At 41.0% G+C, this 72,089-nt stretch overlaps 2 protein-coding genes and 1 long non-coding RNA gene across 5 annotated transcripts; all 3 read right to left on the bottom strand.

Annotated features, from left to right (window-relative positions):
• Positions 1 to 17,300: 17,300 nt before the first annotated feature.
• On the bottom strand, positions 17,301 to 25,096 carry LOC147849318 (calmodulin-binding protein 60 D-like). 3 transcript variants are annotated; one of them, XM_087337648.1, is made up of 9 exons: positions 24,883 to 25,096; positions 24,692 to 24,767; positions 21,272 to 21,330; positions 19,599 to 20,092; positions 19,365 to 19,525; positions 19,140 to 19,269; positions 18,863 to 18,969; positions 18,539 to 18,776; positions 17,301 to 18,458 (listed from the first exon to the last, which is right to left on the bottom strand). In XM_087337648.1, exons 1-9 carry the CDS (start codon positions 25,002 to 25,004, stop codon positions 17,821 to 17,823), a joined length of 2,025 nt encoding a protein of 674 aa, XP_087193774.1. In that variant the 5' UTR covers positions 25,005 to 25,096; the 3' UTR covers positions 17,301 to 17,820. The 3 variants fall into 3 exon arrangements, with proteins under 3 accessions (XP_087193774.1, XP_087193776.1, XP_087193775.1); XM_087337650.1 differs by having other exon boundaries at positions 17,301 to 18,467; positions 24,883 to 25,084; XM_087337649.1 differs by lacking the exons at positions 24,692 to 24,767; positions 24,883 to 25,096 and adding an exon at positions 21,452 to 21,785 and having other exon boundaries at positions 17,301 to 18,467.
• Positions 25,097 to 30,107: 5,011 nt separating this feature from the next.
• Positions 30,108 to 34,468, bottom strand: LOC147849317 (ER membrane protein complex subunit-like protein (Protein of unknown function DUF106, transmembrane)). The gene is made up of 8 exons (XM_087337651.1): positions 34,263 to 34,468; positions 34,097 to 34,190; positions 31,741 to 31,860; positions 31,616 to 31,664; positions 31,424 to 31,523; positions 31,273 to 31,334; positions 31,121 to 31,191; positions 30,108 to 30,411 (listed from the first exon to the last, which is right to left on the bottom strand). Exons 1-8 carry the CDS (start codon positions 34,412 to 34,414, stop codon positions 30,304 to 30,306), a joined length of 756 nt encoding a protein of 251 aa, XP_087193777.1. The 5' UTR covers positions 34,415 to 34,468; the 3' UTR covers positions 30,108 to 30,303.
• A 2,257-nt stretch (positions 34,469 to 36,725) lies between these two features.
• On the bottom strand, positions 36,726 to 38,283 carry LOC147849316 (uncharacterized). The gene is made up of 3 exons (XR_015531801.1): positions 38,167 to 38,283; positions 37,058 to 37,242; positions 36,726 to 36,989 (listed from the first exon to the last, which is right to left on the bottom strand). It is a non-coding gene; the product is annotated as an uncharacterized LOC147849316 (long non-coding RNA).
• Between the last annotated feature and the right edge of the window lie 33,806 nt (positions 38,284 to 72,089).

Raw genomic sequence — 72,089 nt, 5'->3', positions numbered from 1 at the left:
TCGTCCGTTCAATCGGCATGATCGGCTTCTGGCCGAACATGAGCTCCGTCGGCATGTACCCGGTTACCGAACTGTGCGTGGTCCGGTCTGCCCACAAAGCATAAGGTAGCAGCCGCGGCCAGTCACCGACTCGGCCTCCGCATGCCCGAACCAACGCCTTGACGATCGGCCCGTGTCCGCGCTCCACCTTCCCATTTGCCTCCGGATTGTACGCAGTGGTGAGCGAGAGCTTAACTCCGAGCCGGTCGAACAGCTCCGCGGCTTCTTCGGCGTCCAACTCCCCTCGGTCAGCCACGATCTTCCCGACGCACCCGTACCGGCATATCACGTCCTCGATTAGGAACCGGCATACGGCCGCGGTCGTTTTGTTCGGAAGGGCCCGGCCTTCCACCTGGTTCGTCAGATCCTCCCGCGCTAGGACCAGGTACCGCATCTGTCCTACCCCCATTGGCATCGTCACCAGATCTACCATCCATTTGAAGTGGAAGGTCGGAGGGTACGTGGGGTGAAGCTCGTCCCGATGTCGGACTATGGAGTGCATCTGACAGCTCTCGCAAGTTGTCACGAACCGATGCACGTCCTGGTACTGCCCCGGCCACCAATACTTCCCCTTCAGTTTCTCAAACGTAGCCCATGTTCCACGGTGTCCAGCCCAAGGGCTGTCGTGGTAAGCCGTCAGCAGCCCCTCCTGTTCTTCCTTCATCGCCACCACCCGGAGCGGGACGCCGTTCCTCTTCTTCGGGTGCTTCCACAAATGCCCATCTCGGAGAAAGAATCGATATGCTTTCTTCCGGATCCGGTTGGCCTCGTCCTTCGTCCATGACGCATCGGGCGTCATTGTCTTCAAAAACCCGCCGATCTGCAGCCACTCCCCGTCGTACTTGCTCGCGTCGAACTCGTTAAGCGCCGGAGTGCTCATCCCGTCGGTCGTTATGTATGCCGCCTCGAAGAAATCCACGCCGACTTCTTCGTCTTCCGAAACCATGCCGCCCTCGTCGTCGAACCTCGCCCTCGAAAGCATGTCGGCCATGGCGTTGTCTTTCCCGGAAATGTGTCGTATTTCCGGGTCCAGGGACTTGATGTATGCTATCCACCTGAGCATCGCCAGGTCCGGAGTCGCGCATCCGGAAACCATACCGAGAATCGGCAGGCAATCCGTCTCGATGATCACTTCCGTCCCTATCAGGTAGTCTTTGTCGGCCTTAACCGCCGAAACAATACCCCAGAGTTCGCGTTTAACCTGGGCGTATCCTCGCTGCCGTTCACTGAGGACTTTCGCGCCGAATCGGATCGGAAACCGATTGCCGTCCTCGTCTTCCTGGCTCACGACCCATCCGATCCCGGTCGGACTGGTATCCACCGTTATGAATACCGGGGTACCCTTCCCGTATACCGCCTTCCGGAGTGTCGGTGCCGCTGCAAGGGCCTCTTTCAGCTTCCGGACCGATTCCGCGTGCTCGTCTAGCCATTCGAACCTTCGCCCCTTTTTCAGCAACCCGTACAGTGGCTCCGCGACGTGTGCGTAATGCGGGATCCATATGTGGTAGAACGCGCATGCCCCCAGGAATCTCCGTATTTCCGTGACCGAGCTGCAGTCGGGCTTCATCGCGGAGATGGCTTCTACCTTTGCCGGAGACGGTTTCCGGCCATATGGCCCACATAAGTGTCCGACCACCATGATTTCCGACTGCCCGAAGGCTGATTTTTCCCCCGAGAAGGTGAGCCTCGCATCCTCTAGCCTTTGCAGCACCTTCTCGCAGTCGTCGATGTGCGCCATCACGAATCGCCGGCATCCGTCCGGCCCGATCGTCTCGTCCTTCTCTTCTACCGGGCATCCCTTGATCGGGATGTCGTCCAGAAACGGCATGGTGATGTCCGGGATATAGTCCCTCAGAACCTTGTTCATCGCATTCACCATGTGGGCCACCGAGTTGGTCCCTCCTTGCGGCAGTGTACACATCCGAACTAGGCCGAGGGGAGTTCGCATCGTCGTAATGTCTCTGCTCTCCACGGCTAGCTGGAACTGGTCGTACCCTGAGTATAGATCCCCGACCGAGTAAATTGACCTTCCGGCGAAGGCCTCCGCGAACTCGCCTATGGTCGGTCCGATCCCTGCGTTCCGAATGGTCACTCGATTGACCGGCTGCAGGTCCTGGATGAAGCGCAACGAACCGTTTTTCTTCGGTACGGTAAACCATCGATTCGAATATGGGGCGCTCGACGGCTCGAGAATTCCCATATCAACTTTCTGCCTCAGCAGCTCCATCAACTTCGGAATGTGAGCTCTCGGAACCGGGATTGGCTTGAGATTCCACGGTACATGCGGTACCGTGAATATCACCAATGGCTCCACGATCGTCGGGTCAACGCACCCGATTTCCTCCGGCGAAAATGCGAAGGCTTTCCCGTGCCTTCTGAGCATCCTCCGAAACCGGTCTTCCTCCGCCGGCAGTAGGAACCCGCCCCCACCGATTTTGAGCTCTCGGAGCGTCTCGTCGGTGAAGGTGTGCCCTATGCAGGCCGGATCTCGTAGACTAGGGTCCGATGCAACCCCTTTGATTCTCGACGCGCTGTCCTCCGGTAAGGGTGCCGCGACTGGCCTTACCTTCCGGTCCACAGTCTTGTACTTAGTGCTTACGTGGGCCGTCCGAACTGACTCGAGCCCTCGACCGAAGTCCGCGATGACTTCGTACATCTCCTCGGAACACACCGGTATCGTCCGGTCTTCGTTAAGGCCTTCTTCGACTACCTTTCCCAGCATTCCCAAGGTGTCGTCGAAAGAGACTGCCTCCACGGCTCCGTTGATTCCTTCGTCAGGGCCGAGAACTCCGCACGCCCGAAGTCTCCCCTCCGTCCTTGTTTTCTCTCGGCCGGTGATGCCGACCATCGTACATGCTCCGCTGTCGGAGAAGCAAATTTTCCTACCTATTGTACACGGTTTTATCATACAGATGTGGGGTCTTTCCGGAGCGTCCGGACTGTCGCGGCCCCACGCCTTGGCAGTCCTCTCTAAAAATCCTCTCGGGTTTCGGGACCGAGGGAATCGCGGTTACGTTCGTGGTTCGGCCGTACCGTCAGAAACTGGACCGAATGGCGCCCGTCTTGGCTTTTGACCCTCGCGTAGGCCGAACCATTGTCCAGCACCTTGGTCTCCATTCGCGCCGCCGTGATGTACGGCTCTCCCAGAATGACCGGATGCGAAGACGTCTCCTGCACGAAGAAGTGCTGGTCAATCTCGACGTCGCCGATCTTGACTTGCACATTCGGACAGGCCCCGTGCAGTTCCTCGGTGGCGCGCGTTGCTGCCCTTATTTTCCACCCGTGCTTGGTGTTGATCGGCCATTTGCCCTTCTTATAGAAGTCCATGGACATCAAATTGATCTCCGATCCGTGGTCCACCAAAGCTGTCACCGGTTCCTGGACATCGCCGATCTTCACCGGGGTTTCCGTGGTCGCTCGGGCCCAGTGTGGCCTCGAATAGTGGCTTTCCGCCCACTCGTCTCCCAGCGCCATGTCGTCTAGGTGCGTCGTCCGCACTTCCATCGGTCTTTCCGGTTCTGTCTCCGTCGACAGCCTCTTTCGTTTCACCAAGTCCACGATGGAGTCGTGGAACTCCTTCTTGGCGATTCCCAGCACCTCTCGTAATGACAGCTCCACCTTGCTGTCGAGGATCCGTTCCTCCAGGACCTTCCGTAAGTCCGTGGTCCTTTCTATCTCCGTCCCCAGACGGTACCCGCCCTTCTGGGGTTTATCTTGCGTGCCGGCCCCGCCGGCTTCGTCCCGTCGTGGCCCGGACCGGGTCTCGTATCGTTGTGAGGGCCCGGTCGTCCCGGGTTTCCCCACCCGCTTCTCTTCTACCAGAGCCTCGTAGTTCTGGCAAGCGGCTTCCACGAAGCCCGTCCGTTCCTCGACCGGGTCGCTCCACCCGGTCATCTCCCGTACCCGTTTCTCCGCACGGTCCGATTCCTCCCCTTTAAGCCTTGCACCGGCAAGGCCTTCCAGCATCGTCGGCCAGAATCCGGCTTTGCTTTCACTTCGGGCCTCGCCGCCCCCGACTCGAATGCCGGCCGACGCCGAGTAGTGGACGGTTTCCGCGTGTCGGGCCGCCGCCTCTTCCATCAACCTTTTCATACCACCTTTTCCGTCGTTTCGGCTCAGGGCCCTTCGGGTGTCGCTGGCATGCACCCGTCCTTCCCACAGGTACACCACCCTGTCCCTCAGCGCCTCCGCGAAGTCGCCGCAGTCCTTCCGAATGTGGCCGACTTCATCGCACCACATGCACCTGTTTCCTGCCGCCGGCCGTCGGTCACGAGCCGGTTCGCCCCCTTCCCTTCGGGCCTGCGCGATTTGGAGGTCCTTTATCGCCTTCGTCAATTCCTCCAGCGCCGCTCCTCCGGTTGAGCCTCTGACTACGCCGGTCGAAGCCGGACCGGTTTCCAACCACTCCCGGGTCTCTTCCTTGCGCACCTGTGGCGCCGGTTCGAGCTTCCTTGCTGCGACCGAGCCCGACCCGGTCGCCCCGTTATCCGCCCATTCTCGCCGTTTGTCGAAACGGCCACAGACTTTCTTGACAGCCGCCCAGTCGGTAGTGAGCCCGTCTTCGGTTTCCAGCAAGAGGCCCACGTGCTCCCGATCCCGCTCGTCGACCGACTTGACAAACAGCAAGACCCGGCTCGTGTCCAGGATGGTTCGGTCGAGCGCCGAAAGGCGCGCAAAGTTTTCCTCGAACTCCCGGAGGAGTGCCGACGCGTTTCTTCCCTTCCCCGGGGACTCCACCCATTCCATGAACCTTCGCTTTGAAAGCCGGAGCGCGTCGTCCAGCCCGTATTTCTCTAGGAGCCGTCCTTCGAACTCCTCCCAGGTACGGCTCTCCGTCCGCACCTCGAGCACCTCCGCATGGATGCTCGGCATCGCCACTCGGGGAAATCCGGCAAGACGCCTTTCTTCCGGGACGTCCCGCATCAGCATCTCTGCACCGTAGGACGCCAAATACTTCGTGGCATCCTTCCCATCGAACCGGCCGATCGTGCCGACGACCGCCTCAATAGCTCTGTCGAGGGCACCGGTGCCCTCGCGCGCGTTTACAATCCGATCCACGGCCGAAGCCATGGCCTCTGCAAGATCCGACCCTCTCATCTTCTGCTCTTCTGCCGCCTCTTTCACGTCGGGTTCACCAAAGATGTCGGGGTTACTACGCCCTTGCGTGCAGAAAGGAGGAGGGACCACGGGGGTCTTGGACCGAAGAGCAAGAGAGAGAGATAAGAGAGAGAGACCCGATTACACAGAAACGAAGATTGCACAGGGACACGGCCCAACAAACAGAGATCACAAATAAACGCCGACGCAGATGGACGCAACAACGAAAGATATGTACTTATGAATGCACGAAAATAACAGACTAAAGTATTACAACCCACGGTGGGGCACGAAATAGATACTAACGAAAACGAACAGGGCAGCGAACAGATGCCGACCCCTGTATGTCGCGACGCACAAAAAGGGGAAAACAGGTCGGAGGTGCTGCAGGACGCACTCGGGGCGTTCCACGGAACAGCGCAAGCCTCCTCGAAACCTGCACAGGTACGCGATGGAGCAGAAGACAGAGAAAGCAGGAGTGAGAGAGCAGCTCCGAAATCGGTTCGGCAGCACTTCGTCCTCTCCCCGCGAGATATCTGCAATAGCTCTTTCCTGCTCCTTATATAGGCCGACGAGCAGGCCGTCCTGTCAGCTTTATTCCCTGTCCCTTTAGGACAGGGATCCGCTCCGTTTTTCACGGATCCGCGTAGTTACGCCGCCGACTCGTACAGTTCGCGCGCGCGACCGAAAAGACTGTTCGCGCGGTCTTTGTCTCCACTTGAGTTAGGGCCCGTTCCTGCCGATTATCCTCCTAATTCGCTTCTATGTACAACTTGGAGCGTGCGCGCGTGAGGAACCGGTTCCCACGCCTTGGTGCGCCGATTCCGCCTATGGACGGTTTTCTTCACGACAACGTGAAAATACGGCGGCCGTCACAGCCAAATTCCTTTACGAGCACATCTGGTGTCGTTTCGGCTGTCCGATTGAGCTCATCAGTGACTAGGGAAGTCACTTTCTCAATACGGTGGTTCGGGAACTAACACATCATTACGCCATAGTCCACAAGAATAGCACGCCATATTATCCACAGGCGAATGGATTAGCAGAATCCACGAACAAGACATTACAGACCATTCTGAAGAAAACCGTCAATGAAAATAGAACGGACTGGGATACCAAACTACAGAGTGTGTTATGGGCGTACAGAACTAGTTACAAAACAAGCATACAGTTAACACCGTTCCGACTAGCGTTTGGACTGGAGGTTGTGATGCCGGTCGAATTTCAGGTACCGAGTTTGCGCATTCAGGTACGGAACCGATTATCAGAAGCCAAGTCGGAGGAGGTACGGCTCTACCAGCTCCTCAAACTAGGGGAAAAACGTGTCCACAGCATGACTGTGTTGGAACAAGAACAGTGACGGCGTAAAGTGTTTGTGGATCGACATCGGAACGCAAGGGAAAAGGAGTTCGCCGTGGGCCGAGCAGTGCTAGTTTTTCAAACGCGCATGGGCCATATGCCGGGGAAGTTACGTTTCCGCTAGACCGGCCCATACTGGATAATTGGAGCGGAACAAGGCACGTTCCAACTAGGAACGCTGGCTAAGGAAGAATTACGGCAAAAGGTGAATGGATTTCGCCTCAAACCTTACCTGGGCCCTACGCCACCTAACCCATTCACACCCAAACGGGACAGAACCTGGGAACCCGCAGCGTAAAATGGACAGCCCCATTTGTACTATAATGTGAAAATAGGTGGTAAATAACCATTACAAAAAAAAAAAAAGAGAGAGAAGATAGTGACTATTAAAACGACTAAAGGCATGCACAAACTCCTAGTTCAAGAACACGCGGCACCACGATGGCTCACCGCCCAATGAACCCTAAGCCACAAAAAGAAGGAAACAGAAGATTTTCTGCACAAAGCAGAAACCAATCTTCTAGCTATCAGCGCTCCCATCGCTCCTCCTCCTCACCTTCTTCCCCATCCTATCTCAGAGCACCAACTCACCACAACCAACCGTCTCCTCCCCACGAACCTACTCTGGCGATGCCGATCTTCATCTCTACTACCCTACACCGATGGCTAGTGGAGAAACGCCTGGATGGTTACATCCGGGTCACAGAAGCACCTCCGCACCCGGACGCCATGGACATCGCCAGGAGGCTTAACATCGACACGGTCACCAACTCTTCAATTCGGAAGAAGTTGGACCTATCCTCACTAGGCGAAAGACATTTCGAAATACCTCCTGTAGAGGCGCTGCAGCGGTATTTTGGGCCATATTCCTCCTCCGCCAAGGCCTATAGAACAAAATAAATTCCAGATCCCTTCTTCCGTGAAGTTGCCAAGTTCCTGCTAGAAGTCGGCTGCGTACATGTCAACGCATATGGGATGCCTAAGCAGAAAGCGGGCATCATCATCGATACCTTTGAAGGGCGTGCCATCGACTGGGGGGTCATCACAGGGCCAGCGTTAAGGGAAGGCTTGCATGCATACCAAGCAGGCAAAAAGCTCAAGCCGATCATCCAACAATACCTTACGGTACTATTTCCACCCCGAGGCCTGCCAGCACCGCAGCCCAGCCAACCCACGGCCCCGCCCCAATCCGCGAAACGCAGGTTAGCAGAGTTATCGGCCCTAGAGTGGGAAGAGGAACCCCAACCAGCCCAGCCAGACCCAAGGACAACACCTCCTACCGACCAGCCGGACACACGGACAACGCAAAAGGAACAACCGAGACGCTCTAGGGAAGCAGCCCCATAACCAGACACCGAAACACAGCGGGAAAGCCCCAGACCAAAACGGCGCAGATTGGACAGGAAAGATGGGCGGGAGTTGGTAAAAAACGCCCCCACGGCAACGGAGACACCGACCGAAGGCGAAGGTGCCGCAACAGCGGAACCGAATACCACCTTCGAAATCATTCGGGAGCCACGGCCGATTATTACGACTCAGTCCCAACGAGGGAAAGCCGTATTGACGGCGGAAAGCGAGGTTTTGGCATATCCGGATATCCCAGATACGACCCACGAGTTTAGCACCCTCTTGCAGTTCGGTACTTCTTTTGAGCTCATGGAGTTTTCGGCAACACAACAGGTCAAAGCCGCCCAACGAATGGCCGAGGAGCATGCGGAACGCCAGGGTCGGTAGACAAAGGAACATCGGGGTACGACCAGTGGGGATGGAGATACCGCCCTTAAACACGGCCCTAGTCGAAGTCCATCGGGAACTGGCAAAGGTCAGCACGGGCGCCAAGGAGATGGCCATAAAAAATAAGAATGTCTGGAAGAAGGTTAAACTGACCGAAGCCGAACTGCAAAAAGCCAACGCACGCATCGCCGAGTTGGAAACTCACGCGACTACGGTGCAACACGCAACCCCGCCACCAAACCATGTCATCGACGCTCTAAAAGAAGAAATCGAGGCTCAGACCGCCATCACCTCAAAAGTAAAAAGGGTCATGCAGCTAGCAGAATCCGAAATTGACCGTCTTCGCGCAGAACTACGCCAATCCTCAGACAGAGAAAAGGAGATACGGGCTAACGGACGGAAGGCAGTAACAACTCTTGAAGAAAAACTAGCTACGGAGGTAGCTTAGCACATCTGGACAAAGGATGACAGCGCACAATTACGAGAGGACGCGAAGAAATCGGAGGCGGCAATAGCAGGACTTCGGCCTTATTAGAAAAAAAGAAGGTATGGTTCGATGAGCAGTTGGTGGTTGAACAAAACAGGAGGCATTAGCTCGAAATCCGCCTAAACAACGAGATGGGGAAATTAGAAGAACAGCATGCAAAGGAATCCCAGTTGTGGGCGGGCCTGAAGGCCACGTATGAGGAAGCGGCAGCCGTTAAACAACAGGAAATCGCAAATCTCCAAAAGTCGATGGAAGACGCACGCAACTGTTGCCAGGCCATCACAGATAACGTGCGGATCCTTCTCCAAACAAATCGGGAGAGGTTCACAGCGCAATTGAAAACGGCGTTGGACAAAGGATGGATGCCGTGGGCAACCCAAGCTGCGGAATTGCACACGTATCGGGCGGATTGGGAGAACCGGCGAAAAGACGGTCGAGGTTTCTATAAACTAAATGAGGAGAGCATTGCAACCGTACGGGAGGACCTAGCACAAGACTATCGTGCGCTAGCAGACCAACACTCCGAAGAACTCGCACAACTCTTAGATGATTTTGGTGAATGTCAGGAGGAGCTATTTCACCAAATCACGCAGGCCGGCAACATGCGCACAAACGAGGAATCCAGAGCGTCACCAATTCCGACCCCAGCCGAAGAAGAGGAACCTCAGGCCTGATCACCAGAGATGACAACAAGGGAGAATAGCGGGGACCGACGAGCGGAGTTCCCCACGGGACCAGACAGTGAAACCACTACCCAACAAGAGGTCCAGCCGCACGAGCCCACACTATCATCAGACCACGTGGAGAACGGTGCGGACCATGCGGAATCTCCGCCCCACTCCCAGGAATATACAAAAACGGCCAACACCACAGAGGACGTAACAATGGAGGCAGAGTCGCAGCCGACTGCAAGCACGACAACGGCGGAGCCCAACCCACTAACTCAAGAAGAGCCCACTGTACCCGGACCACCCACACACGGTGACGGCGACTCCGGGAGAAACCAGCCCGACCAAACAGAGGAGCCACACCACGATGCACCTACGAGCCCTACATCACCTCCGAACGAGGACACCACAGCAAAGCCGAACATCCGGGCCATTTTGGAAGAAGATTAAGGGATGGGTCCGACGTGCAAAGGCACTGTCCCACAGGCATGCCAAGTGTTGTCCGCCGGAATAGTAACCGACGAACAAAAGCGTAGGAGTAAGAAATTATTTAAAGAGCATAACGAATGTAACGGTTCACGTAGGAAGCGTGAACGGCTAATTAGACCCTGCATATATAAAGGGCAGAAAACCTCTGATAGAGGTGCGTGGAATTTTGGGGAATGTAAAGAAACGCCTTATAATAGAATACTATCTTCTTTGATTTTTTGTGTATAGCTACGGCTAGTTCAGAGTGGGTGTCTTGATTACTTAAGTGTTGTAGTACGTAAGTGTAACCCTGAATAGGGATTCAGTTGTAACCGTCTTCCCTTATACGCTGATAGGTTACATGGGTTCTACCCTTACGCAATACGTTGATACACCTGTTTGTTGTTCCACGCCCACTTGAGGACTAGGTCGAAGGACTGACCGTGGACCGTGTTCCTAAACGGCAACAATTATGCATTAATCTGTTGACAGCTCCTACGACATTAGCAATGTCAACTCGTGTCGTGTACATTAAGGAGCCAACTACTAGTGCATACAATACCGACTTCATATCTTCCCCCTCTAGATCGGATGTCGAGTAGTCTCGTTGAGACAGAAATAGCTTATTGGGGAGCAGGGTCGAAGTAGATTTTGCCGATTGCATATTGAAGCATTCTAAGACACATCCAATATAGTCAGTTGGAGACAGAAATAGTTGTCGTCGATTCCGAATCCAACTTATTTTCATCCCAAAATGTGTCTTGCTAGCCCGAGGTCCTTCATGAAAAACTTCAACGGCAATTGCCGAACAAGTTTGGCGAGCTCTCTAGCATTCCCCCAGAGAGTAGTGTTGCATGTCATCCACATAAATGATGAGGAAGATGGGAGACCCATCTTGAGTTGTTTTGGTGAAGAGATAATGGTCCTCATCACTCTTTGAGAAACTAACCGATTGGATAAAGTCATCAAACTTCTTGTACCACTGCTTGGGTGCCTGCTTCAGGCCGTATAGACTCTTTTTGAGTTAGCAGACTAGATGTTCCTGGCTAGATACCACAAAGCCTTTCGGCTGCTCCATATAAATTTCCTCCTCTAGGTCACCATGGAGGAATGCCGTTTTTACATCTAGCTAAATTAGCTCCAAATTCTCGGCTGCCACGGCACCACGCATCAAGCGAAGGGTTGTCATTTTCACCACTGGTGAAAAACTTTCGTCGAAGTCGATGCCATATTCTTGTCAAAACCCTTTCGTGACTAATTTGGGCTTGAATTTTGGGGTGATTGAATCAGACGTCTCTTTTAGTCTATAGACCTACTTGCACGGATGAGCACGTTGATTCTTCGATAATTCGACCAAGTCCCAAGTCTTCTTTTCACGAATTGAGTTCATCTCTAACTCCATCGCCAAATGCCATGTGGCCGAATCGGCTAATGCCAATGTTTCTTCATACGATGTCCGTTAACTAGCATTCGTAAAGAAGATTCCAAGAGAGTATCTCTCTAGAGGTTGCAACAGTCTTTCGGATCTTCTAGGTATGATTGGGTTAGCTTGATCGGGTATCTAGGTCAGATGGTCCGAAGCCAAAACATTCAATTGTGTCGAATCAGTGGGAATTGATTCTGTGCTAGAGGATTCAGCTACCCATGAAGCCGACCACGTGTTATGAGTAGGGCCATCATGAAGGGCCGACAGTTCGAAAAAAGTTACCCTTCGGACTTCAATAGGCCTTTCGGTTGTCTTATGCATGGTCGACTCGTTGAACACTACGTCCAAACGTCAGACGATTTGTCTATGCTCGTGGCCCCAGAGTTGGTATCCGATCTCGCCGTCTAGTCCATAGCCAAGGAAAATGCATATCCTGGTCCTTGGTTCGAGCTTTCGTCGATTGTCTTTCGCTATGAGGGCGTATGCCTCGCATCCAAAAATGCTCATCTTGTCATAATTCAGCTTCCTACCGGTCCATAATTCCTAAGGTACTTGAAGTCCTAGAGGCTTGCTCGGCAACATATTAATTATGTGTACTACGGTACGCAGGGCCTCTACCTTAAAGCCATCTGACAATCCAAAGTGTTGGAGCATGGACACTATTCGTTCCTGAATTGTCCAATTCATTCGTTCAGCAATTTCGTTTTGCTCTGGACTATGAGGTGTCGTCTATTTGACACGTTGAATGTTGCATTGTTGGCAAATCAGATGAATTCTTCCAACTTAAACTCTTTCCCATTGTCGGTTCGAATGCATTTAAGCTTTTGATCGGACATTCTCCACCATTGTGAGCCATTCCTAGAAGATTGAGAAACCCCGATCATTGGTTCTGACCGGGTATGCCCACACCTTGCGAGTCGAGTCGTCAATGAAGGTGACGAAGTACAAGGCACCACCAAGAGATTGATGTGGCATCAGGCCACAGATGTTTGAATGGACCAAATCGAGCGGTCTCGATTCTCTCGATCTTGTCATCGGGTGTGAGGCCGCATCTTGTTTGTTGTACTGTCACTGCTTGCAGAACTGGTGATCCGAGAAGGAGAGTTTGGGGATGTATCCCGCTCTAGATAGATGCATGATGTCGGCCTTGCTGAGATGTTAGAGTTGTCAGTACCATAATGAAGACACGGGAATATCAACCAAGAACAAGTCACCCCTTTGAGTGTGACATATAAAGAGTATAGTGAATGTACTTTCAAACCTCGAGCAAGCAGGAGGTTCCTTCTGTGGAGTGTCCACCCTCCTGATGAGAAGCCAGCATGAATGTCGTCTTCGTCAAGTTGTCTGACTTAGATCAATGGACTTGAGAGCTCAAGTACATGTTGGACATCGTGTAGTACTAATGTGGAGTTGCCTGGAAGGTTGAGATCTACAATGTCAATTCTGATTATAGAGCAATGTTGTGAATTTCTTACTTGGACCGAGTCAAAATGTTGAGCTAAATATTGCCGAAATTGGGATCGATGACGGGTCACGTGGTAGGATGCACCCGAATCCAAGAGCCATGTGCTCGATTCCTCAATCATAATCAGAACTTCCGATTTGATTGAGTGTTCTATGAACAAGATGTTAAGCTTGTTCTTCAATACTTCAGCTTAAGAGATGATGTAGTTAACCTCCTCATGATGACCAGTCTTTTGATCACCTCGATGAGTTTTATCATTTTTGGCTTTGAGGGCACAACACTTGGCCTTGATATGTGCGGGTTTCTTGCAATAATTATAGATTCGATTATCTCGAGACTTGCTCTGGCTTCGCTGATTTGTCGGCGATGGGGAAGAACTTCTCCCTCGACTGTTCGATTGGTTGGCCAAACCTTGTACTACGTAGTTGTCACTGGCTGAATCATTTGCAAACGATTCCTCCGAACACATTCCATTAGAATTGAGCTCCTAACTTCGGAGTACTTCATGGTGGCAGTTGACGCATTGCACACGGTTGTGACGAAAGTTTCCTAGGAAGGAGGGAGACTACTCATGAGCAACATTGCTTCCAATTCATCTTTGATTGTCATCCCTTGAGCTGAAATTTGGGAGCTTAAACTTTTGTACTCGTTGAGTTGTGCCTGGAACGAGTCAGATTCTTTAATCTGAAGGTTGTAAAGGTGTCACATCATATATATCTTTGTTGCGGCGACCTTCTTTTCGTAAGTGTCTGAGAGTGTCTTCCATAGTTGGAAAGTTATCGAACACGATTGCACTATGAAGTACATTGACTCTTACAAGTGCATCTGAATGGTGTCTCAACATTTCTATCTAGTTTTGTCCACTCATTCGGGTTGTAAACTTCTAGAGCGTTTTCTGTCTTGATGGGTCGATCTAACCCTTGACTATCAGGTAGTCCTACATCTGCTCCTTCCAGAAATTAAAGTTAGATCCGTCAAAATTCCTTAGACTCATTTCTTCTCAAGCAAAATTGATCTTGTAGAGAGGTGTTGGCCAAAAGATTTCAATCAGATTGAAATCTTAGAATCTGTTCTATCAAGCAAATATAGTTAGAAGCCCTTCAAGGTTGCCAAGAAAAGAGATGTTAATGAAGCCAAGAAGACAGTCGGCTGCAGAATCAAGAAAAACCAAGCTCTGATACCAGATGTTGGAAACCAGTCATCAGGATGCGGAACAAACTCAACACTCTTTGAGATGAAGATCTTGAGTAAATACAAAGAAACAGATTGCTAACACAAGACAACTTAATCATAAGACAAGATCAATAAGAAAGATAAAGAAAAGAAGTACACCAAGGTAGGCACAAGAGTATGTAACTGTATTATTGTCTCTGAGAGTTACAATGGCAATAAGAAAAGGAACAACCACTAAAAGTAGGTTACAAACATGAGTTTAAATACTAATTGACTTAGGGCAACTGCCCTTTCCACTATATACAAAAAAAGCCTAAACCTAGTGTGTCCAATGGGACAATGTGAATACGACCATTATATACCCGTATTCAACAGTGTCCTCAGACATGCTTATGCAAGTGTTTGTATTGAAGTGCTTATGTTGATATCCTTGAGTCAATGTAGCAAGTCTACGGTCAAAGACATTGATGCCTTGATCCTCATCGTACTCCCACATGGCCATTGATTCATTATTCTTGATGTTTTGTTTCTCATTGAATCTTGTGTGTTGGAGTCACAAAACTTGTGGCCCCAACAATAAGCTCTCTTCATTTTATGGTTTTTAAGAGCTCTCTTGTCGAACACAAATAGAATCCTTGGCATATCGTGTTGCTTTTCCTTATTACTATGCACTACCACTTGTCCTTGGATGGGCACTTGGGTGTGAAAAAATGTATGTTGAACATGAACTTTTATCACATGCCCCCTTAGTTGTCACTTATACATAGTAACTAATCGCTCATTTATCAAGTTTTGAACCCTCAACCCTTTTGTTACTAATGGCTGGCCCCTTTCCTTCTAGTGACCACTTTGACCAAAATCCCAATAGTTTAGAAACTTACCTTTTACATATTCTCCCATTGCACAAACCATATCATGATGCCATTTAGAGCCTTGTACATATATCTTTCAAATGTTATGCATGGCAAAGTTGGAAGTTAGAAGTCTATCACTCTAACCAAGTTCCCCAACAATTGTTTGGTTCTGGATTTACCATTGTCTCAACCTACAAGTTTATCACTCTTGTATCAAGTTCAAGAGGTCTATGCTCAAAATCATGGCTAAGATTGAAATTCCTTGTAAGATTTTTCAAGAAAATTGGAACCTATTGTTAGACATGAATCCATGCATCATTATTTGTTTTAGTAAATTATATTTGTGAAGAAAATATGTGATTTAAGGTCATTTGGAACTTACTTTTTTCTAATATCCGTATTTGTTTTGATTTGGCGTTGTAGTCCCCTCCATTGTACTTGCATCTTTGTCAATAACTTCTAGTTTACATGTAGTAATTTTGACTACAGTGTTAGCCCCATAGAAAATATTCATTTACTTATTTATCTTGAGATTTTGTTATTGCCAAGTAGCAACTACAAAACACTTTTTGTGTAAATATTGTTTACCTTATATGGCTGCTAAAAAGAGTATTCTTAATGTATACTTCTCAGTCCTAAATGTTTGATTTAAACTAGAAATTGAAATTTGCTCTTGTAATTTAAAAACAAAAGCGAAGTATGAACACGTTTGTATTCTTGATTCAAAGGGCTCAACCACTACTTTCTCTATTGCAATTAATTTCAAGGCATCAACTAATCTAGATTAATTACAGCTCTAACATACTTGACCTCAAAAGCTGTTTCAATACACCTTGTTGGGCATTGTTGACATGTTTGGGGGTTCGAGAGAGTATTGGCTCTTGAGGATTATGGAGATACTAAAACATACTGAGATTCATTCTTCTAATTTCATTACAATACGCTCATACAGTGCCTGAGGAAATCTAGTTTTAAGAGGACGTGCTCACCTTTGGTATGAAAATCTTGCTATGAAATGCAACTCTCTGTCAAAACTTTCAGTAGTCTCCATGACTTAATTTACATTTCCATATCTTAGATTGTTATGTTAGATTTCTCAGTTGTATTCTAGACCTTCAAACTAATATACCATAACATTAAAATACTCTGCAGTTACATGATGCCTCAATATTGTGCCTTTACGTTCCTCACGAAATATTTGTAATTGATGGCATGGTAAAGCATTAGTGGGTTTTTATTACTTCACCAGCATCATATGATACCTATACATCATTTCCTGTACAGTTTACATAGTAACTATATGGCTGGAGTTTTTTAGAGTTGGATCCTGGACATTTCTTTTTTTGCCAGATTGATTTCTCAGCCCTTTGGGTCATCTTTCATTTTAATATATACATTTTTAGCATCTGTATGTACGTCTAAATAATTGCTTCAAACTTGTATGTGGTAGACATCTGGAAGTTAAATGTGAGATAGCAAAGTAAAAATTGTACTGATATAGGAGCAGTGGTGTTTGTTGTGTTAAGAATGGAAACAAGGGAGACAAAATAGCTTCTGGTGCTGCTCCTATTGTTGTGGTACTGTTCATCGGTCATCCCTTGATTTTTCTTCTTGTGTTCTAGGACAACTTTACGTGATCCATTATTCTTCTGCATTTCAATACTCTGGATTGCAGCCACAATTCAGACCCTCAACTTATCACTATTACGCACATGCCAAAAACTTGGGAGAACCGCCCACTTCCTGACGAAAATTAGCAATATACCTATTTTGCACCTGCATCCATGCACTACAGATTGTCGATGCAAACTCTCCAGGAGAGTACTCTAGAAAGAGTTAGAAATCCTTCAAAAAACCTGACAACCCAATTAACAAACATGGCCACGAAACCATATGGAGGATAGGCAGATAAACAACCCAATGAGGCCTCATTTCATCAAGCTACGGAGGCATAGTTGAATGCTTCTTGTTGATCTCCATACTGTAATGAGAACTGTTTCCCATATCTTTGGCCCACTCTGGATCACAGTATTCAGGTTTCAAGTGATGATGCAGCTGTCCAGGCCTTGAAATACTTTTTAAGTTGTCTAAGCTGTGATTCCACTAGTTTGAGTGGAAAATATTATCATTACTTCCTGCTGCATAGCCTATAGCACGTATCCAGCCTTGAAATTCATAAACGAAGCAGGTTCTCAATTAACAACTGGTGTCATTCCATACCTTCTACCGAAGTAGAATAATCTTGCCTACTACAGCTGCATAGGACAAGGCTGACATTGTATTTGATAAGAGTGAATGGCAACTAGGAGCAACCAAATCATCTTGCATTAGCGTATGATTCAGTTTCATGATTCCATCAGTGACTGCTTTGGAACTCCATCAATTCCACTGCCTTCAAAAGTTCAGATATGAATGGGTAAGTACCTGACTTTCATTAATGACTGCTTATTTCTTATTGAGAACTGTGCTGTGCAAAGATAGTTCCTTTGTCTCACGAGGATGTTACAAATGGACAGGATATCAAGTACAATGACTAGAACTTTGGCATCATCCATAACATTAAAAGCATGACTAGGAGCTCTTCAAAACCCATCAGCCAAACACTAAGCAATTAAATGCTCAAATTGGAAAATGCTGACTTTCAGCAGGGTTTTTTTAAGATACATGGCATATGGCAATTGACTTTGTCACAACAAGTTATTAATACAACTGGAATGGCGATATAAATATTAACATATGGGGCATTCCTGCTACCTAAGTTTTACAACAGTGCCGCCACACAGGCGTTAGCCCATTAGTGTCTCAGCCTATTTCATAAAGGGGTCTGCTTCATTTTCAAGCTATTAGTGTTGTAATTACATCTACCGTAAACAAGTCCTGTGCATCTAGGAAAAAATAAGCTCCTAATTTTATCATCCAGCAGCAGTTACTTCCCTGTTAGTAGCACATTTCCAATTGATAAGAGGGTACGTGCTGTTAAACAGGGTAGCTTCTACAGAAGAATATAATACATATGAAAACAGGACTTCAAGCTGGAGGTGGGCATACCATTAATCTTCAAGCTCTTCAATCTGGGCCCTTTTAACTGCCTTCTCATGAACAATTTTTCTAATGAAGATGCCCCAACGTAATGCTGCTTTCAGCTTTAGCCAACCTATATAGGCCTTTCCGGACGAACGGGCAACACTATCTTCACCATATGACCCAGCAGGAGATTGACCCAAACCAGCTGGAATATAAGAATCATCTACCTGCATTCTGAATGGTTCTTGGAAAGAACCAGAGCCATACGGTAACCTTAACAGTTGCTGTATATCATCACTGCCCAACAGCTCCTGCGCCTTTGCACGAATATCATCTTCTGTGAAGAACTGGTCAGGAGTCATTGTGAAGCGTTGCAAATCCAGACAGCTTTGTTGGTATGATTGCTGAGAGGTTAAAGGAGGTTGAAAACCAGATGATCGTGACACCATGTGCTGATATGGTCCAATGGCAAGACCAGTAACAGAAGTTATATCATTGCCACTAAAAGATGCTTGAAAAGGCATATTTGAAGACGAGACATAATTATGTGCATAATTTCGTGAAGTCAACATCTGATTATCATGACTGATTTGGTACCCTTGACTATTATCACTGGAATGAACTTCGGTATTATACTCATAATGCTGAGATGTAACATCACCGGCTGTAATAACTGCACTAATTTAGATATTACGGTCAAGCACATGCATGACTTGCTTCACAAACTAAGGAGAAGCGTTTTACCTGTTGTATTTGCAGTAGTAGGTAAGGTTTGAAAATTTATTGAAAGAGGCGGCATACTAGTATACATTAAAGGTTGTTCCTCATGGCCACTTGAACTCCCAACACATACCATGCCCTCACTCTCATTGTTTATGCTTGTATGCTTGTAGGCAGGTTCAGAAACAAGAGATTCGCTATCATACTCTGAGACACTTTCCCAGTTCCCATATGCAACTTTTACGAGCTTATCAACCACCACCTGTGTAATGGTAGAACGACTAATTGAGAAACTGAGACACATATGATACTAATGCATACAAATACATACGGGAGTTCACAAGCTACCTTTTCAGTTTCTGTGAGAGACTCAACAGGCTTGTATTGATTACCAGAAGTCACACCCATTAGCTCATAAATGTGGTTAAATATCACACCAACATTTTGCGAGTTGCCTGCATAAATTATGTAGTTCTCTTTTCAGTAATATACGAAATCTACACAACATAATTACAAGGCAATGATCAGCAGGTTGCTTATCTGTCTTTAGACCAGAAACATTCATGTTCCCCGATATCTTTTGGGACAGACATAGCAAGCATGTATAGATTGTGGGAGAAAAAACCTGAATTTCCAATATGGTTTGGAGCAACATTGTCCGCGTAGAAAACATACAGCTTCCCAGTCAGGACACAAGTCTTTGCATGTTCCACTGCGGCATCCCACATCTTGTTTGACATGCCAGATCCTAAAACCTGCATAAAAAGAAGGATTTCCCTTAAATTAAGTCCTGGAATTTCCCACTGACATTTTTTAGCTGGTTCACAATGGTAAAGAAAAAAAACATTACATTTCTCAGTTTTTGCTGATCCACAATATAGTTTCGAAGAAAATCCTCTACTGTCTTAATACCGTTTTGCTGAAGCCTCTTATGAAATGCTCCATCTTTGCCTATCTTCTCTAATCTCCATACTTCATCATTTAAAGACGGTGGGTAGTGTTTTTTGTAGACTGGAATACATAGAAAGAAATGATGAATGGTCCGTGAATAAAAGTAAAACAGAGAAAACTAGTGACGACTTACGTTCCCCTCTATGGTCTTTGACAGTGAAAGCTTCAGTCCTGCACTCTTGGATATGAACTCCTTGCAAATAGCCAGGGATAACTCTGACACCAAGCCTGAACTTCCTGCTCCTGATCCAGCTGGAATTGTCAGTAAATGCCAACTCACCCAATGTACCAACTCCTTCCTTCAGGGTGACAGTCAAATCACCAGTAAGAAGAGGTCTCTTTCCCTCGCGTTCTTTCACAACATTATTTTCAAAATCTTCTGCTGTCCATTCATCCTCATCATTGCCAAAGTCGCCATCCAGGACCACTACCTGTAGCTTAGCAGAAGATGCCGGTCCCGTTGTGACAATTCCACCGGTTATTGTATCTTCAAGTACAATATGTATTGGTAGTCCTTGATCCCCTTCAACTTTCCCACCAGTAAATAAAGGGAGGGAAAGCTTATTCCTCAAAGTAAGCCGTAATACATCTGATGAACAAGACTCTAGTGTTTGCCTTGGAGAAGTTCTGCAATAGAAAAGAACCAGTAAGTTTACATTTTTGTCACTCTCTATGGAAAGAACAAACTTATTAAAAAAAACCCAGGACAAGCGAAGGTGTCGGTCACAATTGGCTATAGTGAAGCTGTAACAAACTAGTACTCAAAACAGGTGCAAATCGAAAAGGAGAAATCTAAAAGGAAATCCCTTGAAAAGGTTCAGAAGATACAGGGCTAAATGTCAGGAGCAAGACACGAGAGTTATGGCTTGATCTGGACAAGTTCAGGAATTCATACGGTAGCCATACTGTGCCAACACACAAAAATATGGTCTGCAGAGAAGTTATAGAAGAAAATCTGTCTTCAGATATAAGGATGTGGTTCTCTTTCTTTGAAGAATGTAAAAAACAAGTGGACACCATCAAGGGCAAGTGCATAATCCTGAAACCAGGTTGAAACTTTACTGTATGTAATTGAAAATACAGTTGTATGTGTATATGTCAAAAGTGATACTCTGCAGAAAGTATTCACAGACTGGTCCATAGCCTCATTCAGGGGGAGCTGGTGTACCAAAAAGGGCCTAGTCTTTTGAGAGGATATGGACTTTTAATAGGGTTTAAGAAACCAAATTTCAGAATATGGAGTAACTTTCTCTGGCAACACTACTAAATTATTATCATGAGACAACAAATAGGCAGGGCCAGCCTTAAGATTGACCCAACAGAAGAATAAGGGACGAATCATTTGCATTGAACAAAGGCTCCCATTGCATGACATGGGCATAGAAGCCAGAAACATAGAAAGCACGCAACAAAAATCAGAAAAGAAGCTGCTTCATGCAGTAAGGCTTTATGATATGTAGTAATGCACAATAGCACACAAGAAATAGCTAGCTTCCAAATCAAGGAGAAATCAATGCAAACAAAAACATTAAAGGAATTTTTTAACCAAAAAAAAATCATTACAATCATAGCACATGTGAAAACACTGTCTTTATACATCTGACATGATATTTAGACTTCACAGGACAAAGAACGAAAACCATAGGATTTTCCTTAAAAAAGCAATGCCAGTGACCTCATGCTACATTCCCTATCGTATTAGATGGGTTCTTTGTAGTTTTTAGGTTTAGAGAGCAAACTAAGGCAAATTCAGCCACACAAAATATCACAAGAGCTGACTATTCTGAATACAAATCCGTATAACACCTGGGTCCAAGCTTATTGGGGGCAAGCCTCGCAAGAGCACGTTCAACTTCCTCTCCTACCTGCAGTGATTAAAGTTTGAACATAGCTATATTCAGATAATGAAAAAGAGCATTATAAGAAAATCTAACATTTAAAATTCTGAAATATTTATTTATTTGAAGTTCACAAACAAGGACGTACTTTCATCCTAAGATTCAGCATGACTCTAATCACAGTCATCCATCGGTGAACATGGAAGAAAGCAGGCAAGAAACAATGGTGACAATTAATTGCAGGTGGTTTTCTGATCCTTGTATTACCCATCCCAAGTGTAGGAGATTCAAGCCCCAACCACACATGTAAACCAGGCCAAAATATACCAGAATATTGGGAACTTACAGACTAGATCCCTGTGAGGGTGAGAGAATATGCACAAGAATGAGATGAGACAATGCTAGAACCAATGAGCTGAAAAAAATTACAAACTACAAAACAAATAAATATACTCATGGTGAATCCTTGTTTAAACCATAGATATTGGTTGGCTTACCATTAGGGTACACATTCATCATCGCATTCAAAGAGATAGATAGATAGATAGATTATATTGTCATTTTCGGAGGTCAAATATGACTTATGAGACCAAAAATATTACATTTCATGCGATACGTGTGAAAGTGAGTGGCGACTCTCGATGTTCAAGAACTTTACCAATGAATGTTGCAATCGAGAGTGCACATTGTGGTTGTGAGAGAAATTCGTGCAAGGATTGGGCTCGGTCGAAAAGATGTGGAAAGCATGGTCAAATATGATCAAAGGCAAAGCATTGTATCAAAGTGTGATACTCAGACTCTCGAACTTGTTTAGGGCAAAGTCTGCATAGTTGGCCACTCTCATCACTTGTGCCCCAACGCCCCATCTCACATCGCAATGCATGTGAGCTAAGTCGCATGGAGCAATGGTTCGAATGGCAGATAACGAGATGGACTCTAACATATATCAATGTGTACGGTGAAGTGTGAGCCTCCAGATTTGTTCCATGTCATGATACATTGGCGTTGCAAAAAGGCCTCATTTACTGAGGAATATAGTGATGCATCATGAAGCAAGTGTCTTGCATCCCATCTACCAAACCATTTTTCTATATCTTCCATCCAACCGGAACACAAAATTTTGCTTTTATGCGTTTTTTGGATCTTTTTGCTTGCTTCCCATGCAATTCTAGGAAGTCAACATGAGGGACTTTTTTGAACCTTAAGCATGTATTCAACAACTCTTTCCATGGTCATGATCTCAATGGGAAGCGATCCCGTCTCAAGGAGGAGGGTGTAAGGCATTTGTTTCTTAACTTGTAGAAACTTTGTAAGAAAATGTTTTTGGACATTTTCAAACTCTTTCCACGTAGATTTAAGGATGCTACCGCCCCATATTTCCACCCCATAGAGAAGAACCGATGTCACAAACGTGTCAAAAAAATATTTCTTGAGGACAAGAGTATGGATTCGGGAACTGGTCCAAAGTGGGACTCGAACCCACGCTCCCTTTCGAGAACCAAAACTTGAGTTTGGCGCTTTAGACCACTCGGCCAACCTGACCGTTGGGCAACTTGACCCATAAGACCAACATCATTATAAAGCACTCTTCCCAAATAATGAACTTGGATCACATCTCCAACAAGTGTATATCCTGCAATACACGATATACACTTGCTAGAGATATTTCTTGAGGACGGGAGTATGGATTAGGGAACTGGTCAGGAGTGGGACTCGAATACACACTCCCTTTCGAGAATCAGAACTTGAGTCTGGCGCCTTAGACCACTCAGCCAACCTGACTGTTGGGCACCTTGACCCATAAGACCAACAATCATTATAAAGCACTCATCCCAGATAATGAATATGGATCACATCTCCAGCAAGTGTATATCGTGCAATACATGATATACACTTGCTGGAGATATTTCTTGAGGACAGGAGTATGGATTCAGGAACTGGTCAGGAGTGGAACTCGAATCCACTCTCCCTTTCGAGAACCAGAACTTGAGTCTGGCGCCTTAGACCACTTGGCCAACCTGACTGTTGGGCAACTTGACCCCTAAGACCAACAATCATTATAAAGCACTCATCCCACATAATGAATTTGGATCACATCTCCAGCAAGTGTATATCGTGCAATACAAACTCACATGTATTGCTTGGAAGGTAATCTTCCTAGCTTTTGGACAACAAACATAGTTGCATCCTCAGTAAGTCTGTCTGCCTTGACGCTTTAATGAAGACAGAAAAACAAATTGATTTGCTAACATACTATATATACAAAATATATTCCCCTCTATAGGACTACACTAATCTGGAATAAATTTACCAGACTAGAATCATTTACACATGTGAGTGAGTGAAAATAAGTGGAAGAGAAAAAAGTGTTTGGGAGAAAGGATAAGGAGCTATAAGTAGTCACTATGAACCTACCTCTAGCCTAACAACACCAGAATTACAGCAAATACATTTCCATTGTCAAGAAGAAGGTTTGAAGAGAAATCTTAAAACTTGACATATCTTTATTACCATAAAGAGACTTTGAATGAAACCCATAACTTCGTACCATAAACAACATGCATTAGAATCAATCTTCACTGTTTGCATGTCTCACTGTAGTATCTTATGCAACATTTGCACAATAAATGGACACTCAGCAAATATGGATTTTTATTTTCCTATAGTGACGAACCTAGTGATGAGATAATGTAATATATTTTACGAAACATTATTACAACGAGATGATCAGTAGCTCAATATGTCTGTCTTCTGAGTAAATTCCTATTAAATCAGCAAAATGAGACAGAATTATGTAAACGTGTTGTCTTTTCTGGTAATTGTACTTGTTAATGCATGCATAAAAATGAAACTAGAGAAGAAATCTATCCACAATTACTGTTTAGAATGAATGTAGACAATGTCACACGTAAGCACACATAACATTGAGGAAGTACGAGTTGAAAGGAGTAAGAAGAAATGGACTTGAAGTCGGGATATAGGATATGACATGTAAACAACCAAAGAATCATGTGATAATCATATGTAAATCCGAGCAAACAATGCATTCTTCATAGTAACCAATGTTTTGATGAAATCGTTAAATAAGAACATGTGTTAGTTACAGATGATTACAGCAGAAAACTTGAGGGTAAAAACATCTTTTGTAAAAATCAAAACATTGTCACAAAGGCACCTTGATTTTAATATATTTTAAGAGGGCGTCAAACAGATACAAAGACAGGACCAAGAGACACATCCTCCCTCGTTAAGAAGCCCACAGTGAATTAGAGGAAGAATTTCAACCCCTCACAGAACCTCGCCGTCTCTTAGGAAACCAAGAATTAGTCAAAGACTTTTATTTTCCTAACAATTTTCTATATCCTCAGCTAATTTCAAAACATCTCACCACTTTCCGTAGAATCGGTTCTAAGGTTGAGAAGAGTTTTTGAAGACTGTCCATTTTCACAGCTTCAACGACCGCACTACAAAATGGGGAAATTGAGCACTTGAGCCATGGTTAGAAAGCCAGTCATCCATGGAAAGCAAGTCGGGTTACATTAGTAGATCGAAAGAATAAAGGAAAGTAGAATCTGAAACCTTGCAAGGCCAGGGAGCTTCTGCCGCTTCTGCTCAATTAATTGATCGGGAGCAGCAGAAGAAGACTCGGAAACTAGTCCACGAACATATTCATCCTTTTGGAATGATCTCTTGGTGCCCATACTGGTGTGATCTGCAGAGCGGAGCAGAGAGAGAGAGAGAGAGAGAAGCAGACGAGGCTGAGGCTGAGGCTGAGGCTGAGGAGGAGGCGGAGGCGGGAGCAGCAGAGGAGGAGCAGACGCGGAAGCAGGGGCGATGGAAAGATGGGCTTAGGTTCGGCTAGGCTAGGCTAGGCTAGGCTTGTCTCGGTTTGGGCTTGTCTCGGCTTGGGCTCGGAACCGTTTAGACTTAGTCCACCCAAAGGAACAACAAACTCTACACTTGGAGATGTGCATTTGTTGGGGATTCAACAAAAAAGTGAATGATTTGTGTAGAAATGTATGTTGTGGTGGGAAGAGGAGGGAAATAACTCTCTCTCTCTCTCTCTCTCTCTCTCTCTCTCTCTCTCTCTCTCTCTCTCAGGTAAAAGCACACAATTATATTAATTGTATGTAAAATCCACTTGTTCCAACACTTCTTAATCTCCTCTACCTATCCATCCTAGCTACTCTCTCTCTCTCTCTCTCTCTCTCTCTCTCTCTCACAGGTAAAAACACACAATTATATTAATTGTATGTAAAATCCACTTGTTCGAACACTTCTTAATCTCCTCTACCTATCCATCCTAGCTACTCTCTCTCTCTCTCTCTCTCTCTCTCAGGTAAAAGCACACAATTATATTAATTGTATGTAAAATCTACTTGTTCGAACACTTCTTAATCTCCTCTACCTATCCATCCTAGTTGTACGGAGAGGGATGTCCTGTAACGCCACTAGAAAACTTGAATGTGCATTTGAGGAAATGATCCCCACTTGCTCTAACATCCAAGAAATTCTACATAAGAATACCTTTCAACTTCTTCATATAGGCTTTCCCCCCCATGTCTATTATCAAAGATGAAAGCATTACAGATATTCTAATTGTGTTATAGTCCCCAATATTTTAAAAATTCGAACAATATCTCCATCTCGTCATTGTGTATTGTCCTCCAACAATATGGTGCAAAAAGAAAGTGTGCTTGACCCTAGTCCTCGTCTCTTTTAAGGTTGAACCTAATGGGAGCCCACCAATCATGACTCTCCATATTAATACCTTTGCACGAAATGGCAAATGGGAATGGCAACCATAGTGTAATATTTTCCAACACCTTGCATTCAACTTACATACATTCCACGTCTTTTCTGCTTTTGGAGATATCAAAGACAATGATGTCATTGCATGATGATACAATATATTTGTAGTTACTTGTAACCGCCAATCCACCTAAGGTGCAACATTTGTTTTCAATGGCAAAGATCCATGCAACAATGGTATATCTTGTAATTTCTCCCAAATAGATCCATAATTTTGTGTGTGCGTGTGTGTGGCAGATATATCCTAGAGCTAAAACAACTCAAAGAGAATAAGCTACAAAATATTACCATAACGTTTCTAATATTCACCAACTTTGTAGTTTTTCAGGGACAAGGGGAGATGACGAATGTAGACACACCTCACCACTCGATCTCTTCCTTGATGAAGCAGAAAACCAAAGAAGAACCAAACACCCTCGGATGTCGGGTTTCAAAGCAACGTGACGTGGTGTAGAACCAAATAAGAAAATAAGGGAACATGAGCTACACTGCCTAGAAGCCACCATGGTTGGGCTATCTCTCTACACCGGAACCACGGGTCACACCCACACCGAAACCCTTTGACCTCCCACTTATTTTCAAGGGGCTTGGATGGAAATGAAACTAGGCTTAGTACAAAGCCATTTCCTTTATCGAATATGTTACACCATACCATGTTTTGTACAATACTAGAACTCTTTTAGCTTAAGTTCTATTTTTATTTTTTTTGATGATTGGATAAATACCCCATTGTGTTGTACACCAATTGTCTCATGGGCCACTTTTTGGCCTTAGAAGACGTTAATATATCTTTATCTCTTTCTCTCTATGTCTACTTGCAAATTGAATCAGAGAATCCCCTAACATACAAACCAACCCCATTATTGAAGCAAGTGGGCATCTCTCTCTCTCTCTCTCTCTCTCTCTCTCTCTCTCTCTCTCTCTCATTTGTCAATAGAGTTGGGACTGGAACTCAATGTAGATCCCGATCTAAATGGCTCTCCCATGTAAATAGATATCCATTGACTTACAACCCTTGTCATCCCTCGTCCACACACACACACATGACCTATGTGTGCTCACAAAGCACCCCTTTTCTCTCTTCTCACCCTTATCATTCACATATGCACGTGCCCTTTGAGGCCAAAAGTTCAAGTGCTTTCCATCTACATCCATCTAAAAATGTTGTCTTGTTTGTATCCCCTTTTTTCAAATGCATGGAAATGATTTATTGACTTTTTTCCCGCGTGAAATTTATCCTAGTAGACATTTTCAATTTCCACCTAGAAAAGCAAAGTTGATGGCAAGCCTCTCTTGATAATTTGTTTACATCACATATAGGCCCTATCTCCTTCCGAGTACAGGCATGAAAGCTTTTCCATCGTGCCATTTGACAAAACCCATCCCAAGTTATTTGGACATGGAAATCATTTGAAATGGGCCCAGTACAAATATCAACATTTTGGGCAATTTATAGGTCAAAGAAAAACCTCATGCTCACAAAAAGAAGTCAATGAGTGAAAAAAAACTATTTTGACTAGGAAGAATCGACGTGCCACTCAAGAGACACAATGCCAACCCCATTGGGGCTTGAAAGATATGTTATTATATGGAGTCCCCATATTTTTATTTGACTTTTTGTAGGAATGACATTATATTAGCCAATAATTCTAATTTCTAGTTACCATCTCTTCAACAAGTGCATCTCTCAAGAATAGAGGTACCTAGTACCTCCATATTCCAAATGGAATGGGTTACTTTTTAATTTGACTTTTTGTAGGAATGGCATTATATTAGCCAATAATTCTAATGTCTAGTTACCATCTCTTCAACAAGTTCATCTCTCAAGAAAAGAGGTACCTAGTACCTCCATATTCCAAATAAATGGGTTACTTTTTAATATGCCTACATCTTACAAGAGGTGCACTCTTGTGTATACCTATTCCTCCCTCAAATTTATAGCTTGAGATTGCAATCATTTGTGATTTTCCATTCATAATACATTGGGAAAAAAGAAAATATATTATTAGTTTATCAACTTCTTAAGAGATGGTGTTTGTTTGGTTACATACATATGCTTTTGTTCAATGTCAAAAGTGCTTGATTGACAATTGAGTGTTCAAATTATTGAGCTATTAAGCTTTTTATTTTTGCTTAAATGTCAATTACATTATATATACACTACAATGTTATGTTATTATTTTACATGTTGGCATTTATGACCAAATCTATCCCTTATAAAGAGAGGTAATGTAATATATTGTAGTTTAATGATAACCTCAACATGCTAATAAGATTCTCTCTTCCCCAATGTACAAATGTTTCACCACTATCACTCACATCACACCTCTCACATATTTTAGAGAGAGGTGAAACATGCAAAAATAGTCGACGAAGCCTAGTGAATGAGAATTTGAATACTCGAGATTATCAAATGAACTGCACTTCTCTTTCCTAGGTGTTAGAATTGATTAATCTCCAATATCAAGAAGGGTGATTTTTAAGCATTTTGCATTTTCTGTATGCATGAACATCATAAACCCTTCCCACTTTCTCACTTTCTTGACAATTATCATCCTTATTCCATTCCTCAGTAGTTTATTTCCTTTGGGTTGAGCTGGAATAAAAAAATAATCATTGTTTTAGAGCTTTGTTGCCCCCACTCAATCTAAGTTATATTGCTATCTATTCCTTTGTCCAATCAATTGCTCACCAATTCTTTAAGTTGATATTTATCTATATCAATGATTTATGTTGATATAATCATGTTCCGCATGCATGTGTAGTCAACTCATCATAGCCAACATTCCAAGTTCATATTATCTCTCGGCCCAAAGACATACTCCCAATCCATATTGTTCCATATTTGCTTGACCCTCTCATCTACAACTTTGTATAATCCATTGCTTTACACTCTTTACACAATGATATTTCTTATTCCCCTATCACTCATTGTTTCAATGCTCACATTGCTAAACAATTGTAGTCAATTCCCACATAACACTTCAAGATTTCCTCTTCTCTTCTAGACCATAAACAATTGTAGTCAAATTCCCACAAAATTGAAAAGACTTCAAGATTTTCTCTTCTCTTCTAAAACATAGCAATGATTATATCATTTCTTTTGGCAACACACTCACCATTCATCTTCCCTTTATAAGGATTCATCTCTCTCACTTTCTAGTCATAAACTTGGTGGTTATTGCACCATAATAACTAGGTCATACTATTGAGAGAACCCAATTGTTTTTATCCTTGCTATATAGGCTGGGTCTTAACCAACAGATCACAATCAGTGTCCTCCATAGACACTAAAAGATATCTTTCTCTCTATCTCTTTATGCTGATAAAAACATATAACCCTTTTCAATGAAATAATTCTGCACGTTGATAGATGAAAATAAAATCAAAGATCAATAAAACATTTGTACTCAAATAAATTAAGGTATTGTATTCTACCGGAAGTTACAGAAACACATACTTTATTTTGGCAACAAGCAACACAACAAAGAATTTGGTATTGATGAAAGATTCGTACAGAACCTTAGCTGAAAGCTTGGAAATGGCAATGCACTGCCTTCATCTTTATGCTAGTAATTGTTAATGCAAAATATAAATTACAAACGCATGAATCTTTGATGTAGCACAAAATGTGAGCACAGGTAAAGAGATGGAATACAAACAAGTAGACCATGTATCAATAGTAGATCTTAGCCTGTTTGTTGTAAATGCAATCGAAGACAACACGAAGAATCACAGAACAAAAACCTACTACGCGAAGAATCACAGAACTAAATACTATTATTTGCATCAATCTGCATATTGTGAGACTTGAATCAAGGTTTACCCAGTCGCATATAGATATTCACATAACACAAATAGAAAATTTCCTCTTAGCTATAGCTTAGCCACGTCCTACACAAGCCTAGATATAGAAGATGAAAACCAGGTTTGAAAATTAATATTCATCAAACCTTGTTAAGATACCAGTACAAGGGCATTAAGAGGGAAAAAACTCATAAATCCAACCACTAAGTCAATCATCATCAATGGCTGATTCAAGTGAGTTTACATAATCAATTCACCTCATTTATAAACTTAGCCACATCCAAAACAAAAGGGCCTTCCTTCAGCCCCATTGCTTGTACATCTCTGTTGTGCTTCTTTTGACAAGTAAAGAAGAACTTCACAATTTGCATTTTGCTGATATCATCTTGAAAGTAGCTGCCTTAAAAGAATCTCTGCCTCTTGCTCCAATTTGGGCAATGCCCATTCATGCTGGATCAATTCCAAGCCATCCTTTTCAGCTGTGAGAGTCTAAACCGACAAAAAATCTGAATTTAGAAAACAATGCCAGGAAATATCTATGAATGAATAAGATGAACCATCTCATACTTAAAAAGACAAAAGTACATTTAATTTCACCCCGCATTAACTGGTATCGCAATGGCAGCATTTTGCAGTGATAGTAAATCTATCAATTGAATCTCTTTGTCAATTAATTAAAACCTCAGAAGTGCAGAAATTATACATACAAGACATCACATGTCAAATTGAGGATGGAAGAAAAAAAAATAAGAACACTCAATGAGCAGCAGAAATGGAATACATACAGTAAAACACAGTCTGAAATTCAAAATTATTTTCAGAGCATTAGAGAGCAGAAGATTGAAAAAACATCCTCTTGACATTATTAAATGTTTGGAATGAAATTGCAAACTCCATGAAAATCTATAACATGATTTAATTAAACTTGTTGAATTCTCTAAATATGGCTGAACTCAGTAATTCATTATTATACTCATCCCTTGCATTACTCATTTGTCTGATACAATCATGATTATGGGTGAATCTATACAAAACTAGTGGAGAACATCATGATAATTTTGCAAGCAGACCTAGAAATATCAATGGCATCCAGCTGTTGATCATTATAAAAATACGCCAAATGCAATAAATCAAAATCTGATGCTATCTTTTCCTTGATTCTAACTTCTAAGTACATCCAAAGAATTATTCAAAATACCTTGGAAGAATCTACACCAAATCCACCCATCTGGCCCCCCATTTGCATCATTCTCTGTGTATCATCCGTTGCTGCCAAAAATTGCAACAAAATGGTGTTAACTGGATACACCAGAAAACAGCTTTCTTAAACATACAAGTTCACGTTCATACCATTTTCTTCTCCAAGGATCAAGCTGAAGAACCCACGAAGTCCAAATAGATTCAAGAAATACCTATTATAATTTTGACAGAAATCATCTTTCAGGCAATACTATCTAGCAGTGCAGTTCTGGAGCAATAAGAAGAAGATGATTATGTATACCATGAACGGCTACTAACATAACTGACATCCACAGAGCTCAAGTCAATTCCATTTTGTAACATTGGCCTAAATCTTTGAGTTAGAGGGAATGGAATCTTTGCTGTAAAGAAACAATCCTCAACATGGGTCCCAAAAGCTGATAAATTATTGATAGAAATTTAAGCCGACTAACGAGATGCAATCTACATTCACCTGCCACAAAGCCTGAGAAGAAAAAATTTACCCATGCAAAAGTGAGGGTCTGCATGGAACAAGAGCCATGATTAGTCTGAGGCTCTTGCCTAATAATGAATGTAACAATCACGGAATATATAAACCTGAGGAATAATCATGGATAAATTCTTCTTCATCATATCCATGGCCATATTTGGATCTGAAAACATTTGAGCTTGTACATTTTGAGTTTGTCCCTTTGGAACATGTAATAATCCATTTTCCTGAGACAAAAGTGCAAAAATAATATATATAGAATCAACATCTGAAGAAACAAGATCACAATCATTAGTTGTGCACAAGAATCCATCACATGTAACTTCGCCAAGATCGACGTTTCGAACTAAAAAAAGGGGTATCATGGAGAGAGGCTAATAATGAGCCCAACTTTTTCATGATTGTGATCTGCATGATAACTTCTACTACAATACAAAACCAAAGCAGGTTTACTCATTTCCAAAATTAAGAAACAGTATGAAGCATTTCTAGTAGATGTATTTACATAATATGGATATATCTTTGACATGCTCAGAGGTAGAAATATATCAAGCTTGATATAGAAGATAAGACATGTCTTCAAGATATGTCCATATTAAAACTTTTACAGCTCGTCTACAAAGAAGTAGATTAGAACCATAAAAGGAACTTTCAATAAACTTGGAAGATGATTTTATTGTAAAAATAGATCAAAGCTAACATTATTCTTTACACAATCATAATTTTCTGATTAGCATATGCTGAGGACAAATTCCTTGTCCATGTTCTATTTTCAAATTGTGCATGTAGAAGGAAAAAATGATATTCATGCATTTTCAAGCAGACACTAGTGTTGGCAATGTCTTTTGCTTACAATCATAAGCTCAATGAAATGAATGAGCAATTTCCTGAAGTTGATGATTACAAGGATATGTTATCTACCTGAACATGCAGTGTAATATCAGAAAGGGGATTCTTATTATTCATGAAGCAGAAATTGCTGATGGTGATTTCACAAAGATATATGATCAGCTAGCTTATGTGCAGCATTATGAGCAGCATAATCTCAGAGATGGGTTTCATATCATGCATGAAAAACTATGTGTCGCAAAGCAGTTAAGGCCTAAAGTATTGGTAGAAATACATGTTCCGCCGCATACAGGGAGTCACAAAATTGAGGCTACAATGAAATTGGTTGAGATTTTTTCGTGATGATATGTTGAAACATCCACAAGGACATTCATAACTTGCCAAAAAGCTAAATTTGACATAGAAAAGGCATCAGGCATTGTGCAGCCTATGCCAACACGAAACAGACAAAAGGAAAGAATAGCTATGGATTTAATTGTTCAAGATCACAACCAAGAATTATGGGACATAGGCTATCATATGTGGATTCAGTATGAAGACCCAGTTTATTTGCATTGGAAAGAAGATAATGCCAAAACACGAGATCAGCATATTATGCATAAAAACATCATGAGATACCCTTGTGTCTAGTCAGCATATTACACATAAAAACATCATGAGAACAACAAGTACATTTTGGTGAACTGTGTTTGAGACCCTGCATATTACCATAAAGTTTTACCTTCTTTCCATCCATGGGCAATGGTGGGCATTACCTTTAAATTCATCTTTTTTCTATCCGCTGACAATGATTGGCCAATTCTAGTATTCTAAGTTTTCATAGATCCAAGAGGAATAGTAAGTTCACGTAAATTTGCAAGCCTAAATTTCACCTTTCACAGGTGAGAGGGTTGTCATATTATCCTTGCAAGGCTAAACCAAGGTTACTGACACAAATTTATCAAAAACATCCATGTATCCTGGTGGACCTCTGCAGACACATCTACAAGTCTGCAGCATACTGCAGTCGCACATTTTTTATAATTTAGAAATTTATTGCTTATAACATTGAGCTCTAATTATAGTTTGTAATTGCAGCTGCTGGCTCAATCAATTTCTTGCTTGCTTGCTTGCTAATACATTTGTTCTAGAAATGTATATATCCCACATGAGGTAACATAGGATAAGCAAGAAAAAGGCCATATTACTGTTGATAGTGTTTTTAGACCAAAAATCGGTAACAAGAGGGATTTTCAATTTGTGGGGCCTGGAAAATCGGTTTTTTTATTGATCACGATTTTGACTAACGACATTTTTTATAAGTTAGCTTACAACATTGAGCTCTAATTATAGTTTGTAATTTTAGCTGCTGGATCCATCAATTTCTTACTTGCTTGCTAATACATTTGTTCTAGACATGTATATATGCCACATGAGTTAACATAGGATAAGCAAGAAAAATACAATATTACTGTTGATAGTGTTTTTAGACCAAAAACCAGCAACAATAGGGATTTTCAATTTGTCGGGCTTGGAAAAATGGTTTTTTATGGATCAAAATTTAAACACATTGCCTCGGAGAAACGGACCTAACCTGAATCAATGTCGATCTTTCTTTTACTATTGGGAGCATACCTCGTTATTGTAGTAGGTGCGACGGGATCGGAATGATTTGGCTGGAATGAAGTTACCCGCAGCCCTGAGATATCTGGCTCGCAAGACGATCTGCCTGCAAGGGAGGGATCAACAGAATTAAGCCATGAAAGGAGAACCCAGAGGTGGGGGTGGAGTTTACCCTTACCCTTCTTTGAGCGACTTGAGATCGGGCGTGGACGAGGAGCGTATGAGCTTGGACACGAAGTAGCGGAGGACGCCGATCAGGACCATGACGACGGAGAGAGGAACCAGCACCCAGTCGCGGATCGCGGTGTCCAGCACGAGGTCGTTCGCCATGGCTACCACTCGCCCTCTCCGCCTGCAGGTCTACAGATAGACCTAAAACTAAAAGCCAATATCGTCCTGTCTTCTGCAATATATATACATACATTATTACATATATGCAGTATGTATGTATGTACGTATATACATACATACATACATACATTTGATATATACATACACACACACGCTCGTGACTAACTGCTACCAAATATTAAAGAGGGCAAGTGAGGGAATCGCGGAGAGGGACGGTGCAGGTCACATCGCTGATGGCACGTTCGATCTCCACCGTCCAAGATGGATAAAAAGCTGACAACGTCTGTCAGAAGGAGCCCGACTCTGCGAAAAGGAGCCCGACTCTCCCACAGGGAGCCCGACTCTGTAAAAAAGGAGCCCCGCTGTCAGACAACCTATGCAAGAGGGAGCCCGACTCTGTCAGAAGGAGCCCCGCTGTCAGATCACATCAGTAAGAAGGAGCCCGACTCTGTCAAAAGGAGCCCGACTCTGTAGCAACAAACATCAAAAACTCCACAAAATTGTAAGTGTACAACAAATATTTTCCATGAAACTGACCATAAAATTTCTCAAAAAAACGTAAAGGTTCAAATAACAAGTCTTACATAAAATATTAAAATGTCAGATGTTGACAACCCTAAATTGAAATATACATATTAAGATTATGGCTCATGTCGGGATGATTGCAAGATGCAACCACAATTTTTACAACATGTAACATTTGAGTCCCTTGAAGTCAAGGTCAAGCCATCGCAACGCAAACACCGAACCTTCTCATGGTCAACCAATGGCAATCTCCTCCTAGCCCGACTAGCACCTCTTTATAATTTTCCGGAGTGGGATTTGGAAGTGTTTGGGGAGCTGCCAATAAGTTCTTGCGAGATGTCTATTGTTGCACGAGATGTCTATTGTTGCTGCCAATAAGTTCTTGCGAGATGTCTATTTTCGACATACCTTTCCAATATTCTCTCTGCTTCTTTAAGTCGAGACCTTTGATCCCTACAATTCGCACGAGGTGCAAACCGACCACTCTCACATATTTCTTGTCGTTGCTTGTACCATTCTATTACCGTTCCTCCTATGCAAGTGCCAGTTTCACTGTCCCCGATTAAGACATGTAGAAGGTCGGTAATTGATCGGTTTATTCTTCCCCTCAAGGCAGTATACTTGATAAACTGCCAATGTCTTTCCACAATATTGGTAGTGTCAACATGTCCATAGTTGAACATTCTACCAAACTTGGGCCAGAGTTTCCTCCACACACATGTCAAACCACAAATGTGTTTGGGACCGTTGCCCATTTACAACAATCCAAGATTGACGGTCTGTTGCAACCACATTAGTTATGGCATTATATGACGTCCAACATTTATCGATCACTATCGCATTTGGCCTCACCGTGGGCATCCTTGCGAATATGACTCTCAAACAAGTTTCTAATGCCACTTGCTCATGGTTTGACCCCTTATCAGAACTACAAAGCATGTACCATAATGGGATCCCAATTCCCATGGCATTGGGGGCAACTGCGGCATATAATGGTAGCCCAAATTGGTTTGTTTTAAATGTCGAGTCGATTGCCCAAGAGTTGTTTAGGGTCAACCGCTCACACATTTCCAACATCCATTGATCTTGAAGTATCAAGATAAATGGTTGTATGGCGGGAGATCCTGGTTCACCATGCAGGTAGGGTTGAACATGTGCCACTTTCCCAAGATCTCGGAGTGCATAGGCATGATGCAAGATCAAAGCCCAATCAACCTTAGTCATGGCACTCCCGATTTTTAACCTTAGTCATAAGATTGACATTGAGTCTTATTATGTCTTTGAAATGGATTGACATTGAGTCTTATTTATGTCTTTGAAATGGATTGACATTGAGTCTTATTTATGTCTTTGAAATGGAATGACATCGAGTCTTATTATGTCTTATTATGTCTTTGAATTGGATTGACATTGAGTCTTATTATGTCTTTGAAATGGATTGACATTATGTCTTATTATGTATTCTTTACGTAAGGACTGAAGCACTCTTTCTATATACTTACTCTTTATTGGCCTTTCTCAAAAACCATTGCCTTCACTACTTGTCAATAAGCTATTAGTCTTATTCTTTTGACACCCAAAACAATTCCAATATACAACCAAAATGATTTTCATATACAACCAAAATGAGATTCATACACAACCAAAATGAGATTCATATACAACCAAAATGCGATTCAAAAATTGATTCATATTCAACCAAGATGAGATTCATATACAACCAAAATGAGATTCAAAAATTGATTCATATTAAACCAAGATGAGATTCATATACAACCAAAATGATTTACATTGAGTCATATACAACCAAAATGATTTACATTGAGTCATCTACAACCAAAATGATTTACATTGAGTCATCTACAACCAAAATGAGATTCATATACAACCAAAATGATTTACATTGAGTCATATACAACCATTGCAAAATGACTCCACGTAGTCATATGCCCAAAGTCCTTCGTGCCCATTTTGCCATGATTTTCCGAAGGAGCTCCACGTCTTCGAATCCAAACCATTGCTCCTTACCCTACAATTGAAGATGCCATCAACAAAAACAAAAACAAATGCTCAAATTCAAATCTCATAAATACTTACAAATTGATCGGACTCAAATCCTTGAATCAACTCCTCGACCAACATGCGAATAGTTTGCATCACGTAATACCCACAATCGGTCCCATTAGGTTGGGTTGGGATACGCAATTCATGGAATTGCCCGTTGTTGATGATGCAATGGTCATGTGTCCGACTCGAGATATGTCGTATAGCCTATAGAAGATCTTAAATACACACAAACATGTATTCAATCATACACATGCACACACATTCGCAGCCCATGGAAGATCTAAAATACACAAATACATGTATTCAATCATACACATGTATACACACACATTCCCAAATAAATGTATTCATCATACAACAAACACACACATTCACAGCCCAAAGAAGATCTTAAATACACACATACATGTATTCAACCATCACACACACAAATGTATTCAATCATACACACACAGAAATGTATTCAATCATACACATGTATACACACACATTCCCAAATAAATGTATTCAATCATACAACAAACACACACATTCACAGCCCAAAGAAGATCTTAAATACACACATACATGTATTCAACCATCACACACACAAATGTATTCAATCATACACACACAGAAATGTATTCAATCATACACATGTATACACGCACATTCCCAAATAAATGTATTCAATCATACAACAAACACACACATTCACAGCCCAAAGAAGATCTTAAATACACACATACATGTATTCAACCATCACACACACAAATGTATTCAATCATACACACACAGAAATGTATTCAATCATACACATGTATACACGCACATTCCCAAATAAATGTATTCAATCATACAACAAACACACACATTCACAGCCCAAAGAAGATCTTAAATACACACATACATGTAACCCTAAACCCATCACACACACAAATGTATTCAATCATACACACACAGAAATGTATTCAATCATACACACACATACATGTATTTAATCATACACATACACACACAAATGTATTGAATCATACACACATACATGTATTTAATCATACACACATTTATGGTACCTATTAGAAGCAACCCTAAACCTAATAGAAAGAATATGATACCTAATAAAAACCAAAACCTAATAGAAGGAATATGATGCCTACCTCTGGACTGCAGGTGCTCGCAGTGCCTCACCGAAGATGTTTGCAACGAGTGCTCGCAGACAGGTGGTGCGCCTTGCTAAAAAACCCTAAACCCTCAAACCCATGAATGACAGAAAATGACAAAAAATGACAGAAAATGGGTTTTTATACTTCCTTGAACATGAATGAGAAGGGCTCCCTTTTGACAAAATGGAGCCATTCTTTAATGAGTCGGGCTCCATTTTGCCTGAATGGGTTTTTATACTTCCCTGAACATGAATGAGAAGGGCTCCCTTTCACAAAGTGGAGCCCTTCTTTAATGAGTCGGGCTCCATTTTGTATGAGCCGGGCTCCCTTTTTACGTGGCGCGCTTTTTCGCGCCTATTCCACATCCATCTTGGACGGTGGAGATCGAACGCGCCATCAGCGGTGCGACCTGCACCGTCCCCCTCCGCGATTCCCTCACTTGGCCTCTTTAATATTTGGTAGTAGTTAGACACCACGCACACACACATACACACATACCTACATGTATACACGTATGTATGTAGTGCATATACATCATGCATACAATGGGCTATTTGAAGACTTTACGTCTTGCGATCACTCTTACTATATTCCTTGCGGCTCTTGGACAATCACCACTAGGGGGGGGGGGGGCTTGATCCTCATGGTACCCTTGAACCCCATAGCCATATTAGTGTTCTTGATAAGCAACTAACATCAGAAATTGTAATGGTCATTTCTTCTTCACGAGTGTCTCCTAGCAACATCATGTATAACTTATTGTGGACTTTCTCTAACTCATGAGTTCTTATTATACATCAACCTATCAATGTTACGTTCTCATCTTTTGTTTGGTTGATTGAATGCACTAAGCTTGACAATAATCATAGCCATAAACATTCGAGGGCCAACAAGTTCCTAGAATTGAGAAACAATGGTGCCTATTATTAACCAATACATGCATACATTGACATGTTATCTGAGAACTTACCTAAAGTGAGATAATAAACCCATTCATCAAGTGTTGACCAATAAATATCTCACATACTACTTCAATCATGTATTAACATATTCTATTTGTCCATTATTTTATGGATGATGTCAAAAGTCAAAAGCGATCAAACAATCGACAATCACTAATGATGGTCTTTAGGGAACCATGAATCTAATTATTTCACATAGAAGGTATGGTGCATCCTTCGTTAGTAATGGTGTTGTAGTTAATGCTATGGGTTATCTTTGAAAATCATGTAATGATGACTAGAATGACATTGCCCTCCCAACAAAGTGTCAACTCTAAAACAAAATCCATAGAAATGTTTTTTGGTTTGGGATAGGTGATGGTTGCAAAATCCCATGGAACAAGTGCATAGGATCCTTTGCTTGTCAACATATATTATATGATTGAATAAAGAGCTAATACATCAATGAAATTAGGCCACCATTATTTTCACCCAACAAGTCCAAGAATATTGACCACAAATTTCATCAATATACATCGGGAGGATCTAAGACTACAATTTTTTGTTTCCAAGAGAAACATGATATGCCCGACAAAACATCGAAGCTTGGAAGTATCGTTTGAAACATATAAACTCCAATAATGAAATAGTGGTTTGATCCTATTCATTTTTAAGATGAAGTTAAATCAAGGCTAAAACCTCATTATGTAATAATGGATATGAAGGGAGAGATGCTTGAATATACGCAAACAAAGAAGCATCATGATGTGCCTCAAACATGATGGCTCCCAAAGGTTGAACTAATAGGCGTATAGAACCACATCCACATCCTATGGTTACTACTCAAATGTTGGATCACTTGATGCGAGCTCAATATGTGAGTTCCACATGACAAAGCATTTGATTTTACCTATAGAAGAACAAGGAAAACGTGTGGACATCAAATCAACATGAGAAACCGTTGAAGTATGCCCTTAATCTTACCTCTGGCTAGGAAATCTTAACATATGCCAAGAACTCCAGTTTTCAATTATCACTATAAATCTTGACTTTATGAGGAGTTCCTTGCATAACATATACCAGTTCTCTAAAGGATTAAGTGTACCCAAAAGTTCCTTCCATGAATTCAATAATTAATTTTTGCAACCCGAAGCTTCTAAAATTGATAGGTGAATGGATATCATTTATGGTCAACCCTATCAAATGATAACATATTTCCCAAAGCAAAATCAAAACATCTACTTTGAATATAGCATATTGATGGAAAAGATTTTGGATGGGCAAGAATTGGCGCCATAGTGAAAGCATGCTTCAAGACAATGGTTCTAGTTTCTATTACACACATTCAAATGGTACACCTTTGTGATCATTCTATTGATGGCGACATAGAATCCGTCCTTAGAAAGTCATAAAGAATTTATGAAGAGCATTTCACATCTTCCTTATGTTCGTCTCATGTAATAATGAAGAAAGCTAAAATTCCTCTACTTATGATGTATACCTTTAAGAGCTTTATTTATACACCTGCTATTACACCAACTTCATTCCATTAGAAATTTGATTCACATCTAATTTGTTTCTAGTGCCTCTAGCATTGTATCAAACTATTGTTTTCCATAATCAAAGAGAACTTAGTATAGGGCTAGAGTGTCTAATTTGCAATCTCTATATATTAGTCACGTGGTCACAAATCTACCAAAATTATGTTGTTGAAATTTTACGGTAGAAAAAGTACTTATTATTTGTATTTTTGTGAATGTAAACGTGCGGAAGCATTAGACAGAACTGGCTCAGCCGGATAGCAACAGAGAATAAGATGAAGGTTTAATGCAGAAGCTTAGTATACAAAGAGTATAAGTGGGAGAGACAGAGAGAGCAGAACGTAAGTGTAGATTCAAAAAATGAAAATACTCTGTAACTTTGTACATACAACGTGCTAAACAACACTATTTATACAAGTCCATAAAGGACTGACATAAGTACTAACAGGTACTTCAATATTCCTACGTGCGACTGACACTAACTACGAGACAATGATTACCTAGTAGTCTAGGCTACTATTAGGCTTCCAGTTCCCGCTCAAATCCGGCTCTCCGATCCGTCTCCCCGATCCGGATCCGGTTGAGCTTGCTCGCTCAACACTCCCCCTCAAGCTCAACTTGAGGTTGGATCGTGGTGTTAGTGTCCACGGCAACCGGTTCTTCTACCGGCTCCTTCTGGCGTTGCTCCTCCTTGCTTGCGCTCCTCGTCCGGTTCGGTCTTGTTTGCCACGACCCTTTTGGTTCTGTGCACCTCGACCTCCTCGGTTGGCTTGTCTGCTCAACATGCCCATTTAAGCTCCCTCGGTGCTGCGACTCCAACGCTTGTCAACCCATCAGTTCCTTCCAGTTGGCGTCAACTTCCGCTTCGTCTCTGTTCGTTTGGCCTTTAGTTGATCCGACTTCTCCGAATCTTGAACCGAATCGGTTTCCTTCGATTCATTCCAGCTCTTGTTCGAATTGGTGTTCTCCAACTCGTCTTCCGGTTTCAGGCCCTTCACCATATCAGACCATGTCCGAGTCTTGGCCTTCTCCTTCCGGTCGGCTCTATCCTTCTTGACTCTGTCGCCGTTGCCGCTCGTTCCGACTTGTTTGGATGTGCCAACTTCCTTCGCCGACTCAGCTTCCTTTTTCCCTTTGTCTCCCCCTTTGTTGGTTCTTTCTTCCTCTCCGGCTCCTTGTTCGGTGCCATCCGTTCCCTTTCCTTTTCTCCCCCTCAAGTGCGGCACATCGAGAAGTTGAATACCAAGCATCTCCAAAAAATGTTGCAACTTGTCCGATCCTAGCGGCTTGGTGAAGATGTCGGCAACCTGCCGATCCGTGTGAACATACTGAAGTTCAACTTCACCGCTCTGGACCCGCTCGCGAACAAAGTGATAATGCACTTCTATGTACTTTGTCCGAGCATGGAATACATGGTTCTTGGCGAGTTGAATGTTGCTCATGTTGTCACAGTAGATCAGGATCGGGGTCGGTACCTTGATCCAGAGGTCACGCAACAGTTGCCGAAGCCAGATGGCTTCACAGGTGGCATTGGTAGCGCCCTGATACTCAGCCTCAATGGCCGATAGAGCCACTTTTGGCTGCTCCACGCAACAAACGCTCTACCTAGAGAAAACATGTAACCGGAGGTGAATCAACGATCCAATGCATCACCTGCCCAGTCGGCATTTGTGTATCCGACTAGCTCTTTAGTTATACCATGCCGGTATAATAGTCCCCGGTCCTTCGTGCCGCTCACATACCGGAGTATCCGGTGTGCGCACTGAAGGTGCTCGACGGTCGGCTTCTGCATGAACTGGCTGATCACTCCGATTGGGTAACTGATGTCGGGTCGAGTGATTGTCAGGTATATTAGGCTTCCAACAATTTGTCGGAACCGTTTCTCATCGCAGGCTGGTCCAGAGTTGGGACGAAGCTTCTGGTTCCGGTCCAGGGGTGTGGAGATAGGTCGGCATTCCGTCATGCCGAACTTGTACAACATATTCAACACATAGTGTCGTTGTGAGAGCAATATGTTGTCGGGGGTTCGGATCACCTCGATCCCAAGAAAATAATGAAGGTCCCCCAGGTCCTTCATTTCAAATGCGTCCGACAGCTGGGACTTTACTCGGCCGATTTCATTGAGTCTGGGTCCGGTGATGAATAAATCATCAATATAAAGTAGGATGCAAACCAGACCGTCCAAACCTTGCCGGATGAACAACGATGAGTCGGATTTAGAGGTCACAAACCCCATCTTACGCAACCGGTGCGTAATCTTCACATTCCAAGCTTGGAGGGCTTGTTTCAAACCATAAAGTGACTTCTTAAGCAGGCACATCGTTGACTTGTTCATCTCTGACTGAAAACCAGGAGGTTGGATCATATAGACCCGTTCTTCAAGGTCACCTTGAAGAAACACATTTTTCACATCAATCTGGTGAAGATGCCACCCCCTTGCCGCTGTCATGATAACACTCACATCATGCATCGAAAGGATCATGACACTCACATTATGCCTCGAAAGGATTTGAACGCACGACCTTGTTGTACACATGGCAAATCCTTAGCCATTGTATTAATATTCTTGTATGGATAGTTTTTAGAATATGAAATCTAATATCATAGGAATATTCTATATTACTCTACATTCTAGAATGACCTAAAATATTCTAGAGTGTTCTATACACTAGAACCTTCTAGAATACTCTAGAGATCTTCTAGATTACTCTACATTCTAGGATAACCTAGAATATTCTAGAGTGTTCTCTATTACTTATAATTTGGGATCTACCACTCATCCCAAACCTAAATTGGTTCAACGCCATTTTTTAGTACTCTGTTGCCTACTCTTTGTAATCCATTTACTCTTCAATATAATAATTCATTTTCAATTATCTCTCTCTCTTCTTTCTCTCTCTCTCTCTCTCTCTCTCTCTCTCTCTCTCTCTCTCTCTCTCTCTGTCTTGACAGTTTGAACCAATTTCTCTTTCATTTCTTCGTCTTCCACAAACCCTAACAAGTTCTCTTCTTTTTTCTCCTCTCCCCTCATATGCTATGGAGTCCGTGAACAAACAAGAATACATGTGTGTTCTTTCTGAGCTCTACATGCTCAGGAATAAATTTGTGGCATTAGAGCATGAGAATTAAAGGCTACTTGGAGGCCTACAACAAGTGAGCACCGAAAAAGCTCAACAGTATGAAGGGTTATCACAACGGGTTCATCAACTCGAGGCGATTATATTGTCATTACGAGAACAAGTGTCGGGGGCTCAGAACTCCCTAGAGAGCCAAAGATCAGCCTCCTTGCCAAGTTTGATGCTATGAGGTCTTTATTTCGAGGCTTTTTGAATCAAGTTCGTTTGGTTATTCACCTACATCCCAATCGGTATCCAACTGATGCTGCTCGTGTGGGATTAGTGGGAATTTTTCTATGCGGTACAACGTTAGCATGGTTCGCACCACTTCTTGAGAAGAAATCACCATTGCTGGAGGATTTTGAGGCATTTGTTAAAGAGTTTCAAGCTAGTTTCGGAGATACCGACAACACTAGGACAACGATAACCAAGATTCGAAGGCTCTGACAAGGAGATCGTCCCCCGTCGGCTTACGTAGTTGATTTCCGTCTCTTGGCATGCGATATCCCTTGGGATGAGGAGGCCTTAATGGATCAATTCCGTCAAGGTTTGTGAAATGATGTCAAAGATCTTCTTCTTACTTTCCCTGAAGATCCGAAGTCGCTTACAAGTCGAGCCATGCGATGTGATAATCGCATATTTGAGCGACATTCTGAGCGCCAACAAATGTTACGCCGCCAACCTGAACAGACTTACACTTCTGTAGTCGCAACGCCTCCACAAGTCTCTAGACCCACTACAAGGGATGACCCAACTTCGATGGAAATAGAGTCCACACAACGACGTGGGTCGTTATTAGATGCTGGGAATCAACGACGTCGAGTGCATCGCCTCTGCCTGTATTGTGGCGGTCCAAGACATATAGCTGTAAATTGTCCACATAAACCTAGGCGTCAAGTATACCAAGTAAGTGCCCATGAAAACCCTACATCGAGTTCCACTGGTGTAACTACTAATAACATAAGTAAGCCTCATAGTCCATGCCATGAGAATAGATTCGATGTCTTGAGCCAATCAGAGGATGTGTTAAACGATTCAGTCCGGCCAAAATAGGAGCCATTTGGTTGGACCATCCTAGCTATGTAGAGTTAGTTCCTAGTCGTGGTTCCATTTCATCAAATCAAGTGAGTAGAGTTTTTTCAGCACAAGTCGAGCTTACCACATCTACATGTCATCGAGTCCTAGCCTCTGCCCTCCTAGATTATGGAGCCAACTCTTGTTTCATGAATCGTGAATTTGCCTTGTCACAAAACATCCTCTTGAATAAGCTTCCCACCCCAGTAGCCGTAGGAGCCATTGATGGACGTCCCATAGCATCAAGAGATATAGTCAAGGAGTCCGAGCCAATTAGGATAGTCCTTGGTGATTTGGCAAGCATAATCTCCTTCAACATTATTCGTAGTCTGAAACACCCAATAGTTCTAGGTCTCCCTTGGTTTGAACTCCATAACCCGAAGATTGATTGGATGAAAAGAACAATTGAGGAGACCCGGGAAAAAAGCACAAATCCCGCATTCCTCTCTCCTACATTTGATAATAGATCCCCGGAGTTATCGTCCATCTCTTTACGCCACTTGCAAAAGGAAGGGGGAAACGAGGCCATGTTCATCTTCGCAATAGTAGCAACTCCATCATCCACTTCACGTGAAGTGGACATTAAACTACCAGAGAAATACAAGGAGTTCTCAAATGTTTTGATAAGGTGAAGGCCAATACATTGCCGGAGCATCGGCCATACGACTGCCCTATTGACTTACAACTAGGGAAAGAACCTCCATGGGGTCCAATTTATAATCTCTCCCCTGTAGAGCTAGAGACTTTGTGGGAATATATTGATGAGAATCTAGCAAACGGATTCATTCGGCATTCTAGATCCCCTGTTGGTGCACCTATCTTCTTCGTTAAGAAGAAGAATGGGACTCTTCGGTTGGTCGTGGATTATCGAGGGCTAAACAAAGTGACTATCCGGAATAGATATGCTCTACCGTTAATCCCGAATCTTTTGGAACGTCTCAGTGGTGCAAAATATTTCACGAAGTTGGACCTTCGTGCAACATATAATCTAGTTCGGATTCGCCCGAGGGATGAATGGAAGACAACTTTTCACACTCGTTATGGACATTTTGAGTATACTGTGATGCCATTCGGTCTCACGAATGCACCTGCTATTTTCCAACATATGGCGCACGATATTTTTCGAGATTTTCTTGATATCTTCACTATAGTTTACCTAGATGATATTTTAATCTACTCAAAGACCCAAGAGGAACATGATGAACATGTTCGTCAGGTATTGCGTCAACTCCGAGAATATGGTCTCTATGCAAAATTAGAAAACTGTAGTTTCGGCCAGAATCAAGTGGAATTTTTGGGGTATGTTGTATCATCAGATGGTATTGCTATGAACCCCATGAAGGTACAAGCAATTTTAGAGTGGCAAACGCCCCTTTCAATGCGTGATGTGCAATGTTTTCTCGGGTTTGCAAATTTTTATCAAAAATTTATTAAAGATTATTCCAAGGTGGTGCTTCTGCTTACTCAACTCACACATAAAAATCAGCCATTTATATGGAGTTCAGATGTAGTTGAGGCATTCGAAAGCTTAAAACGAGCATTTACAACGGAACCTATCTTAGCATATGTCAACCCAACAAAACGCTTCATCCTCGAAGCCGATGCATCCGATTTCCCACTAGGGAGTGTCCTCTTGCAGATTGGAGATGATGGACAACTACACCCTGTTGCCTTTCATTCACAAAAGTTTGAAGCTGCAGAGATCAACTACGAGATCCATGACAAAGAGCCTCTTGCAATTAACAATCGGCAACGGTTCGGTTTGAATCGGTTTAGGGTTTAGGGTTTTTTACTTTTTATTTTATTTTAAAAAAATTGTAAAAAATTTAAAAAAAAATTAAAAAACTATAAAAATTGTTTTTAAAGAATCATTTCATTTTTAGACCTTATTCTCACATTTTAGGAACATCTTAAAAAATTTAAAAATTTAAAAAAATGAAATATTATAAATTTTAAAAAATTAAAAATTAAAAATTAAACCTATATTGAAAACCGAAACCGAACCATGAAACTACGGTTTAACAGTTCGGTTTAACAATTTCGTGGTTTGGTTTGGTTTGGTTCAGGTTTCAAAAATTTTAAATGGTTCGGTTCCAAACCGGTTTGGTTTGGACCCTCTCAAACCGAACCGAACCATTGCCGATTGTTACTTGCAATTGTGGTTTCGTTTCAACAATGGCGTCATTTTCTAGAAGGTTCTTCTCAGCAGATCGTTGCCTACAATGATCATAAGAACCTGACTTATTTCCAAAATGCTCGAGTCTTGAGTCGGCGACAAGCCCAGTGGGCGCAATTTTTGACTCACTTCGACTTTATCATCATATATCGCCCTAGGATGCAGCAAGGCAAAGTAGATGCTCTTTCTCGGCGCTCTTATATGGAACTTTGTCCAAGGGAACCTGCATTTGAGCATCAAAAACAAATCCTTTTGGGTCCTAATCGCTTACGATTAATGGTAGTTAATGCCATAACAACTCTTGAAGATTCCACTCTTCTTGATTCCATTCAAGATCATATGGCCACTGATGATTTCACCAATGATGTTTTGGATCATATCGTCCCGGATCGTGCTTCTTCCTCACGGTCGAAAAATCCTCGTAATGACTATCATCAGTTCTATTGGCATGGTGGTTTTCTGTTTCGACAAAACCTATTGTATGTTCTTGATGGTCCCCCACGACTACAAGTTTTACAACATTGCCATGACTCACCAATGGCTGGTCATTATGGAGTTCGCAAGACTCTAGAATTAATTTCTTAACGCTATTGGTGGCATCGCCTTCGTCATTTTGTTGAGGAGTATGTTCGCAATTGTGATATATGTTGTCGATCAAAGAGTCCTCGTCATCGATCCTATGGCTTACTACAACCACTTCCCATTCCAGAAAATCCATGGAAGTCTATATCCTTGGATTTCATTACTGATCTCCCAGTTTCAAAAGGTTTTGATGCAATTCTCACAATGGTTGATCGATTTACCAAATGACACATTTCTTGCCATGTATGAAGTCAATTACTAGTCGAGAGGTGGCCGATCTCATTATGGGGGAGGTATTTAAGCATCATGGTCTGCCGGATGATATTATTAGTGATCGTGGTCCACAATTCATCTCAATGTTTTGGAAGCACATGTTCAAATTTCTCCACATTTCGGTTAAGCTTTCTTCGGCCTATCATCCCGAAACAAATGGCCAAACTGAGCGTACCAACCAGACGTTGGAGCAATATCTTGGTTGTTTCATCAACTATCAACAAGATGATTGGGTTGATTTTTTGCACTTGGCAGAATTCGCTTACAACAACTCAACCCATTCTTCTACAAGATATTCCCCATTTTTCGCAAATACGGGTTGTCATCCTCGGTGGACGATGAATGCACATCCAGACGTTCCTACCAACCCTGCAGCCGACGATCGTCTTAGTCGCCTCCAAGAAATTCACGCTACTATTCTCCACAATTTTCACGATGCTCAAGTTACACACAAGAGGCTTGCCGATCGTCATCATCTAGACTCCTCAAAAAAGTTCCGCGTTGGGGATCATGTATGGCTTCTCCAACACAACATCAAGACCACTCGACCTTGCAGTGAATTGGATTACCAACGTTTTGGCCCTTACATGATCACTGGTAAGATAAGTGATGTTGCATTTTGTCTTGGCTTCCCTCCACACATGCATCTCTCATCCGGTGTTTCATGTATCCCTTTTTGAACCTTATACTACAAGTTCAATTGCGGGCTATCTTATGACACCCCCACCACTTGTCGAGTTCTTGGATGGACCCGAATTTGAAGTTGCTGCCATTCTCGAATCTAAAATCGTGTGCAACAAGTTGTATTACTTAGTGGATTATCAATCGCGGGCTATCTTATGACACCCCCACCACTTGTCGAGTTCTTGGATGGACCTGAATTTGAAGTTGCTGCCATTCTCAAATCTAAAATCGTGTGCAACAAGTTGTATTACTTAGTGGATTGCCAATTGCGGGCTATCTTATGACATCCCCACCACTTGTCGAGTTCTTGGATGGACCCGAATTTGAAGTTGCTGCCATTCTCAAATCTAAAATTGTGTGCAACAAGTTGTATTACTTAGTGGATTGGCTAGGCTATACCCCCAATGATCGAACTTGGGAACCTGCTGCAAATCTTTCCAATGTTGCGGAATTCGTCACTGCATTTCATCACCAATATCCTCGTAAACCAGGTCCTAATACAAACCCTACGACCCGTGAGACGTGTCTTCGAAGAAGGGGGATAGTGTCATGATAACACTAACATCATGCATCGAAAGGATTTGAACCCATGACCTTGTTGTACACATGTCAAATCCTTAGCCATTGTATTAATATTCTTGTATGTATAGTTTTTAGAATATGAAATCTAATATCATAGGAATATTCTATATTACTCTACATTCTAGAATGACCTAGAATATTCTAGAGTGTTCTATACACTAGAACCTTCTAGAATACTCTATAGATCTTCTAGATTACTCTACATTCTAGGATAACCTAGAATATTCTAGAGTGTTCTCTATTACTTATAAATTGGGATCTACCACTCATCCCAAACCTAAATTGGTTTAATGCCATTTTGTAGTACTCTGTTGCCTACTCTTTGTAATCCATTTACTCTTCAATATAATAATTCATTTTCAATTATCTCTCTATCTTCTTTCTCTTTCTCTCTCTCTCTCTCTCTTGACAGCCGCAACAACCGCGAGTACCACACGAGCCGTCGTCATCTTCGCTATTGGAGCGAAGGTCCCGTCATAGTCGATTCTGTGGGTCTGTGCGTATCCCTTCGCCACTAACCGAGCCTTGTACCGGTTAACCGAACCATCTACATTGTACTTTACCTTGTACACCCATTTGCAACCGATCGGTTTACAGTGTCGGGGAGGGTCAACGAGGTCCCATGTGTCGTTGGCATCGAGTGCCCTCATTTCTTCTTCCATAGCGGCACGCCAATTTGCATCCTTTGCCGCTTCTGCGTAGCTCTCCGGCTCACACACTTCCGCCACTTTGGTCATGTACGCATAGTGATGCGCCATGTACTCATTGTACCCGTACCGCTTAACGAGGTTCTTCTGGCGGGAAGACCCGGCGTAATTTATCATCACCCGGTTTGGGGCCCTTCTTCTATTGGAGGATGGGACTACCAAAATCAAGTGCATGTAAACATGGGTAATAATGAGGTAGGTTATCAACCACTACATTAACACATAGCGTCAATGGCTTGGGGAAGACCAAATGATGGAATATTTGGTTACAAGAATGGGAACATCAACAACAATGGAATCGGACCTAAGTACTTTAGATCAACAAAATGGTCGTCTCCCCAATGTTAGAAAAATTGACGAAAAGAATAAACGCTCTCCAATTCATCTACTTGGAACGAATGAAATATTCAAGTAAGCACAACTACAATCTATAAAGCATTGTAAACATCACAATAAAGATTATATATTTTAAAAAAAATCTCACGGGATGTAAATAAGGATAAATTAATTAGGCGTACTTAAGTCCATGCTTAGGGATGGCCACATGGGAAAACCCAATCTAAGGGCACCTCATTAGGAGGTGAGAGAGGAATAAAAGAAATGAATAAAAATCTCATTGTAAGCTTCTCTAGTAATTCAATTGCCATTCTTTATCTAGTAATATTGTTCTTATGGTTGCAACACTATATAAAGGGCATCTCAAGAAATGCCTATTAGGTTGTCTGGTCATAAAATTTTATAACATTGTTCATGTGGTTATTGTAATTTGTATCTCCTCCTTGTATAACGGTAGAGGTCAAATATTTTTTTAGCATATGGTATGCTCCTTACCCTAATTGTTCTAAACAATTAATGAAGTAGATGGTAGTTCTCGCACTATGGAATAGAGATGTTATATATGTATTTGTGTCTTATAATAATTAACTCAAGTCTGCCAAAAACAAGAATGTATATTTACGCTTATAAGCCAATTTCAACATGGAACAATAGCTACTAGTATTTGATGAGAATCTAGGGCGGTGTCTGTTGGGAGAGTTGACACACCATGTAAAAGCAAATGTGGACCCCATAAGTGAATAATTTCCGATTCCATATCTATCCAAAAGTAGCATACAATATGTCCAAGTTAGGGAGCTAGTTGGATGTCCAAAATCCATACCCTTCAATATGCCTACATTGGTTGAATTTAGGTGTTTGGCCAAGTAATTCATGTTCATCGAGTCAAATGGTAACACATGCTCTTATGCATCAATTCCGTCACAAAACTTATGGTGAGGATATGTCATATCATTCATTTGAATGGAGGGTATTGGGTTGAGGTGTTGGGCTAAGTAATTCATGTTCCTCTACATCAATTCCTTCATTGAACGTGTGATAATGACGTGTCATATCATTCCTTTGAATGGAGGAGAGGGTGATGATGATACTAAGAAAGGCATGGTAAGTGTCATCATTATGGAAACTGACATTAGACTTTTGTAAGTCTATTTGAGTATCGTTGAGCTTTTCAAGTCTACAGTAGTTTAGTTGTCTTGGGGATCCAATGTTGGCTTCACTCTCTTTATCATGTGACCCAGTGTAGACACTATCCTCCAATGCTAGATATGTGTCCTGAAATTCTACAGAATGGAATTGCATTAAGTATTCTCATTCAAAAGCATTGGACAACAACTTCGTGAGCACTTCAGAAGAAAATTTGTTGAGCTTCCCTTCCAGCACCGAACTATGTAGCCCAAACATCCCTTTGCCTATGGTTGTTTTCTCCATTTGACACTTGTGTTCATCTAGGAAATCTATTATCCCATGCACCTGTCATAGTGTTGATCATCTAGTGAATGCGAAGTAGTCAGAAAATCATAATGTAAAATAATAGGAAACGTAAGCATACTTAACTAGATCAAATGTTTATTTTAGTATGATATGAACCATTGGACAAGTGGCCCATTGAATATAACATTAAAAGAAAAATGGTGTGGTAGCCACTCACCATGTAACATATTTATGTCATCCAAGTGTTAACATCTTATTGTTGACAAATTGTCCACCAAGTTATGTATACTAGTGTAATATAATTCCGTTGCTTCGTATTCTCTATCTACTTGATTCTTAGAGTAAGATGTGATGTTTGGGTATATGATGCCAACATATTAGTATTTGTAAACAAAATGATAACCATAGTGGTGATTTTTCTTAATGTTCGCGACAATGAGGATGGAAGTTTGAAATGATAGGTTTGGAGCTTATCCAATTTTGCCTCAACATTTTGCAAGTTCAGAAAAAGACAACATATTCATTGTTCATTAATTATATAAACGAGACTAGCAAAGCATTTGGATGATCATTGCATGATTATGTTTCTTCTATGACAATAACATGAATCTTTCAACATGGGATGTATCACCTCTAGTTGATGGCATGATTGAACTCGTGGAACACCAAATGCAACATCATACTTGCTAGTCTAAGTAGATTCTCAAATAAATCTAGAGGAAATCTTAGAAAATGGGATAAGTAATATTAATGTAGTATCTTTCTTGGATCAAAATGGGACACATGTAGACACAAGCTTGATATATAAATTGGAATATTCCCACAACTATGTAAAGGGAGGTTGTAGGATATAATATCTTGGATTGGGTAGAAAATTATGTCCCTTAAAAAATACTTTTTGGATGGTACCATTTTTACATCCAAGAGGGTTCGCTTGGATTGACAAGAAGCAACTATATTGTGGTAGAATCCTGATGGAATACATGGTTTCCTCGTATGTGATGATCATGAGCTTTTGCTTTACATACCTTGAGTTGCACGAAAACTTATAAACATTGAGTTTGCCTATAATAAAGTATGCAGTAGAAGGGTTGATGGTCCACAATTTAGCTTTCGAATTGTATATTGAAATTGCAAGTCTAGCGTTTCTGGAAACCAAATATACAAAAGTCTATTTTGGAGCTTATGATTCAAAATACATGCTTGTGTCCAATTTCAACATGTCAAAGGGACATCCAAGGCCAAGGGGGCACCGCCATGTTTGGAGGCATGAAAATCCTTTTATGTAATATACACATACTAATCAATAATGTCTTATTTTGACACATGCCATTGTCATATCGATAAGAAAATGAGTATCCATGCTGATGACATTTTCAGCTTAGAGAGGTATAATTTATGAATGTAATTATCTAATTGTTGGACTTAACCTTGAAAATGGTATATGCTTGTGTAAAGATAATGCTTCTATATGAAATGTTGGATACGGATGAAGGAAAAGATTTGAATAATCATTGGATGTACATTATGAGAGCAATATTCAAAGTTTCTAGAAAATGGGTTTATGTGTAAAAGAATAATAATAATAAGGTTGAATAACCTATGGTGATGGGTGTAGCCACATGACATAGTTCACAGTATTGTTGGTTCCAACTATTCTATTTGTCAACTTTCTCTCTTATGTGCCAACTTACTTCACTAGAGGAAACACTTGGCAGAGTGTTACATCGCATTTTTAATATGCTCCATCATCATCCTGCTCTAAAGCATAATAACCCCCCTGATCCCTAATAATAAATGAATAAATATCAACCATCATGAATTATTCTACGTAACTTTTGTAAGGTTGCCTTTTTTTTCATGCGAGAGGATAGACGCATGGATCTGGCAAAGAAGGATAGCATCAATTTAATTAATGCTCTCTTATCATCTGAATCGAAAGTATAACCCCCTCTACTAATAATATAAATAATATCACCCATAATGAACTCTTTTGAAGGTTGCCTATTTCGTTTTCTTGGGACAAATACCATTATTGCTCAATCATGATTCCAAGACTAACAAAACCAAATTCCTTGCTACATTGCGTGGATTACTTGAATACAATTAACCATAACCTCTCCATATCTCTTTATCACAAAAAATGCTGAGAATGGGTTGATTTAAACTTTCTTGTGTTGATAATAGTCGCAATTTCATCTCCCCCGTCAAATCATGCCTTTATGAAGATACAAACATACATGACTCAAGTTCTTGAGGATTCACATAAGGGTCTAGGTTATGGATACATTATCCTTGCTTATACGAGAGGATATAACTTTCTTTGGGGAAATATTTTCTAGTGGCTTCACTATGTGTGTTATTTGTATGATTGTTTTCTCTACAAAAGGAAAAGCAAAAAATAGGCTAGAAAGGTTAAAACAAAAATTGCGGTCCAACTCTACTATTTAATTCAAATCATAGTATTGCAAAGTTAAAAAGACATTTCCAAATTTAAAGAGAATAGTCCTAAGGTTGTCATTTAGGCAAATAAAGCTCAGCCAATAAAAGTCCATGTCACCACACCCTACATACAGAATAGAATCACTTGTAATGCCCTATTGGTCCAATAGGTCATGCTTTTGTCCCCAAGGAACAATAATCTATCCATGTGAGAGGTTGTTATATTGCTTTTACAACTTTCATTTAGGGCATGCAAGTTCTTTATTTTAACTTTGTGATAACTAATATGATCGAATGGCCTACTTTGCAAAAATACAATACATTCTCAAGCACAAACATCACAAATTGAAAACCACATGGTTGTGCACACACATCAAGCTAGAGACTTACATGTTGGTTTAGCTTGGAACTTACGTGTTCATATGCCTATATATGGCATGTGTTTGGTGTGGAGTCCTATGGTAAACTTGTGTATGAATGTGGTAGAAGCATGTGTGTACTATGTAGTGTGCACATTGTGATAAGTGCCCATTCATTCATGTGTTTAACCACTCAATTTTTTGGGTTACTTAATACTAACATAGTGGTTTTAGGGTTTGTATCACATACATTTTAGGTTCTATACGTGGCTCTCCACCAAGCTCTCTTTGTCTTTGTCTTTGTCACTCTCCGTTAAGAGGTAGGCTTGGAACATAGTACACAAATGCCAAGGATGATGAATGAGAATAAGCCATTTTTATTGCAGCCATTAATATATATTAACTTACCTTAGATCCCATCATAAAAAGCCTTTTTACGTGCTCTCAACATATGTACAAACAAAAAGCCTATAAAATTTGTGCTCGGCTTTCCTCATTAGAGTTTGAGAAATTACAAGAGGACACTTAAAAGAGAAGCTAAGTGAACTTAAAGATAAGGTTGTTTACATGTAAACATTAAAAAGGAGACAAATTCCATTGTAAATCAATACAACCGAAGTTGAGGTCATTGAAGCCGAGGAAGAAATGAGCTATATATGAATGTAGAGATGATCTCAAATATTTGGAAGGAAGAAACTAAGGAGAGATTGTTACATATGTTCGAATAGGTGGAATAACGAAAGTTTGAAATAGAAAGAAGATACCATAAAAGAAGAAAAAGAACAATACCTCATGAACTCAAAGATTATGACAATGACACTTCATAAGATTCTTCATCTCACTGATCTAGATCACACGTGCTCTATCGACCACAAGAGAAGCATGTCACTCTCGATAATGAAACCAAAATGAGTTCTTTGACAAGATAAATTGCTAAAGGGTACTAAGCTTTTGATGACGTATGAGCTCACATCCTTACAAGTTGAGAACAAAATTTCTAAACTTAGCAAGGTTCATACATTGGATAAGGTAGAAAGTGGGTCGTGTAACACAAGGAAGAAGGGGATAGTAGAAGATTTAGATAAGCCTAACCTTGCTAAATAGTAACTACATATATAGGAACTTTGCTTTATTTGGAACCCCAACATGATTCATATATGCATCAAATTACACTTATCATCTTTACAATCTTAGTTTATATGGGAACTTAAGCATTTGGAGTTTAAAAATTTCATGTGTAAAGTGCACTCCTTGAAGGATCGTATCAGACTTTTGATCCATGCAACCATTCTTCTCTCTCTCTCTCTCTCTCTCTCTCTCTCTCTCTCTCTCAACTACACTTATCATCTTTACAATCTTAGTTTAAATGGGAACTTTAGCATTTGGAGTTTAAAATTTTCATGTGTAAAGTGCACTCCTTGAAGGATCATATCGACGTTTGATCCTTGCAACCATTCCTCTCTCTCTCTCTCTCTCTCTCTCTCTCTCTCTCTCTCTCGTTTATGGTCCTACTTCCCTATTGGGATTATCGTTCCATTGAGATCATGGACATAAAGAGTGTCATCGAGGGGTACATGGGGTGCGAGGAGGATCGTAGAGTACTTGCTTAAGCTTTGAGAAATGACCCTCAATGGAAAAAACATGTAAAATAAAAGAAAGACATTCTCTAGCGCGCTACAACGTGCACAACTAGAACAAATCCTTGGATATAAAGGGTTCACTTATCAAATCTCCACACACAGAGTGGCAATGTTTCGATTCGATTCCAATCGGTCATTATTCTACGTTGTCGGACATGGCTTGCAAGTGACAATAGAAATTGTCCGTGGCCACGACTTGACCCAAGGATTGTAAAAGCTTAAAGATGGCATTGTTGGAATCGAACCCACGACCTATGCATACATACATATTTGAAAGGAAGCCCCCCAAAATCGACTCCTAGAGAGAGAGAGAGAGAGAGAGAGAGAGAGAGAGAGAGGCTACTATGAAGTGCTAGCAGCAGCTTATCTTGGAAAAGGGCTCTTGCTTTCTCTGTCTCTGTCGGTCTCGGTCTCTCTGTCTCTGTCTCTGTATACGTGTCTCTGTCTCTGTCTCTCTCTTTTTCTTGCAAGTGGCTCTGCTTCTCTTTTTTCAGGTCTTCTGCGCGAACAGAAGCAGGAGGAGGAGAAAGAGGAGAAGCTGCGGCTGCTGATTAGGGATCTAATCTTGATGTATCTCAGGATCCTTTCATCTTATAACTGTTTGGAAGTCCCGAGTTAGGTGTCATTCACAGGGCCGTCGTCTGTTTCCTTCTTAATTCTACTTCTGTCTTCCACAGCAGTTAGGGATAGGGTTTCGGCTGTCCATGAAGGTGATTTCTGCTTGCTAAGTTTAGGGTTGATCCAAGTGGGTGGATCAAAGGGGAGTCGGGGCCACCAACGCCTCTATGCTAGAACAATAAGCTTAGATATATGTATCCGTGAAACTGATGATTTCTGCATAATTAGGGTTAGGTTGATTAGTGGTTTCCATGGTTGTGTCCATGACCTTAGAATTTGGCGTTCGGCAGGTTGATTCATAAATCTGTCTGGCAATCGTAATAAACAGCAGTCAAATGGTGGAATTCCGTCCGTCTCTGCAATTGGCTAAACTTAGAGTTCTGGTCGGGAAAATCCGCTGCCACCACAGTGGTGGGGGAGGCAGCGATGGCAGCAACAGCAATGAAACCAACACGAATACAACGGCAAGTCGCATAGATGTGATTGAGCATGGGCATCGACGGCATGAGGATTATGTAGGTGTAAATGACAGAGATAACGAGGATGACTGTGATATTGGTGATGATGGCGATGGCGATGATGATGACAGGTCTCCACTGCTGCCCGATCTTCATCAAGACCAGCGCCTGAATCAGGCAGAAGATCTGAGTTCAAGCAGCAGTAACAGCAGCAGCAGCAGCAGCAGCGCAAGTTGCAAGAGTGCATTGCAGACAATGAATAATCAACAGATCCTCATCCAACAACAGTATCTGAAGGAGGAATCAGAGTTTGTGGCGGCAGAAATCTCAGAGGCAGAATTTTCGGATGCAGATCCAATTTCCCCTTCTCCTTCCTCCACCTCTTCCTCCACGCCATCGCTTCTAGCATCTACTGCATCCTCGTCTACTTACAACAACAATTCATCGCTACCCGCGGCACTGGCACTGGTTACGCAGGGAGAAGTGCAGGAAGATCATCCACACGGTCATGTGCTCATCACCATGGGGTCAGGGCCATCTCTATTAATGAATTCAGCACCCTGTTGCATTACTAATCCTCCAACCCTAAATACGCACAGTGAACCATATCTGTCTTCTTCTTCTTCATGGTGGTGGTGGTGCAGTTGTACGCTGCTCCTTCGCCTACTATCAAACACTCATTTCTACTTGAGGATGTATTGCTCTTCTGTGCTTCTGCTATGCGGCATAACCGCTTCGCTCCTCCTGCTCCCCCTCCTCCTGCCTCCATTGCCTCCACCGCCATCAGAGCTGATGCTCCTCCCTGTCGCCATTCTTCTGCTCCTCCTCTGTGTGGCATTCTCCCCCAGGAACTCTGACCATCACCTGATGAATATCTCCTCCGCCGCACCTCCTCCAGCTAGTGCCGCTGCAGCAGCTGCAGCAGCAGCAGGTAACCTAACATACAATTCTAGCTGTGCAGGCGCCATATCCATTGTTCATTCATCTCCTCCATAACTGATTCTATACTCTGTTTTCATATACAATTCTTGAGTACTAAAGCTGCCATGGCCATGCTCTCTACTCTATAAACCAAGAGGAAACTTCAAAAACATAGACTTACAAGACTTTATATAAAATAAAAAGTAACCATTCTTGTAATACCTCATGGTTAGTGTAATGCATAAGAAGAGGGTGTGGGTGTCTCTATGTTTTCTTGGGTTGGGTAGGGCTAATCACTTTGATATAAACTTAGGGTTTGGTTTCACACTAGGCGATAGTCTTGAGGAAAATACGAGATAAGATGAAGACCATTTAAGTATTAAAAGAAAACAAGCCTTCATCATGTACAGGTCCCGGGGGGCTTAAGCAATAAGCGCTCTTGTGTCCAAGGGCATAGTAGTTTGGATGTAGCAGAGCCTTCATTCATTTCGCACTAGGTAAAAAGCACAAGTGCTAGCTAGCAATGCGGTTATGTCTCCCTTGCTGCGTTGGTAATGTCATCCTGATATTGCGACAATGTCCCTGCATCTAACCCCCTGTAATGTTAGGGCATCACAGTCACGTTTTTTGGGGAGTTTTGTTGAAAGGAAGAAATTTGGAGTGTTCTTAGAGCATGGAGTGTAGTTGTAAATTCTTTGAGAGCATGAGAATCTATGGAAGTTGTGGTGTTTGAAATTAATAGTTATCAAAGGGTAATATGATAAACTTGAGTGTAGGATGATTTGGACCCAAGTGATCACCTTGATCAACTTGGAGTATCCAAATTCAGGTCTCGTTTTCTAGTCATTTATTTAGGTTTTGTATTCCTAACAATCCCTTGACCCCCAATAAGATTTGGTAATTCTACATTGCCTCCACTTCTTGAATATATACTAGACCTCATATTCTTGGATTAATAAACCTCTTCACGTATGTATTGTGGTATTGTGGCAACCATTGTATGCATCAACCAATGATTAGTTGAATATATAGACGATATATATGTTGGGCGTTTTATTCAATTTGTGAATCTCTCTTTAATCAATGTTTACATTATTTTTTTGATGAGTTGGGCATGAACTCTCCTCTTTCTTTGGAGAAAGATAAGCTCTACTACATGGCATCATTTTATTTTGCGTTTGTCGCCAATGGTGTGTTATTGGTCCTGTTCAAACATCACATAGTTTCAAGTAGTGTCGGATGCAGATTAATTACATTTATTTACAACCACTTTACCTTTTGTCATCACATGTGCATGTGGTTCAATTTACTTCTCACTAGCGACCAAGGAGGTTTCCAACGACTAAAGACTAGATTTGTGGCAATGTCATGGCAAGAAGAAGTTGCTGATATGAGGAAGGGGTTAGTTGATGCTTGAGTTCAATTAGTCGAATTTATGATAGTTGAACAATGAACCACTAACCAAAGACGAGGTTTGTGACAATTATGTTTCAGGCACATCAGAAGTGGCAAGAACTTGTTGCCTATTAGAGGCACGCCAATTTAATCTAGTCGGCCATCGAGGATAAGAACCCAATTAATATTACACTAAATATCCCTTTCTCATTTGCAAGAACTCTATGGATATCACAACGATATGACTCCACGAAATGAACACTCACCCTGTCCCTCATTCAAGTCACAAAATTGAGAGAACCCAAGCTTGATCCTCACCATGGTCTCCGCTTTATCCCCCAATCCTCATAATCAAGTGGTAGTGTGATGACAACATCATGCCACATTCCCACTATGCCCACATTAATCTCTTGCTCAACATGGGCTCAAATCTCTCCCATAATCCTCACAATACAAGTGGTAGCGGGCTCACTAACCACATGGCACATTCCCAAATTCATATATATTATCCACAATTTACCATAACACAACTAGCAATCTCATGTTGACAACATTCTAAGCCAACCATACATCATAGTCCCACTATTCCCACATTAATCTCTCTCTCAACACATTATAATAATTCAACTAGCAATCATCATGGTACAACATTCTAGACGGCTCAAGACAACTAGTAGCAACATTGATTCAACAACCCTCATATATATAGAGACGCCCACATACTATATTTAATGCATAGAGAATACAAAATTGCATATTGAACCGGACATAGAGGTGTTATTTGCAAAACTTGAGCAGTGATCAACCTTGGGGAATAGGTTAGTGTAAAACGAGATGAATGGGTGGGTCTTTGTGTTTGTAAGGGTTTGTTCATCATACACTTTCCCTGAAGAGGTGTTCTTCCATTTTCTATAATCCTATCATAGAAGTAGGAGAATTATATCCTATAGAAAAATTTGATTGGTTTCATAGGTCATGGTACTAACAAAGCAAGAGAATCAATGGAGGGTATATGTTGACTATAAGCTTCTTAATGTGGGTATAGGAAGGGACCATGGTTTCTTTTGCACTTATGGAAGAAATTACGGGTTGTGAAATGTATGTCTTCAAATGGGTACTTGGTCAAATTGAGTTTGTTGAGGAGGATCAATGAAAGACCTTCAAAACACAATGAGATGTTTGAATTCAGCTTTTCACCATACAAGTATTTAAACCCATATTTTGCAAAAAATTTAGAGTTTTCATTGATAATAACCATGCACGACAATCAATTCGATTCTGAGGAATGCAAAGACTAACTTAATCCCAATAGATGTCACATCGAGGAGGGCATTTTTTCTTTACTTTGAGTGTCAGGAGTCAGGATTTAGGTTGTGGAGCCATCCTATAGAGTTTATTGTATCTAGTTATGCCTCATGTAGAAACAAAATTCATGAAGATCATGGTTGTTTTTTTCATAAATTTTTACCTTTCATCCCGTATGCGCTACATGATGCTACCATATTATAAAGTAGATGCTCCATGTTTTCCAAGGGGTTTTAGAAGCCTTTGAAAAATGCTATTCCCAAACCTAAGATAGAACATACTTTTTCTTTTTAGTTGAATGGGCCTTTTACCATTTTTTGTTTGTATAGGTGTAGATTGTAGGTGAGTTTGCTACCAAAGACCCCAAGTGAGTACTTATTTGCAATGAAGATATAAGTTTGTTCATGCAAAAACTACACATGGATGCAATGCTAACACTTTTTTATGCCTTTGAATAATTTAGAAAAATGAAGTTTATATGGTTTTTCATGGCATGGGGGACATTGGCAATGCTAGAAGAGCAATCTTCATCAACAATGCAGAGATATCAAGCAAGTTTTGAAATTATTTCACCAATTACAAGTCAAGCATTTCTTAAGACAAGAAAACCAAGAATCAAATGTTCCACTTGAAGAGCAATCAAAGAAGATGTAGACAATGAAAGAGGAATATATGAAAGGATTGCAACAATGTATTATTGGATGTGCTTCAAAAGAGCAAGGAATTTTGTAAATAATGTTGTTTTATCTTGATTGGTAAATAGTTCGCTCACAATCAAGAAAGAAGTAGGAAGAGAGAAGCCTTGTCCCAAGCAAGCAAGTAGAAGACTAATGTCTCAAAATGATATGCATGGACTTTCTACGATCTTGCGATTGTGGCAAAGGAAGACCATTTTGACCCAAGCATTCACCTCATTCAATTTGGATAATATGATATTAAATATTGCGCTTTCATAATCTTTGGAGGTTTTTGATTAGTAGTAGGAATCACTCAAATCTTTTTAGAGATTATAATCTTACTCCACCTCATCTTAGGGAAATTATAAATCTCATAACTTGTATGCATTGCGGCGACAATTGTGTATGCATCAACTCTTGAGTATATTTGTTTTGGGAAAATCAAGCCAAAACCCTTTTGCAATATGAAAGTATCTAGACCTGAAATACAAACACATCATTGCACAATGAAATTGATCCTTGAAAAGTGGCCCTTTTAGTTGAAGGTTCTGGCCTTAAAAGATAGAAGAGATACATATGTTTTTTTCCACGATGTTTAATTCTTGCCACCTTATGACAAAGTTTTGCAACTCTCCTGCAAGTATGCTCAAAGATTTTATTTTACCCTTAATTAAAATTCATTGAAAGTGGGAACTACTCATAATAAATTCCCCACATTCAACTCCATGTAGCATGCCTATACCTAGCACATGTATGCGTACTTGATTGAAAATAAAGGTGGGAACTATCGTCCAAAGTTTATGATAATTTCGATTGTGTACTTGATTGAAAATAAAGGTGGGAACTATCATCCTAAGTTTATGATAATTTCGATTGTGTACTTGATTGAAAATAAAGGTGGGAACTATCATCCTAAGTTTATGATAATTTTGATTTGACTCTTTTATGCTTTACTAAATCTTGTAGCATTGTTCCATAAATATTAGTTCTATAATATGTTAAAACTTTCTGCAAGTGGTTAATTGATTACATTGTTAATATCTACAAAATAACATCTTATCTTAATGCTTCATGAAACATACCCTCATGTATTTGTAGACCACACTAGGATTAACACCTTATTCATTTCTAGTTACAATGGCCCCTACAACTTCAAGGTCAACCATGATAACATACATTTCAAGATGGCAACTAGGAATATGTCAAAATTATGCAACCTCTCCATTTATTGGAAAAAGAATATTTTGAATTAAAAATCTAAATCCTAGTGAGTGTTACACAAATTAAGTATATAAAGTAACATTGTCTATGTCAACCATACTTTTATTCATAAAAGCGCAGTCAAATATATTATTCCTGATGTTTTCACCAATAGTCATGTTTTGTTGGGCAAATTGTTGGATGGCCGCCATATTTATCACATGTTTTAGGCTAGTTTCCATGAAAAGTTGGATGTCTCTCTTCAAGGTTACGATCGCATGAAAGCATGAACTTTAAGGCTTGGCCATTAAATACATGGCAATTGAATTATAAGCCACCACTGTAAAAGGCATACTGTGAGTAGAAGGTGAAGTTAATACGATGGATTCAAACGCATTCAATCTCTTGTGTTGAAAATAATTCAACCTCATTACAATACTACTATCCGTAGTTAATAATGGCAATATCCTGCCATAATGGTCGAATTTTCTTTCTTATAATCATTATATGATAGATTAGTAAACATTATGGGTGCGCCACTACGACATACAAACATTTTTTTATAATAAAATGTTTGGATTTGGATTGACCATAATGTCTTAACCGTAGCAATAATTTAACTAAGTTTTAAACAAAAACTTTGAGTTTAACATCAAACATAATGTGTCTCAACCATAGGAATTTTCTAACCGTTAAAATGTTTGGGTTTAGAATCAAATCATTATATTTGTCAACCATAGCAAGTGGTTGATGTGACCAAGTAATAAAAAATTGGTATTCATTGGCAAAAAATACTTCAATGGGTATTTAAGAGTATTCTCCAATGCATATAGGTGACCACTTTTGCAATAATTCTTGTTCAATCACCTATATCATCATCACTTTTTACTTAATTTTCTTAATTGTCCTTGCTCAATCACCTATATCATATTCAAGGGGGAATTCATTGGTCTCGATTCTCTATTTATTCTCTTGTTTGAATAGTCCCGTAATGATGTATGTTGCTTGCACCCATTCTCATATGGAACATCTGGACCCCAACATGTACGAGGGTATTTTCAGCAAACAAATGGCCTCCAGCAGAATCTATTAAACTAATATGGCACACATTAATAACTACATTGAGGGCCCAATATGAGCATATTGATGGAACAAATGATGCTTCAGAATTAATGAGGCTGAATTTCAGAATGCGATGGTGTACTACACTGATGGCTGCAGAAATTGGAGTGGATATACGGTGGCTATGACTAAAGTTGTGTGTTGTATGTCATTTTAACTAATGGAGTATATTCCTATTTGGAAAAAAAAAAGTTCCATAATGATGCCAATTGTTTTATGGTTTGAACCTTTAGCTCTTCTTCTCGATCATCCTTATATCCATGTAATGACTTATGTCGCGTATTAGTTTCTCTTATGGTGAGGAAATTGTTCGTTTGAAATTTGGATGAATGTATACGACATGGCCATGCATGTGAAGCGGGGAATAGACTATCATGTGGAATATGTTATTAAAGAAGAAGGGTTAGTGCACATTCCATGACAATTTACAAATGGCGCCCCTTGCATGGATGACCCTAGCGAGACTTCGCAAAAGCAAGTGAAAATAAATAAGGGTGCATGAGACTTAACAATGAATGCAATCCAAACTAAATGTCCATCATGGATCGATGAATCAAGCATTAAGCATGGAGATTGCTATTTGGTAAGAAAAGTAAAGATACTTGTCAAACCATTAAATGGGTTACAAAAGTCCAAAAGTTTAGAGAACCTATATAAGGATGGGTTCCCTATGCATTTGAAGCTTGAGCAAGCATGGGGCAAAATGATGTACCTTCACCATGATAAATTAAATGGTGGTGAATTCCATGAAGAATTTAGCACACTTGTTTAGTTAGGCACCTACATCATACAAGGTGTTCTTGTCTCTCTAACAATATTGATTCAGAGCGAGAGAGACATCTATTCGAAGAGTACCCTCCAATTGGGTTGCATATTTATGTTATAGGCACCACTTTTGCAAGTTCCAAATGTGGCATTATAGTGGGAGTCTAGTTTGTTTAAAAGAAGATAGAAGAAGAAGGATGAGAATTATTCAAGGTCTCATCTCATGGGTCATCAAGATGGTGACAAAAGGCATAGACTAGGATTGCTCTCTTCCTAGTGGCTTGTTATTGCTAGTCATTGATAGGGGAGAATATTGTCGCAATCCTACTCATGGCAATTTGCCCATCCTTACCTCTTGAAGTGGACACTCACACGAGAGTATTAGCAGGAGAGCCAATTTAACTCCTCAAAGGAGAACAAGTGTGAAAGCTAACAATGCTTCGACATTCTCATCACCTCTAATTCAAGTCCTTGGTGGTCCAACTCACATTTCACATGGACGCTTTATTTCACGACATCTTTGATGAACCTAATGTGAAATGGGTTGGCAAGCCTTAGATTTTCGCCTAGTAATCCTTATGTTATTGTTTTGATATGTCCTCACTTTTTAACCTTTGATTGACACAGACGTGGGAAGCATTGATCTCAGCCAAGTGACCTTACCATTTGTTACATTAGGGCAATATTATTTGTTGTTCATAGTTTCACCTTTATTGAGTTCTAACTTTTATCCTTTTAATATCTAGATCTAGACATAGATTTCTACTTTGCTTTTAACTTTTATGTTTCAACTAGTAATATTATCCATTCACTGTTTAGGTCCATGTTGGTTTCCCTTCAATTTTAACTCCATTCATGATCATGTTCTACATCCAAATGCCAAAGGCCCTAGAACAAGCTAATGAATTGATGAAGGAAACTAGATTCACGCAAAAATCATGATGGGACTATGTGCATGTTGAAGACCAAAAGTTATGACCGTATGGGGTATGTAAACATCTATGTCCCATGACCAACTTGGGTTATGCTTGATGGGGTATGCATTGATTTGGAATACTATGAAACCTCAAGCCCCTAATTTTATGATGGGGTGGATGGTTATTGGCATGTTGGTTGAGTGAAACACCCAACAATAAATCCCTTTGTGTAATGTGCTCTCTCTCTCTCTCTCTCTCTCTCTCTCTCTCTCTCTCTCTCTCTCTCTCTCTCTCTCTCTCTCTGGGGTGGAAGTATGGTGTGGTAGCATCCCTAAATCTACTTGGAAAGAGTTTGAAAATGTCCAAAAGCATTTTCTTACTAACTCCATACGCCCTTCTTCTTGAGATGGGATCACTTCCCATTGAGACCATGGCCATGGAAAGGGTTGTTGCATACACGCTTAAGGTTCAAAAACGTCCCTCACATTGACTTCCTAAAATTGCAGGGGAGGCAAGCAAAAGGATCCAAAAAATGCTTAAAAGCAAAATTTTGTTTTCCAATTGGATGCAAGAGATGGAAAAATGGTTTGGTGGATGGGAAGCAACACACTTGCTTCATGATACATCACTAAATTCCTTTGTAAATGAGGCCTTTTTGCAACGCCAATGAATCAAGATATGAAACAAATGTGGAGGCTCACACTTCAAACATTATACTACACATGTTGCATCTAACTACAAAACCATATTCTTCGTAGAACGTGGAAACCATACACATCAATACATGTTAGAGCCCATCCCGTTGTTTGCCATTTGAACCATTGCTTCCATGTGACTTAGCTCACATAAATTGCGATATGAGACGGGGCGTTGGGGCACAAGTGATGAGAGTGGTCAACTATGCACACTTTGCCCTGAACAATTCGAAAGTCTAAGTGTCACACTTTGATACAATGTTCTCCCTTTGATCATATTTGACAGTGCTTTCCACACATCTTCAACCAAGCCCAATCCTTACACGAATTTCTATCACAACCACAATGTGCACTCTTGATTGCAACATTCATTGGTTAAAGTTCTTGAACATCGAGTGTCACTACGTATAGATCATATTTGGTCTCATAGGTCATTCTCTCTCTCTCTCTCTCTCTCTCTCTCTCTCTCTCTCTCTCTCTCTCTCTCTCTCTCTCTCTCTCGTACATATGTCTAATAAGTCCTTGGAAGAAACTGTCGAATACAAGCATATAATGGTCGTGTTCACATTGTCCCATTTGGACAAACTAAACTAGGACATATTTGTAATATGATCAAAGGGCAATTGCCCTAACTCAGCTAGTACATATTTGAGAGTTGTAACTAGTTTGTGGGTGGTTGCCATTCTTTGAATTGTAACTTCTGAGAGTTGAATAATACAATTACATAGGTGTGCCTCTACGTCTCGCTCTCTCACTATGTCTTGATCTTGATCTTTGTTAAGTTGTCTTGTTAATCTATGTTATCATCATGCTTGTTGTTCTTTAACTCCTAGATGAGTTGTCTTTGTTTCCGCACTGACGGTCTCATCTCTAACATCTAGTATCAGAGAGATGAGGACCACTACCTTTTCTCGAAAACAACTCAAGATGGATCACCCACCTTCCTCATCCTCTATGTGGATGACATGCTTCTTCCCATCCGGCATGCTGGAGAGCATACCAATCTCGTTCGGCAATTGCGGTTGAAGTTCACAATGAAGGACTTAGGTCTAGCTTGACACATACTCGGAATGAAGATCAATTGGCTCCAAAGTCAATGACAATTGTTCTTGTCTCAAGCCGACTACATCTAACGTGTTCTGGAGCGCTTCAAGATGCAATCAGTCAGATCTGCTTCAACCCCGCTCCCCATTAGCCTTCGGCTATCTTAGGGAGACTATTCGACATCCGTTTCGAAGGGGGAAAATATGAAGTTAGTACCGTATGCACCGGCAGTCAACTCCTTGATGTACGTGATGGTCGCAACACGACCTGACATAGCACATGCCATATCGTCAACCAATTCATGCACAACCTTGGCCAACAACATTGAATTTAGATATTTGGTGGGCACACAAGACCTTGGCATCCTCTTCGGTTGAAACAAGAACTCAGGTGTAGTCTGCTACACCGTGTCGAACTTTGCTAGCACTATGGACAGTCGAAAGTCGACGACTAGATACCTCTTCAAATTCAGCAATGGAGCAATATCGTGGAAAACACTGAGTCATTTGAAATAGGTAATATGACACATTTTCTTTTTCATATCTTAGTGAGATGTTAAAAAATGCCTTATTTAAGCAGAATTTCAAAAAGGCACAATGCATGCGTATGTGGTTTATGAAAACATAGCGAAAAATAAAACTAACTAATATCACATCAACAAAATCATCCGACGTATATTCTATCTACCATGTTTTCTTCAAATCTTAGACGGGGTTATATTCGTTAACACAAGTATAATAGTAACACGAGTCCCTGTGCATATTCTAAAAAGCACACCCCACTGAATAAGTGACTTCTTCTAAATATGTGTGTATATTTATATATAATATATCTTAAAGCAAATTGTAAACCTTGCAATTAAGAGATACTACTATGTCAAGAGAAAATTTCCATTGACAAGTGATACATGACACCGCCAATGTATAAATAAACTAGTCTACAATAACATTCCAATCATACGAGTAAATCATAGAGTATAATTTTATCTCCCATATACCCCAAATGATAAAGGAGACTTTAGACAACATGTACACATACAAATTATACTTAATCTCTAAGTTCAATGAGTGTTACACGAAAATTATAAAAAAGCTCAACTTATATATTACACCAAAATTTAACAATTCATATTGTTCAAATTTTATAATAAGCCATATCCATTCAATCAAATAATAAGTCTGGTAAAGCCAAATCTTCAGGATTAGCTCTTTCATCATGATTGTCCTCATTGGCTTCGTCGCTACGCTAAGTTGAATCGTTAGTATGTTCAGACTCGGACACATCTTCTAATTCAACACGGTCCCCTGCTTCTTCATCTATAGGTTCCATAGGTTCTCTAGAAGTCATCTGGAACATCTTAATTTCATTGATATGCTTTGCCCCAACTTCTTGGTCTTGATTAGGACAGTCCCAGATACCTTGGATCCTCATTTTGATGAAAATAACCTACTTAGGGTCCTTCTCTAATGCAACAGAGTTCTTGAACATCTTTAAGGCGCATGTTGTAGTAGTACATGACAGTAGAATGAAATTGCACATGTAACATCAAACTGAAGAATAGACTATAAAATTACTCTAAATTGATGTGACAAGTTTAATATACCTATGTCGGAAAACAAATCTAAAACCCATTGAAATTTTGGACAAATAAAAAATCTTGGATTTTCAACTAGAATCCAATGCAATGCACTAGATTCCAGTTGAAAATCCAAGATTGTTTTTAATTTTGTAATTTAAAAAAAAAAACCATAAAAAATAATAAATGGATTTTCAGCTAAAATATGATGCACTACATTGTATTTTAGTCTATAAAGTCGAAAATCCATTTTTCTTTCTTCATTTTTGAATGTTTTTTATTTATTTATATTTGTTTTCCATATAAATAATAATAATAATAAATGGCTTTTCAACTGAAATCCGATGCAATGCATCGGATTGTAGTCTATACAGCTAAACAACGATGCAATGCATCAGATTTTAGCTGACAATCCTTTTTCTTTTCAATTGTTTTTCATTTTTTCGACAAATAAATAATAATATTATAAAAAATGGATTTCCAACTGAAATTTGATGCACTGCATCGTATTTCAATTGAAAATCCAAATTTCTTTTAGTTTTTTCATAAAACAATGAAATAATAAAAAATAGATTGCATTTTCAATGGAAATCTAATGCACTGCATCGGATTTCAATTGAAAATCCATGATAAATTAAAAAAATAAAAGAAAAGTCTTGGACTTTCAACGGAAATACGATGCAGTGCATCAGATTTCCATTGAAAATGATGGATTTTCCAAGGAAATACGATGTCATTGAAAACATTTTTTTATGGAAAAACAAAATTTGAAAAATTGAAAACAAATAAGAAAAAATGGATTTTCAACTGAAATCCGATACACTATATCAGATTTCCATTGAAAATCCAAAAAATTTCAAACAAAATACAAAAATATTCAAAAAGTATGAAAATCTAGAAACAAAAAAGAAAAAGTGGACTTTCAACTGAGATCTGATGCAGTGCATTGGATTTCCGTTGAAAATCCATTTTTTCAATTTTTATTTATTTATTTATGGGAAAAATAAAAAAATTCCAAAAAAATTCCAAAAATAAGAAAATTTGGAAACAAATAAGAAAAGGTGGACTTTCAACTAAAATCTGATGCAGCCTCCGATTTCCATTGAAAATCCATTTTTTCAATTTTTATTTATTTATTTATGGGAAAATTAAAAACATTAAAAAAGAAATACAAAAAAATAATAAAAAGTGTTGTTTCAACTGAAATCTTATGCACATCGGATTTCTGTTGAAAATCCATTCTTTCAATTTTTATTTATTTATTTATGGAAAATTTTTTAAAAATTAGAAAATTCGAAAACAAATAAGAAAAAGTAGACTTTCAACTAAAATCCAATGCAGTGTATAATATTTTAGTCTATATAACTAGAATTCGATGCAATGCATTATGTCTCAGTTGAAAATGCAAGAGTATTTTTTTAATGGAAAAGTTTTAAAAAAATCCAAGACTTACAACAAGAATCTGATGCACTGCATCCAATTCTAGATGTATAGAGGAGTAAAATTCAACATAGTGCATCAGATCTAGATGGAATGAATCTGATTTCTGTTTGACATCAAAGGCTTACTATGAGAATCTACGAAAAACAAAAAAACATCTTTACGACATTGTTTAGATTCTAATGATTTTGGTAGAAGGTTTCTCTCACATAATCAAATATCGTAAATAGAAAGTACATAATTAAATATCATAACGGAAAAGTGAAGAAGAAAGATTGCATGAAGCACATCTACTCTTACATTGGATAATGTTTATATACTAGTGTATGACTTATCTTTGACCAAAACAAGTTATCTGCGATAGACCACAATGATTATACAAAAAGAGGATCTCGAATGTGGCTTCAGACACAACACAAAGACAAAGAAGAAGCATGACTCATAAACTCGATGAGGTTGGATTGCAATTGGATGAAGACAATGCATTTGTTGCCATTGATGATGAGGATGAGACCTCATAAACTCTTACTAGTTCATCTAATGGGTATGAAGATGATGGCATAAACTTGGAAAACGATTGTCCTGATACATTAACTATAAATATTGTATTGTACATCAAGATTTGGATTCATGAATTTCTATAAATATTGGTGTTAGTCATTATTTAGGCATTTTTTTGAACACCTAAATTTCGTACATGCTAGAAATCAATATATTTTTGGGTCATTCTTTAATATCCTTTACGCATGCGGCACCCCTTTTTGTGAATCACCCTAATTTGTGTCCTTTTTTGATGGACAATTCTCAAAATGCGACATACTACCTGTTTCAAATGTCCCAGTTTTGGAAGTTGAAACTTCAGGAGTGCACACCACTTCGACAACCAAGATTGAATATGTAGTCGTGTCTGATGTGGCGGAGGAGGCTTTATGGCTCGGTTAGCTAGAATGCATGTTTTGACAAGCCAACTCCAATTTGACTCTAGTTGTCTATAGCGACAATCAGGGTGTTGTCAAAGAACCTAGTTCACTAGAACGCCTCGAAGCACATCGACGTTCGATATCACTTCGTTTGGGACTATGTAACTTCTGGTAAGCTCAGCCTAATTTCTATGGACGATAAAGCATCAGACGTGATGACCAAGTGTCACTCGGCTTAAGGAGAAACCAGTGTGACTGAGTTAGACATAGAGATGGCCTCCAACAATCGGCTTCGATCCGGCTATGGCTTTTCAGACTAACCAATTCAGCCTATGTTATTTAGACCTTGCCGATCCGACAATCAACCGAACTGACCTACACATCTCTTTCTATAAATCTGTATTTTGTTTATTCTCTTATTACAAATTTTTGTTGTATATGTCCATTACGGGGAAGTGTCGAATATAGACATATAATGGTCGTATTCACATTGTCCCATTTAGACAAACTAGGCTAGTAGGACATATTTCTAATATGATCAAGGGGCAGTTGCCCTAACTCAACTAGTACATATCTGAGTTTGCAACTAGTTTGTGGGTGGTTGTCATTCTTTGTATTATAACTTCTGAGATTTGAATAATATAGTTACATAGTTGTGCCAAAGCGTCTCTCTCTCTCGCTTTGTCTTGATCTTGATCTTTGTTAACTTGTCTTGTTAATCTCTGTTATCATCATACTTGTTGTTTTTCAACTCAATGTTGTCTTTATTTCCGCACTGATGGTCTCATTTCCAACAGAGAGGGGTCTTCCCAACACTTGGACGATACAGATGATTCTGCTTATCCTTGATGTGAAGAATTGGAGAATTCATATAATTCTATGAAGGATCAAATTTGTATGTGCAATGGAATGGATTAAGTTGTAAATTTCGTGTCTTTGTGAGCCTAGGTGGATGAAGCTCATTTGGTAATAGTGTA

The sequence above is a fragment of the Azolla caroliniana genome, unplaced genomic scaffold, assembly GCF_043228905.1.
Source record: "Azolla caroliniana isolate FFs.n. ecotype wild unplaced genomic scaffold, voAzoCaro1.0.p SCAF_81, whole genome shotgun sequence".
Classification (NCBI taxonomy): Eukaryota; Viridiplantae; Streptophyta; class Polypodiopsida; order Salviniales; family Salviniaceae; genus Azolla; species Azolla caroliniana.
Note: the sequence above shows the minus strand (reverse complement) of the source record. Positions and strands in the feature narration are given on the sequence as shown.

Coding starts and splice junctions, on each gene's coding strand:
- LOC147849318 (XM_087337650.1), bottom strand. CDS start 25,004: ATGGGCACCAAGAGATCATTCCAAAAGGATGAATATGTTCGTGGACTA. Junction 19,526..19,598: donor CAAAGACCATAGAGGGGAAC/GTAAGTCGTCAC, acceptor TATGTATTCCAG/TCTACAAAAAACACTACCCA. Junction 18,970..19,139: donor AAACCATATTGGAAATTCAG/GTTTTTTCTCCC, acceptor TAATTTATGCAG/GCAACTCGCAAAATGTTGGT.
- LOC147849317 (XM_087337651.1), bottom strand. CDS start 34,414: ATGGCGAACGACCTCGTGCTGGACACCGCGATCCGCGACTGGGTGCTG. Junction 31,665..31,740: donor TATCCATGATTATTCCTCAG/GTTTATATATTC, acceptor TGTTCCATGCAG/ACCCTCACTTTTGCATGGGT. Junction 31,524..31,615: donor CTTCTCAGGCTTTGTGGCAG/GTGAATGTAGAT, acceptor GTTTCTTTACAG/CAAAGATTCCATTCCCTCTA.